General features: G+C 43.1%; 1 long non-coding RNA gene and 1 pseudogene across 2 annotated transcripts; both read left to right on the top strand.

The window, feature by feature from the left end:
* Positions 1-3,674: 3,674 nt before the first annotated feature.
* On the top strand, positions 3,675-7,519 carry LOC108168924. The gene is made up of 2 exons (XR_001784222.1): positions 3,675-3,883; positions 7,480-7,519. It is a non-coding gene; the product is annotated as an uncharacterized LOC108168924 (long non-coding RNA).
* An 847-nt stretch (positions 7,520-8,366) lies between these two features.
* On the top strand, positions 8,367-23,383 carry Gm11787 (predicted gene 11787; annotated as a pseudogene). The gene is made up of 7 exons (NR_165837.1): positions 8,367-8,472; positions 10,665-10,763; positions 10,870-10,973; positions 12,070-12,219; positions 14,018-14,170; positions 21,268-21,450; positions 23,213-23,383. The product of NR_165837.1 is annotated as a predicted gene 11787 (transcript).
* The last annotated feature ends 37,565 nt before the right edge of the window (positions 23,384-60,948 follow it).

The following is a 60,948-nucleotide window of genomic DNA, read 5'->3' as shown; positions in this document are numbered from 1 at the left end:
GGAACCACCAAACACTCTCATCGATTCTTATGGCAAAGCATTGTATAACATTTTTAGAGGCAGCCTATGAAAATGATCTATTTTAGTGTAATTAACATACACTAAAACAGTGTTGTGTGATTTAGTAAAATACCTATTTAAATTAGTTATCATGTGGGAAAATGGCAAGCACACGGGTGCTCAGCCTGAGGCTAGCCTGAGGTCATGCAGAGGGCAAGCCCCACTGAACCACTCCCCTGCTGCAGCTAGTTGCCAATCTTTAACTTCTCCCAGAGCCAGTTCTGGTCTCTATAAAGGGAGCATCATAATGCTGAGGACGGTGAGTTTCTTCAGGGATTAAACAAGAAACACTAGCACATTATATGTTTAGTAAAATATGTCAGAGGTGCAAATCAGCTTGGACTGCTCAGATTCTGGGGAGCTGTGTGACAAAGCCAGGGTGGTTTTGGCAGGAATCGATTGCTTTGGGGGTTTTCTGGTTCTTTTCTACAGCACAAGGAGCTGCAGGACCTGGTTGGGTTTGTATGCAGGAGCCCAGTCCTGAGCTCTGTGCTTGCGGGCTCAGTCCAGGCCCTGCGGTGTCTTTGGTCTTTCTTTTCACTTTCTATCCACCAAGCAGAATGAACATTTGGTTTTGGGTTAATTGTGGGAAAGATGGGCTGGAGAAATCTTGCTGTGCTGGAACTTACTCTGCAGACCAGGCTGGCCTGGTTCTATACCTGCTTCTGACTCCTGGGATTACAGGCGTGTACCAGCAACATTTATGTATCTGTTTATAATAGCCACCTACCAAATTTACCTGTTTGAAAATTTCAAATCTACAGAAAAGAGAGAAAGGCATGTCCTTTTGAAGATGTCCTCATTTTCAGGAATCTGTATACCATCTCTCTCCTCCAGCTCCCTCTCACTGTGGGGGAAGGATCTGGAATTGCAAAGACGTTAGCCTTTACTCCTGCATGCCTCTCATCCTACATTTCCAAGGTACCTTTATCAAATCTATAAAACTGAGACATTCCTAAGATTGTTGGGACCGACACACTTCCCCCAGACTTTTCTGGCTGTGCACACTGTATCCCCTCAGTCCCCTCCCTGGATTTGGTCAAGGTCCACATGCAGTTCGTGTGTCATTCTAGTCTCTTTCTGCAGGGCTAGGATGGAACCCTGACCCTCACGGGTACACTAAGCTATGTCCCACCCCCTAGTCCCTTTAGTATGGAGTAGTTCTGCCTTCTTTTCTCTAGAGAAGTTCAGGCCAGTCATTTGAGAACAGGACACATTTTAGACTTCTCCCACCTAATCTGTCTTCTTCCCCTCCCATGTTTTCTACAAACTGTTGTCTTAATTCTACTCTAGAGACACTTGTAAAAAAATTAATAATTAATTTTTATGAGACAGATTTGAACACTGTGGATCAGGCTCTATCTTTCTATCTTGGCCTTTTGAACTTTGAGATTATAGGTGAGCCACCATCCCTGCTTCTAAACTGCAGTTTTGGAAAGGGTTGTCTAGAGTTTTTTACCACACATGCTGTCTCACATGAAAGCAGAGTCTAAGAAGGGTTTCATCCTGTCGTCCCTTCTGATGCTTCTTCTCAGCAAAGATCCACACGGTCTGTCAGCACAAAACTTGCCATCTGCAGTGGTGCACCTATGCCTTCTCTCAGTTGCAGGCTTTAGTTGGGTGTGACTGCTCACCTGTAATCCCAGCTTTCAGGAGCCAGAAATGGCAGGCCACTGTGAGTTTAAGGCTAGCCTTGAGGATAGAGTGAGTTCCACACCAGCCTGGAAGACAGAGTAAAACCTGGCAAAAAAATTTTTTTTTAAAGGAGGAGGAGGAGAGAAGGAAGGAAAGGAAAGGAAGAATGGGTCTTGAGCCCTGCCTGGAGCAGCAGTACTGTTTTGGTGTTAGGAGCAGCATGGCAAACTTAGCAGTAGGGGTGGGAGGGCTGGGGGTCCTGTTGGGGTCTGAGAAGCCCACTCTCTGGAGCTTCTGCATGCTCAGGGATACAGGGCTTTCCTGTCACCACGTATAGGACATCATCATAAGGCATGGTCAGTTGGACAGCAATGTTGGGAATGGGTAAAGTGAAGAACAGACTGGGGAACAAAATTATGCTTATTTACAGATCAACTCAAGAAAATCTCCATTTCAGAAACTTAGGCTATGAAAAGAAGAAGAAAGTCTGTTTTGAAGTAAAATGCTCACTTCCCCTTTGTTCTGAGAACTACTGCTTGCCACTTTGCTAGTTTGAGAAAGGAGTGGCTGTCCTTCTGAGACTTCTTACCCAGATTGTTGAAGAGATGAAAAGGCTCAAGTCCCCACAGCTAGCCAAAGCCTGTAGGGGCAGGACAACGTCCCGAGCTACACAGGTTCCACTCCTGCTGCCTGCCACATAAGAAACTAGGGAGCAGAGGCCAGGATTTGAATCATGAGGCACACATTATTCAGTGAGCTGGTGGTCTCAGAAGACAGTGGGTTAATTAACATCCTGGAAAATCTCTTCCATCTGAAGATCTCCAGCCAACAGATTGTAGAAATGGGGTTAAACAAAGGTAGCCAGTCACCCAGAGCTCAGTCCTGCTGCACTGGTCCAGTTGGCAGCCAAGTTCCTGAGATATCAGTGAAGTCTCCACCTCTTGTTCCCATCTCCACCCATTCTGCGGCTGTTTGCGACCCACAGGCACTTCTCTCTCTCTCTTTTTTTCTCTTTTAAATGTTTTTTTGAGATTGTAAGATATAGATAATTTTGGGCACTTTCTCAAACAGCAAGTCAAATTAGTTTCTATACACTCTTGTACTCCTTTGGGGGCATCAGGTCTCAGGTTGGGGGTTAAAACTGAGCAAACAAACCTCACCTCTAAGTTCTAGCTGTAGTCATGGCTTGTAGGTGATGTCACTGTGTCTTAAGTTCAGCCACCTTTTCTGGTTTGCAGGCTCAGATATCTTAATAGGGAGCCTAGCACACTGGATCATCTGAATTATCCTTCAAGCAACTTTACTCTCAGACCTGTGTCTCTTTTATTTCCAGTCTTGACAGAGGTGCCGCCATTTTGTAGTTTCCCAGGCCCCACACAGTAGACTCCAGCTGGTGAAGCCTCAAGTCCTTTATCTCTCCCTTGCACACTCCAGAAGGGATGTGCCAGTTGTCTTTAGGGAACACAAACGAAACTGATATTGTCATACTCACCGTGTTCCTCTCTCTCCATCTCTGACTCCCAGCCTTTCCTGCCTGCTCCTTCACTAAAGGGCTACCTCCTCTTGCACTAGTTCTTGGGACCAGATTATCCAGGGTCACAATGGCTGCATCTGAAAACTCTTCTCAGAGCCTCTTTGCCGATTTGGTACCAGATTTAAATCTGTCTCATCTCACTCCAGGAGCTTCCTGGAGCAGCCCTTTCTCTTCTTGCCTGAATTAGAAGTCTTTTCTTTTATTGGGACTCATGTCCTGTGTCATAGATTTGCCAGACCATACTCTAATGCCGATTCTCATTTTCTATAGTAGGAATTGTGTTGGGTTGTTGTAAAGGTGACACTCAGGAAGGAATTTTAAATAAGTGAAACAAGGAGCAAATGAACAACTGAGATATCCTACTTTCAAACAGCATCCACCTTTGAGAGTATTAACTAGTGTGTAACAATGAATAAAAGCACATTCTTTTTGCTCTTCTTTAACACAGAGATTTGAGTGGCTTTCATCCAATTCTGATTGATTAAAAAACAATGCCATTGCTTTTCTATTCCAACAGGAAATATGGGATGTATTAAATCAAAAAGGAAAGACAATCTCAATGATGATGAAGTAGATTCGAAGACTCAACCAGTAAGTAATACTGACCGAACTATTTATGTGAGAGATCCAACGTCCAATAAACAGCAAAGGCCAGTAAGTAGACTAGTCTCAGGGGAGAAATCCCACAGCAGGATCGGAGCATGGCTGTGCAGCCTAAACCCCAATCTTTGCATGCCATATATATATACACATATATAAATTGATTACAGAGACCCCCAGATAATTTTATATGCTTTATAACTTAATCCTTGAAAATGTGTAGAGATTTTAGGGATAATCTGGCTACTTACTAGATGATAAGTAGATCTTGAGTTGCATTTTCAAGTACAGAGAAAAGTATCTTTAATGCTGCTAATGAAAAGACCCCAGACCTGTGTGACTCAGGATAGATGTTCTGGGGACCAAGGATTTTCTGGATTTAAACCAGAATCTAAAACATATGCTAGCTAGTGTGTCTTTGGGGTATTACAATTTATTCTTTACCTCCTTTTCTTCAACTGATTTAAAATAGTACAAAGACATTATGATGTGTTACAGTGGAGTAAAGGTTAAGAGAAAGCATGTCTGATTCTGCCTCAACATTTTATACAGGTGTCTCCATTAGAAACTTTATGAGTGATGTGCCACCTGCTGTACTTGGAAAAGAAGTGATGCCAAATCTTAGGGACATAGGGGAACTCAGAACTTAGGATAGCTATAACCAAATCTGCTTTACTTTGGAGCTTGTAACCTGGCAAGCAATTTCCCATTGGATGTCTGTATGCATCCCCTTACCCAGTTTTCCTTTTTTTTTTTTTTCTTTCCTGAGACAGGGTTTCTCTGGCTGTCCTGGAACTCACTCTGTAGACCAGGCTGGCCTCAAACTCAGAAATCCACCTGCCTCTGCCTCCCAAGTGCTGGAATTATAGGCATGTGCCACCACCGCCCAGCTCCATTACCCAGTTTTAATGGACTGTCTTGGCATTTAAACTGAAAACAAGCTATTCAAGTTTAGCCCAAATGCCTTTATTATCAGTTTGGCAGGCATGGTGGTATACACCTGTAATCACAACAAGTTGGCAGCAGAGGCAGGCAGATCTGTGTGAGTTTGAGGTCAAGCCTGGTTTACATTGCAAGTTCCAGGACAGCCAAGGAAGGCTATAGAGTAAGGCCCTGTGTCAAAAAACAAAACAGAATTTGCAGTTTCTCCAGTTTGCCCTATGCTTTTAAATGGCTTGGCATTCTAGAGTACATTGTCATTGTGTAGTGCTGCCAAAGGCTATTGGCTAGTCCATCACCCTTAGCTATAACCTATCAGAACCAACTATCATCACTTAGACTGCTAGGTCAGAGTTAAAGAGACGTGATGATTGATGACTTCACTGTGCTATTAAGTTCTTTTATATAGTTCTTGTGTATAGATGCATTATCAATATATCATGTAAAATTGAACATAGAGGAGTTGGAGAGATGACTGTGATTATGAGCAATGGCTGCTCTTCCAGAGGACCTGACTTCAATTTCCAGTGCCCGCATGTCAGATCACAACCATCTGTAGCTCCTGTTCCAGGGCATCTGACACCTCTTCTGGCCTCTGTCTGTACCATGCACACACATGGAGCACAGATATTCGTGTAGGCACAATGCCTATCTTATACAAATGAATTTGAAAAAGAAGTATAGAAAATGTATCAACACAAAATGAATAAGATTATTAAGAGTACTAGTAATTTGGTGATGCTGAATACATACCAATATAAAATTTAAAAGCAATTTATATAAATATGGATATAGAGTTATATTCTTAAACAAATGTGATGAATGGAAGGAAATGTAAGAGTAAAGAAAAGGCAAAAGGTAGTTTTCTTGTAGACTTCAAAGTTCTATTTATTTCTTGTAGCAAATGCTGCAGTTTTTTAACGTACTTTAAAAACCTAAAAAATTTTTTTTGTTTTGTTTTGCTTTTTTTGTTGTTTGCTTGGATCTGGTTTTTTATTTTGATTTGATTTGTTTCATTGGTTTTTGTTTGTTTGTTTTGTTATTTTTTCCAGGTGTTATTTATTTAGGAAAGCAAAGGAGATCAGTTTAAAAAAAAAACTCAAATATTCAGTGTAAAAAAGATTACAAGTAGATTGGAAAGCAACAATGAGTGTATTTAAAATCTTTCAGTTCCTTGATGCTCACCAGAAAAAAAAATAGTTTAGGTCTCCTGTGGCCATAGGTGCTCTCCATGGGCTGCTTAGCTTGGCCTCATCCTATGACCATAAGCAAGACTCTCAGCCTTTGCACATGTGAAGAATATATGCTCCCAGTTGACTACAAAGGGCTCTACAAGGAAGTGAAGTGCAACTGTTCAAGAGAGAGCTAGAGTGATGTCCTGAAGGCCACATGTACGTGTTTTAGTCTTACAAAGGTGTTTTAAGATGTGCTGGAGACCTTTAGGGCACATATCTCAGGACCAGCGTAGCCAGTCAGCAGGTCGAATATAAAAATGTGCTTTGCTGCATTGTAGACTAATCTCTCTAGTATTCGCAAATCAGCTTGCTGCTTTCAAAATTATTTAATTTCTTATCTAATTGTCTCCTCTAATTCATATAAAATAGAATGTCATTCTTAATTATGCAACTGTAAATGACTAAAACAGCAATATACAACTGCTTTAAGTCTTGAATGTTAGTATGGATCCATGATTGCCCACACCTTCAGTCCCTTCCCTCAGTGAATTTGAGATTTCAGGGGCTCACTTTCAGTAGAAATTTATATTTTAGTATAAATCACTTTGACCGTGTTTTATTAAACACTCACCAAAGTGTTAGTAGCCACTCAAGGAGAAGCAGAGGGATAAGGTGGTTTAAAATCTGAGCCCAGGCAGGGCATAGAAGGCGTCACCTTAGAAGAGGTCACCAGGCCTTACATACCCCCAGCAGTGCTCTTGTGTGGAAATGGTTTAGAATAGAAGGTACCTCGTGTGATGCATCCAGCTGCTGCCATAACTGGGGGTTATCCCTGGCCCTGGACAGAGTCACTGTCAGACAAGAAAGCCTAACTCGGTTGAGCTTATGTTTATCTGTTAGTGACAGGTCTGATCAAATGTTTAACTAAGTTTAGGAAACGTGAAGATGGGCTGCTGACAACCTCTAAATGTCGCCAGGGTCCTGTCACTCTTGTGTGTGCTTGTGCTGGCCCTTCCTAATGTTTGGTTTCCATAACTGCTGTGCCTCCAACATTTAGTTCTTTCTAGGCACATTGTACCAAGGTCCTACCCAAGCAGAGAGCTTATGGAATGCCCCTCCCCCCTCCATCTCAGAGGGCTGTGAGTCTAGAAGCAGGGACCCCACTGGGCAAACTGCCACCCCAAAATATTAGTCTTCTGTTAAAAACATGAGAAACAATCCTTGTACACGGGTCGGCATCTAGACCCATCTCGGGAAGCCCTACCCACTCAGTCTGCTGACACAAACCGAGGGCTACATGTCCAGGAAAAGCCCTGAAGCTGACTTGCAGCTAGGACCGTGCTAATGACATCATCAAGCATGAGAGCCTAGCTAGGAGCCCTGGCATCACCCTGTAGGGTTTTTCTGCTTGGCTCTTCTTTCTCATTTCTTGGCTGCACATCTAAACCTCACTTGCTGCTGTTAGGAAAATGATATGCATGCGAGAAGAAAACTATGATCATGACTTTTGTTCCTCTAACAAATACTCTTCCATAGGTTCCTGAATTTCATCTTTTACCAGGACAGAGATTTCAAATAAAAGGTATGTTTCCTAACCAACATAATTCATGTTTTGTTTGTCATTGCGGAAAAATACACACAACACAAGTTTATCACAGTTTCAGTCACTGTTTTCAATGTCAAGTTCTGAACAGGAAGTACACATTGCTGTGCAAGCGTCACCAGTGTTCATCTCAGGAGGTTTTCAGTATTCCAAGTGGAATGCTGTCATTAAACACTCACTCATTGCTCTCCTTTCCCTTCTGCTCTGGGCAGCCACCATTACACCCTCTGTTCTTATGGACTTCATTCTATGTAACACATGCGACTGGAACTGGGCAGCCACCATTACACCCTCTGTCCTTATGGACTTCATTCTATGTAACACATGCGACTGGAACTGGGCAGCCACCATTACACCCTCTGTCCTTATGGACTTCATTCTATGTAACACAAGCGACTGGAAATATGGTCTTTGTCATTTTGGGCCTGGCTCATTTAACTTCAAGTTTTCAAAGCTCATCCATAGTCCATTGTGTGTCAGAACTTTAATGCTTTTTAAGGCTGACTAGTCTGTGCATATGTATATTCTATTCTGTGTATATGTCATATTTTGTCCATTCCACTAATGGATACTAGAGTGGTTTCTGCCTATGGAGACCATAACAGTGTTGCCATGATCATGTGTATGTCCTTTCCTAAGCATGGTTTTGAAGTTTTAGTAGATTGCTGTGGGTATTAGTATACATGGGATGCACCACATGTCATTTACAGGTGGGAAGCACAGAGCTTCACTCCATGGCCCTCTCTCCATTGCTTCCTCTCTTCCTTTGTGTTTATGTTCATAGGTTTTGAAGGGCTCTTCTTGTATCTTTTGTTCTTAGACCCAGAGGAGCAAGGTGACATTGTGGTGGCCTTATACCCTTATGATGGCATCCACCCAGATGACTTGTCCTTCAAGAAAGGAGAAAAGATGAAAGTTCTGGAAGAGTAAGTGTGTCCAGGTCCCAGCAGCAAGTACGTCCCAGCTCCTGCAGGCTGCTTGCTTCAGCACCAGAAGAAGCAGAGCAAAAGGAACTTCCCTTTTGAGTGTGGTCGTGGGCCCTTCCTATTGGTTCTTGCACCAAGGACAGGCACTGTTTCTTTCTTTGCCAAAATGCTACTTAAGATGTTTGGCTGTGTGACATGCTACTTAAGATGGCCATTGTAGAGTTTGAGAGATAGCTCAGTCATAGCCTTAGTTAGTTCCCTAGGACCCACATTTTAAAAAAGAAAACGTTGGGAATGGTGGCACTTGCTTGTGGTGGTACAGCATCGGGGAGGTGGTGACAACTCCCTGAAGGCTCTCTGGCCAGCCAGTCTAATCTGCTTGGCAAGATCAAAGCCTATGGAAACAAATCTATACCAATACCTAATCTATGCCTATACCTAGTCTATACATATACCTAATCTATACCTATTCCTATACCTATATCTATACCTATACATATCTATCTATAGCATCTGAAGAATGACTATGAGGCTCTCTTTCCATACCTGCAAACACAAGTGCAAATACATGAACATGTATACACACACACACACACCCCATACTCACCACAATCCTGTAACTTAGATACTGTCAGTTCCATTTTAAAAGTTAAAATTCCCAGGAATAGACTGAGTGACTTTTCAAGGTCACAAAGCTATCACAAGAAAGGAGCCACGTTTAGATGCAACTTCACACTGACACTGGGTCAGCACTTGGTGCCTTCTCTTCAGTAAGGGGTCTCCAGTCTCTCCCTCTTTGGCAGGTCAGGGTCAGAGCTGCTTTATGCAAATTCAGTACAGAAAGGAAGTTAGACTTAAAGTGTTGACTTCCTTGTTCTCCCTTCTCACTGCCCTGTGGCCTGACCAGGGTCACACAGGGGCCAAGGAAACGAAACATCCAAGCAGTTACAGGGAATCACGGAGGTAGCTGAGCAGGACTTTCCAATGTGACTATAGTATCACATCCTTAGAAATCACATCACCAGGCTGGTGAGACGGCTCAGTGGGTAAGAGCACCCGACTGCTCTTCCGAAGGTCCAGAGTTCAAATCCCAGCAACCACATGGTGGCTCACAACCATCCTTAACGAGATCTGACTCCCTCTTCTGGAGTGTCTGAAGACAGCTACAATGTACTTACAATAAATAAATAAATCTTTAAAAAAAAAAAAAAAGAAATCACATCACCTGGCTCATGAGCCTGATCTATGCTATATAACAGCCCTCCGTACTTAAAATCATCTCTGGAGGACTTCCCCCATCTAATACAACATGGTTGTGATTGTTACAGGAATAGCCTTATGCTGCACTTAAATGGACAATAATAAGAAATATAGATATAAAAGTTTTAGGTCCTGAGAAGGTAGCTCAGTGGGAGAAAGCTTGTCTAGCACATGCAAGGTCCTAGGTTCAATACCCCTACATATAAAAGAAATCTGTCTAAATATTTCAAATAATTCTCATTTCCAGTTTGCTCAGTTTAAGCAGCATACATAGGCTGCCTGTGTGGGTAAGCAGTTCACAGGTACAGCTCAGATTTAGTGACAGACTGCTCTGTGTGCAAGCATGGAGGCTTTCAAGGACCAATTCTATACCACCCCTTCTGGAGTTCACTTGCTCCTTCTGGGCCTGGTCCTTCCTGCTTCTCCTTCCTTTTGACCTCTGGGTCAGTATGGTATTGAGCAGTATCATGAGAGGAGTCTTTCTTTCTCTTAATTACTTTTGGTCTATTTATTTATTTTTGTTGTTGTTTTTTATTCTTGGTGCCTATCTCTGGGTAAAGTGGATATTTGTACAAACAAGTTTATAACACATGAATTTTAAAGTCTCTATTCCCTTCACTCCCATTGCTATACGGATCCTTTAAAACATTTCTTAGGCACCTGGGGAAAGGAGAAGTGTTTGGCTTCGATAAGGTTGGCCATTTTGCCAATTCTCTTCTATAGGGCACTGCAAGCCATATTGAAGTTGTAAGGATGGTTTTTTTTTTTTTTTTTTTTTGCATGTGGCACTAAATACATTTTTCTATGAAAAGGAATACACTTTTACCCCTGGGTTTAGGGGTTTCAGGAACGCTCCCTCTTGTTTTCAGTCTGAAAAAGAAAGACCTTAGGACAATTGCCATTACAACTCTTGACCTTGACTTCTATTCCAGGCATGGGGAATGGTGGAAAGCCAAGTCCCTTTCATCAAAGAGAGAAGGCTTCATCCCCAGCAACTACGTGGCCAAGGTCAGCACCTTAGAAACTGAAGAGTGAGTTCTATTACATGGCCATCCTGGTGTTTCTAAACGCTACATAGGATTGCTTATTTTTGTATCCCTGCTGCAACCTCTATGAAATGTGAACACGTCTTCACAGGTGGTTCTTCAAGGACATAACAAGGAAAGATGCAGAGCGACAGCTTCTGGCACGAGAGAACAGTGCAGGAGCTTTCCTTATCAGAGAAAGCGAAACTTTAAAGGGTGGGTACGTGGTAAAAGACCATACAGAAGCCTGCTTAGGGGTTTGAGCAATCTTCTTAGATATAGATCCTAGGGTCTTGGCATGCTAGGTAAGCATTCTGCCAGAGGTACAGCCATAGCCACAGAAAATCATTTGAAAAACGATTCCAAAATGAATAAAATAAAGAATACAGTAGGTTCTGGGAGTGAAGGGGTTATTTGTGTTTGGTTTTGAAACAGAGTCTCCCTATACTTGACTTACCTGTAGCTTAACAGGCAGACCAGTCAATAGGTAGACCAGGCAGGCTGCCTTCAAACTCAGAGGTCCCCTGCCTTTGCCTCTGGAGTGCTGAGATTAAAAGCTTGTGCCACCTCACTTAGATGGTTTAACTTTAAATTTGTTGTTGGCATTAGTGTTATTATTATTTGTGTGTGTGTGCTTGTGTGTGTGTGCATGTACGTGTGTACGTATGTGCATGCCTGCCTGACAAGGTGCATATGTGGAGGTCATAGGGTAACTTTGTGGATCAATTCTCTCCTTCCATCATAGGCTTTAGGGATTGAATTCAAGTTTTCAGGCTTATACAGAAAGCTCTGTTTACCTGCCTAGCCATCATGCAAACCCTCTGACAGTAAAGTTTTGTATTTTGATAGCAAATAACAACTCAAATGATAAATGGGAAACTGCTGTAATTATGGCCAGGTCATACTTCCTGTTTTGTTGTGTTATTATGAAAGTGAATCCTAAGTGTCAAAAGGAAACTCAAAATAATTGTTCTATTCAGCTAAATGATTTTGGAAAACTACGGTGAAGAAGAAAAGTGATATATTGCCTACTTGTCTAGCAAACAAATTGCTATTGTCATTTATCAAGTCAAAAATTTAAAGTACCTTGTATTTTCCCTTTGAGGCCTTGGCTAGCCTGGTATTAGCATAGATTCCCCTGCTTCTGCCTCCCACGTGCCTGGGCTAAAATCATCACTGCACAAGGCTGCAGGGCTTTCATGTGATGAGGTTGTATTTGTATGTTTCATGGTAAAATGGTTATCACAGCGTGGTATAATGTAGACCTTATTAATAACATATAAACATGCCTTCTCTTAACTGTTTTCCACAGGAAGCTTCTCTCTTTCTGTCAGAGATTATGACCCTATGCATGGTGATGTCATTAAGCACTACAAAATTAGAAGTCTGGACAATGGTGGCTATTACATCTCTCCTCGCATCACTTTTCCCTGCATCAGTGACATGATTAAGCATTACCAAAGTAAGTCAAAACTGAAGGCCGGGAGAGGCAGATTATCTTTATAATGATTAGTGTAAAGTGGCAAATGCTACTTTATAGAAATTTTTTCCTTCAGGTAATGCCATGGGTAGTACTCTACAAGTAGTTCTAACTTAATGTAGATACTCCTTGACTTCCAGTGATCACGTGTTCTAATACATCCATTGTGACTTGACATATTATAAGTTGAAAATACATTTCATTCGCCCTATCTTCTGAACACCCTAGCTTAATGTAGCCATCAGTGAGTGTGCTCAGGTACTTACATTTCCCTACAGTTGGACAGAGTCTATCCCCTGTATAACCTCTGTGTGCTAGTGGCTCATGCAAGCTGCCAAGTACTTGGCTGGGGATGAACACAGGTTGGTTGTGTAGGCACAGTTTCATACCGTGGTAAATAGAAAACATTGAGCAGAGCGCTGTAAGTGGGGGCTATCACCACATTCACAGTGAGATTGCTGCTGTGGTAGGCAGGGCCTTCTTGCTTGGTGTGAGTTACTTAATGTCCAGTGCTCCCTCCTTCCTGCAGAGGAAAGTTTATATTATCTTTGCACAATGCATACTCTTAATGTGTGTAAATATTCAAAGTACAAGATATACAGATCCATGTCTCTGAGTGTAATGCATGTATGTAAAACTATGTGCCCATGGTAATTGTGCATATCATAGCACTATGGGAATATTTAAATGTAGAAAGTGAATGCCTCATGCCCAGTACCTGTATCTGCCAGGTGAAACTCACCTATGTGGCCTTAGGTGCATTCATTTTGGCTGTTCTGGGATGCGGGAGCTGCTACTGTGGCTGGTTCCTCCTGCCTGTTCTAAGTGGCTCTACGAGAAAGCTCATTGAGGATTTACTTAGTCCCCAAAGCATGGAGCAATGTGCAGTGTGGAGAGTACAAGGGTCTGGTTTGTGCAGTCCTCCCTTCCTCTCTCACTTCCATTCACTTATGCTCTGACTGCGGTGCTGGGGGAGGGGCAGGGGGTGCAATCCTGTGGGTCTGTTCTGAATACTGGGGTAGCCTAACTACATTCTTGGCCATGTACCACTGAGCTTATGAGGACACAGGAATCAGAATAACTTCTGCTAAGTGTGACAGTCCATCACTGTCTTTGCTGGTTTTGTTTTGGTATGCTGGCAGCATTAATAAATAAAATAAATATTTCAAATTGTCTTCTGGTAATTTTTAAAGTTGTGATTAAGCGAAAGGTATCCCCATTGGCATTTTAGATGGTGTCAGGTTGGACATTATAAAAATAACGGCTTATTTAAGATTTCCTATATAGACACTTGTAAAATAAAGAATGTACAATATTGGTTCTTCATCAGAACTCAGCCAGCCAAGTGCCTTCAAAAGTATCTGTCTGAGCATATGCAGATGACTTCCTTGTCATTCCCTGAACAATACAGGGTTACAACGTGGTACTTACATTGTATTTGATAATATAAGTAATCCAAGTATGATTTAAATAAGGTATGCATACAAAGTATTACATTATTTTATATAAGGGACTTGGTTTTGGAATTTAAGGAGACCCTGGCATCCATCTGCCATGACTACAGACTATATTGCTTATATTACTTTTTTCCTTTCTCCTTCTTTTTTTTCTTTTTCTTTCTTTCTCCTTTTCCTTCTTTTTACATTTATTGTTTGTGTATGTTGGAGAATCCAGGATTGAACCTAGGTTATTAAGACTTGGCAGCAAGCTTTCTTACCTAGTGAGGCATCTCTGCAGCCCAGCATGCGTTCCTTAATATTTGTTCTTCCTTTCACCTTAGAGCAGTCTGATGGTCTATGCAGAAGACTGGAGAAGCCATGCATCAGTCCCAAACCTCAGAAGCCATGGGATAAAGATGCCTGGGAGTTCCCCCGGGAGTCCATTAAGTTGGTGAAAAAGCTTGGCACAGGGCAGTTTGGGGAAGTCTGGATGGGTGAGTGTTCAACAGTGTCCCACTCTGGAGGGGATGCTAAAGGGTTCTAGCCTCTGCCAACCACTGAGCCAGGCACTGGGCCACTCAGGAGCATAATTTCTTGCTTTCCTGTCTTGGGCCAAACCCTTGTCTGCTTTGATGCTTGCTCAGTGCTTACAGATGTGGAACTCAATACTTCCTTTCAGGATAGGAACATGGGTACTTGCCCAAATCCTCTCTCCTCTCACATCCATCTTTCATCCTGACACTCTGGGCAAACACTTGAATCTCAACTCAGTGAAAGCTACACTCAGGCTTAGGACCTTTTTTGTTTCTATAAATATATTTTGAGATAATTGGCATTCAATATGATTGTAAGAAAGAACACAGAAGGGGCTGGAGAGATGGAAATATCAGAGATGAAAGAATACTACATACTCTTCTAGCAGACATGGATTAACTCCTAGCACATGGGGCAACTCTCTGCTGTCAGTAACTGCAGTTCCAGGGAATCTGATGCCTTCATTCTGGCCTCCTTGGTACCAGTCATGAAATTATGTATAGATATACATACTGGACAAACACCCAGACACATAAAATAACATTAAAAAAAAAAAGGAGAGAAATGCCAGGTCAAAGTAAAATAGCAATAAAGTTAAGAAACAAGTTCAATTAAGAAAGAGAAGGAGAGGGGGTGGGAAGGAAGGGAAGAAGGAAGGAATGGAGGGAGGGAAGGGAGAAGGGAGGGAGGGAGGGGGAGAGAGAACAGAAGTAAAGAAATATGCCCCACAAAAGCCTGAACAGGAACACTCATGACTGCATTACTCATAATAGCAGGAAAATGCTGTAGAATCCCAGCATTTATGAGAATAAAGCAGGAGACCTTTAAATTTGAGGCCAGCCTGTGCTGCATGGCAAAACTGTCTTAAAAACAAAAGGAAAAGCAACCTGAATCTTTACCAAAGAAATAATGTATAAGCAACAATTGTTATAGCCATAGAATAAAAACTGGTATTCGTGTAACGTAAATGATCCCTTGGAAGGAGCTGGTCACAGGGCTTGGGGGTGGGGTATCATTCCATGTACTCATAGAATGTGAAATGCCCACAACAGGCAAAGTAGGTTCCTGGCTGCTGAGGGAACTCTTTAAGAATTAATGGAAATGTTTCAAAGTAGCTTATAGTAACAACTTCACAACTATGACTAATTGTATGCCTGAAATGGACAAATAGCATGACATATGAGTTCTGTTTCAACAATGCTAGCTTGTATGTGAAATAAACAATATTGTGAGCTTCCGGGTACCACTTATCCAGTCCTGCATAATATCTCATGAAATTCTTGCAAAATATCACTACTAAAATATTGGCATCAATAGTTTCACTCACTCATTCATTCATTCATTCATTCATTCATCTGTGAGACAGTCTTGCTGTCTATCCCTGCCTTGTCCAGAACCCACTACATAGCCCAAGCTGAGCTTGAGCTCATATCAATCCCCCTGCCTAGGTCTCCTAGGTGCTAGGAGCCACCATGAAGCCTAGTTGTTTATAAATTATGTTTTCAAGAGAGGGAGGGAGAGAATGAGAGGAAAGGGCAGGGGAGGAAGAACAAGAAAGAAAATATGACCTGAATGTGAGTTTGGCATCACCGTAGTGCCTGGAAGATTTCATCCTGCTGAACTTTAGCAGGTAGCAAGCACTGGGAGCAAAGCCAAAAGAAGAGTGAGTGGGTGCAGGTGCTGTGAGTGTCAGCCGTCAGAGGTGCCCTGCCTCACCCCTCTGGGCATCTTCACACCTCCATCCACCCATCTGAGCCTGTCTCTCAGCGAGACTATAAAGTTGCCCAGATATCGTTGGATGGTTTTGTTTTTAAAAAAACTCTTTGAATTGTTTACTTTTATGAATGTTTCCTTACATGTATGTCTGTGGAACATTTGAATGTCTGATACTTAAGAAGGTCAGAAGAGGGCACTGGATTCCCACCCCTACCACCTCAGCAGGACTTACAGATGGTTGTGAGCGCCTGTCAGTGCTGAGTATGGGACCTCTGGAAGAACAACAAGTGCTCTTAACAACTGAGCCATCTCTCCAGCCCCCAGGTTTAGTTTTTCATCTTCAAGGAACATGGGAACTAGGGAAGAGATTCTCAGCTGTAACCTGTCCTTTGCAGGAAGTAGGCTGTTAGGATAAAAAGCAAAAGTTGTGTCTGCCTCAAGCTGTTTCCTCTTGTTTGTGTGATATGTGCATCTGCTGTGGGTGCCTTGTTTCCCCTCTGTGTTGTTAATATACCCAGAGATCTGACTGGACAGGGAGGGCGGAGAGGAAGAGACTTCTTAGAGCTTGGTCTCTGGGAGGCTTTATTTTAAGAAATGAAAATTTTAAATTGAGTTTTGTTTGATTCACTCTTTGATTTGGGGGGCTGGAGAGATGGCTCAGCAGTTAAGATCACTGACTGCTCTTCCAAAGGTCCTGAGTTCAAATCCCAGCAACCACATAGTGGCTCACAACCATCCATAATGAGATCTGACACCCTCTTCTGGAGTGTCTGAAGACAGATACAGTGTACTTACTATAATAAATAAATAAATAAATAAATAAATAAATAAATCTTAAAAAAAAAAACTTTGGTTGGTTGGTTTTCTGAGACAGGTCTTACTATGTAGGCCTGGCTGTCCTGGAACACACTATGCAGGCCAGGCTGGCCTTGAAATCAGAACTCCACCTACCTTTGCCTCCTAAGCACTGGGATTAAAGGCACACACTACCACTGCCTGTCTTTTTAATTTTTTTAAGAGATTGATTTGCTTTTATTTTTGTTTGTGAGTGCTCACTGTGTGCATGTATGTTCACTATGCATATGCCAGAAAAGAGCTTGTAGCCCATGGAATTGGAGTTACAGATGGTTGTGATCTGCCATGTGGGTGCTGAGAACAGACCCTATGGCTCTAGGAGAGCAGTCAGGGCCCTGACCCCCTAAATCATCTCTCAAGCTGATACATTCTTATTTAGAGGCAATTTAGTGAAAACTAGTCATCAGCCAACTTCCCAAATCAATTAAGTTTTTCTGAGGTAACTCTCCATCCCTTGGTATATGTATACCTTTTAGCAAGCCAGGAATTGCTAGGATTGAAACTTTCTCAAGTTAAGGTTTTCTTTCTTTGTGACAAAGTGTCACTCCACAGAAGTCCTTTATTATCCTGCCTTTTTTTTTTTTAATCTATCTAGAGCAACAATACAAATGCCTGTGACTCTAATGGAACCTTCAAATGACTGGCTTTTGGTGGGGTCTGCTGGTGTTCTGGAGCTGCAGACACAGCTGTTAAGTCATGGCTGAATCCAAATTCCTTATCAGCATTTTCAATGCCTTTAGCAGCTGCAGTATTTCCTGGCAACTTTTGCTCTGCCTCTGGAAAGCATATTTTTCATCATTTCAAAGGATGTAACAGTTTCCTGGCTCCATTGTTCTCGGGTTGATGAGTGGGAGTGACTTTGTTTCTTTAACTTTGATTCTAGAGGATGTAACAAGTCCACAGAAAAGCTATGGCAAGGATAGTAAAAAGTAATTACAGAGTCCACAGAAGAAACTTGTCAGATCCTAGAGATCCTCTTGTCCCTTCTCTACCACAGCCTCACCTGCCCCCAAACAGCTGCTGTTCTGACCTTTGTCATAATTCCCTGACTTTCCCCCTAGGGTTCTGGAAGTAGAACTTGTGCATGCAGGCAGTACTGCAGTGTCTTTTATATATACTCTGACTACTTTTATGTATGGTACAGCATGTATCAAACAGAATAGTCCAGCTTTGTCTGGGCTTAATATTAATGGGTTATGCTGAATGTATTCTCTTATTTCTTGTCTCTTTTATTAGACACTTTAAGGAATTTGTCCATGTTTTGGGGTGCCAGAACATTTAATGCATCTTCGTTGCTGTATAGTGTTGTTTGTATATGATGCAACAAATATAGAATTTTCTTCATTCATTTCTACATTCACTGGTGAAGTCAGAGTGAGTCTGGGTTGTGGCCACTGTGAACACTGATCTTATTGCGGTTTTGGTGGTGCAAGTGTGCACGAATTTTTGTTTTTCTAGGAGTGATGGATTTGCCAGTCAGGCCTCCATATGTGTGGGGTCAATCAATGTTGGACAGAAAATATTTGGGGAGAGGGTTGCACTTACATTGAATAGGTACAGTTTTTTTTCTTTATACGTAATAATTACAGTCTAACAACTATGTACATAGCATTTGCATTCTACAAGGCATCTTAAGTTACCTAGAGGTGATTTAAAGTATCCATGAAATGTGCACAGGTTGGATGCAAATACTGTGCCATTTTATGTGAAAGACATCCTTGGATTTTCATATGCTCCAGGGACCGAGATCAATCCCCTGTGGACAATAGAGCTGGACCAATCCCTATGAATTATGTAGGGAAGATCACTTATGAATCATTGCTCTATGAATACTGTCCACAGGGCTCAGTTCCACCTGTTCCTAGCAATATACAATAGGCCTTCTCCTGAGCAGAGGACTTGTGCCAACAGCATGGGTCCAGTGTAGCACCCCCTGTGGTGACTCAGAAGGAGGCTACTCCATCAACCTTTGGGATTTCATCACAAAGCTCTGCTGTTAGCATTCAGTAGTACCTGGAAAAATAGCAAAGGCAGGGACTGAGGGAGCTGCCATGCCATCCCTCACTCACTCCCCAGAACTTACCTACAGTCATTGTCACACTGTTTGATTTGGGTCAGGCGGGCTGATTTGGAGGGTTTCTTTTGCATTTCTCTGATTACTAATACAATGGATTTCCTTTTGTTATCCGAGCCACTGTAAGGTGCACCCAAGCACTTACTGCTTTGCTACTTAACTGACTCGTGGGAATCACAGATTCGAGATACTAGTGCCTTGTCAGTTGTTTAAGTCATGGAAACTATTCTCATGCTCTGCCTCTCCCTCTCTCTCTGTGTGTGTGTGTGTGTGGGGGGGGGTTCAGATGTTGATACTGGGAATCTTCCTCGTTGCTCTCCACCTTATTTATTGAGTCAGGGGAATTACTGCACGTTAAACTAGTCTAACTAACTGACCAGTGAGCTCTAGGAATCCTATCTCTGTCCCATCAGCACTGGAGTTACAGGGCTCTGCCTAGCTTTTAAACGGGTGATAGGGTTCCAAACTCAGGTCTTCATACTTCTAAGCGTGTATTTTCTTACGTTTTGCTACCAGTATAACTGATAATATCGTATAACTGAGAACTTCTGTATAAATTAACAAAAATTTCATAATGGAACCTGTGATTCAGTGTAATTTATTTTTTATATATTTATTTGTTATATTTAATGCGTGAATGTTTGGCCTACGTGTATATATGTGTTCTGTATGCAGACTTCATGCTCCCAGAGATCATGAGACAGCATTGGATCCCCTGGAACTTGAGTGAATGGTTGTGACCTTCCATGTGGGTGCTGGAAATCAAACTTGGGTCCTGTGCAAAAACAACAGGTGTTCATTACCTCTGAGCCCCTCAAATATAATTTAAAAGGCTAATTAATGGGATCAATAAAACTGCTCTTAAGGTACATAACAAGGCACCATTTTCACATTAAAATGGCAAATCAACACAATTTCTTTAGCACTCTGTGATGTTTCGGAGGTAGCTTTTGTTACCTTTCCTATCACTGTCTTCAGTTAGTTTAAAACTTATTTCCACTACATTCTTCTTGTTTCTTCTACATAGTCTTAATTACACTTGTTGATCTTATTACACTATAAAGTGTCATGTAGTATAATAAAAAGGAAATATTTTAATAGAGATCAGCCTCTGCCTCCTCTCTCTCCCCCGCTTCCTCTCCTTCTCCTCCCCTTCCTTTCTTTGCAAGGCTGGGGATGGAACACAGGTCGTCACATATGGGCATTAGACACGACCACTGAGCTACACTCCCACCCGGAGAACTCATTCTTAATGGTCAGAAGAAAATCACCAGCTAAGGGTACTCATAGAAATTAATGCTTTTTTTCCTGCTCCTTTTGAAAATACTTTTAAAATAGTAATAATACTTCCTTTTGTGAGAATATGCATATTCATTGTTAATTTTAATAAAAACGGAAAAGATAAATAAAACTATGTAGAAGCCCAAATGCTGTTACCCGGAAGCCACTCTTGTTTGAGTCTGCTGCTTACCACAGCTGATTCACTAGCCTATGAAGGGGTCTATCCACTCCCAGGCCACTCTCTGGTGGCTGCAAAGGCCTGTCACACCAGGTGACACCCCAGCAGATCATTAGGGTACTACCAGCTCAACATCCCTTCTCAACCTCATTTGTCCACACTTCCAAGAGAACTATGTAAACAGACAAAGAAAGGGGAATTTTGCTTATTATTTTTATTTTTACTTTTCCAAATTACTGAAAAGAAAGAAGGGCTTTCTAAAAAAATATGCATTAAACCTAGGCACTTCATTTAAGCAGTTTCCAAAGTAGTGAGACCTTTACTTTTAAAGTACATTAAAAAGTTGGCATTGTAAAGGTGATATAAGCCTGGCATGGAGACCCACACTCAAACCACAGAAATCAGAAGATGGGGGTAGGAGGAACACCAGTTTGAAGCCAACGGAGGTTACATAGTATCTAAGCAAAACAAAACAAAACCATCTACTTATCCACTTTATAAAATTGTCTGTATTATTTCATTAATAAAAACCAGTGCTTAATGTGTGTTGATATATTTTCTTTTACACTGTCCCTTGCATGTTCCCCCCCCTCTCTCTCTCACACACACACACAAACATACACACACACTTTTATTGTAAAGTTTTAATTTTCTTGTTTATTTTGCCTTGAATAACATTTTATTAACTAGAGGGAAATATTATTCCTCATGGTAAAATGCATATAGAATTTTCACAACTACTGTTTTACAAAACCTTTTAGATTTTGCAATAAATTTTAAGCATTTTGTGGAAGAGTACGAAGAATTCCCACATGCCTGCCAGTCATTGTGCCCTTGGTATTTAACACCACAGTGTGTTTTATCTTCAGCCTTCTCAGTCTGTAAATAAGCTCTCCAGCTCTGCATTTAGGAGGTGCAGTGCTTGAGTTCTCTGCTTTCTTTTGTCTGCCCAGGTTACTATAACAACAGCACAAAGGTGGCTGTGAAGACCCTCAAGCCCGGCACCATGTCTGTGCAGGCATTCCTGGAAGAGGCCAACCTCATGAAGACCTTGCAACATGACAAGCTAGTGCGGCTGTACGCTGTGGTCACCAAGGAGGAGCCCATCTACATCATCACCGAGTTCATGGCTAAGGGTGAGTGGCATCACGAGTCTGTACCCCTAAAGGAGGCAAGTCCCAAAGCAGAGAACAGTCAGCTTTAATGGGAAGCATACTCAGTACTGGAAAGTTAAAAAGTAAGAGAAAGAGTGCATTTCACAGTCATAGCCTGCGGACAGCATTTTTCTTCCATGCTTAAAATCTGAGTAGTCACAATTCTAAAACGGCTGAGATTTCTTCTTCAGCATGATTTAAACTTCTGAGTGTTGCTTTAAATTGTTAATGCAGGGTCTGAGGATGCGAATGAGGTGGAGAGCTTATGTAGCACACAAATTTAGTTAATGGTTTTTATCCCCTGGAGGTGAAATCCCCGAGGAAGAAGTTCTAAGCAGCCATTTTTCCTTCTTAGCCCTTTGGGAATGGCTATCAGTCATGATTTTTTTCCTTCACCGTCAGTCTGGTAGTGATACTTATAACTCTCACATTTTTTTAAGTCTTTGGGAAATTGAATGTAGGGAAGAAAGCAGCATAGGTAATAATCCTAAATTAATAGTTGCTCCTGCAAGTCGGATTAGAGTGTGCTGAGATAGCCAATATGTTAGTAATTGTTTCTAATGCGGGAGATCATACCTGGGTCCTCACTCATGGTAGACAAGCACGATGGCATTGAGCTAACACATCGGAAGTCCGATTAGCCAGCAGATTAGAAGCATGAATATTACATATTTCAACTTGATATCTGTTAGTAGTTGCTATTCAGAACAGCGTTTACTTAAAACATTCCCCAGAAGGGGACATGTGCTGTCCTGTGTTATGCTTTTCCCAAAGCTGGGTAAGTGCATTCTCATTGAGCCATGTCCTCCACCTCAGAGAGATTGTTAAAAATATAAATAAAACTACATGGCTTTTGTTGATATAACGGAGAAGCCATACTCAGGGCTAGGTGTTTTCTCATTTATAAGTGTGACAATAAGGTTCATTGAGTGCTTATTATCTATCACTTTGGCCAGTGACTTCTGTGTCCAAGGACTAAGTGCTATTCTGTGATACTAAGCACTTAGCACCCGCCAAGCCCCATAGTGTATAACTTAAATCTCCTTGCTTACATTCTTACAAAAACTCCTTTAGAGCTACATGGCCCACTTTGCAAAGACTTGATGATAAGAAGTAAAAGCTGCCTGTGAGATAGGTGCTTGTAGTTCTATGGGAGAAAAAGGTCTCATAGATATGAAACCAGAGGAAGTGGGTGGGGGCTGCAGTCAGCGCTGTATTTAGGGAACTCCTTGTCTCTGGTATAACAGCTCTCCCAGAGCCTCGGGCTTCTTCTGAGGTCTGTACTTTTGCTGGAACAAGTCAGAGCAAGCCTAGCCTGATGCCTGCAAGGGAAAGGCCTTCCATGAGACATGCTTCCTGTCTTTCTGTCCCAGACAAGCCAACCAGTGATCAGGCAGCTGCAGATGTTAACACGCTGGTTAGTTCTCTGAAACATGATTTCACATAGCTATAGAGAAAAGATACCACCATCTTCCCCTGTACCCTGAGCGTAACAGCCTGAAAGATATTGAGTTTGACCAGTCTCAGGAAAAGGTTTTATAACTATCTAGAGCTACAAAGCCCATCATTTTATGGGGTCTTCTCCCTAATGGCAGTTTTCTTTCTCAGTACTGGAGATAAGTCCTAGGGTCTTGAACATGCCAGATAAGCGCTCCACTCCTGAACTTCACCTAAAACCCCTTGATGGCATTTTTCTTTGCTCATGTGCTTGCGTTGCATTGACCATTCATGGCTCTGTCTGCAGGTAGTTTGCTGGATTTCCTCAAGAGTGATGAAGGTGGCAAGGTGCTGCTGCCCAAGCTCATTGACTTCTCGGCCCAGGTGAGGTATTAGAAAGCCCAGTGGATGTGTGCTCTACAGTTAGAATGTCTCTTCCTGGGAGAAGGAACTCCCCTTGAACGTTCCAGAGTAGTGTGTGTGTGTGTGTGTGTGTGTGTGTCTGTCTGTGTTCAGACCTCCTGGTATATCACATTCTGTGAAGCAGGTTAGCCTCTTTATTCTGGATTACTTTCCTATAATTCATAGAAATGGTGTTTAGCATTTTGAAAAGGCAATTCCGTATTGTGTAAGTACAGCAGGTTTTAAATCATGCATGTGTTTAATCAAGTGTGACTCTAATATACAGATTCTTTGGAGTCCTGGCATTCTTGAAGGGAGAACTGTGTTCCCTGCCTGTTCTTCCTCTTAGGCCCTTATTGTATGTCTCTTTAGGAGTGGGAGATTCTTTCGTTTGTAATGTTTCCAATACTAACTCAAGAGTTAACTCTATATTTTAGAGTCACATACTTCCTGAAGTGTGCTTATAAGCCAAGGCAAATTGCCCAGGATCCAAGCTATATATGTGCTTGGTGCCGTAAGGAAGTATACATTTGAAGAGAGGAAGGGAAAGGAACCAGAGCCCCTGCCTTCGTTGCCATCCTTAACTCCTATCCTGGCCCTGCCTCTGGGGTGCCACTCCAGGGCTCTATACTTTCAGGATGATAGTTTGAAGATGACTGCCCTGCAGTAAAGGCAACATGGCTGGGTGCAGCCGTGAATCCCACAAAGCTAGCAGAACAGGAAGTTGAGAAAGCAGAAGTCTGATAAATGTCTATTGCACAGAACACAGATAAAGGGCCTCTACTTTAGTGGATGTAGGGTTTCCTACTAGGCTGGAGATTAGAGGACCACAGTAAAGGTTTGTCCCATGGTCAGGGATAAGGAGGCATGGCACATGTGACCTGAGGCCTACACAGACTTGCTCTTCATCCTGACTGAGGGTCAGTTTGTGCTCATTGCTCCTCAGACTTTATACACAGCAGGGTTTATGCTGAATCTTTCTCCTTTTGCATGGCCATCTTTCTCCTTTTGCATGGGTATCTGTGTTTGGTTTTTTACATCTTGTTTGATTAAACATTATCTTGTAGCTGAAATTCTAAGGTCTAAGTCTGGGTGTCTGAGGCTACCATATAAAGGGTAGTTTTCACTGACTTACAAGACAAGGGAATGGTTGCTTTCTGAGACTTCATAGTTTACAGACATAATATCCACAGAGCCTGCTCTAACTGTGGCCATGCACTGGATACCAGGCCTATTTCCAGGATTTCACTTTAAGTAGCCTAAATTCTGTTGGTGATTGGAGAGGCTAGAAACAATCAAGACATCACCACTGTCCTTTCCAGCTTGTGCCAGATGAGCTCTTATTTGCATGTCCCAGGGTATTTTTCCTGGGAGGTTCCCCCTGGGAAAACTGCTGAATTGTCAAGGTAAATGTGAAAACCACTATTACTGAGTGTGTCACAGTCAGCAGCAGTCTGGGATAGCCTGAGCATCCAGGCTTAGAACAAATTCACTCACTCCTTCCTTCCCTCCTTTCCTTCCCTTCCTCCGTATTCCTCTCCCTCCCTCCCTCCCTCCCTCCCTCCCTCCCTCCCTCCCTCCCTCCCTCCCTCCTTTTTCTCCTTCTCTCCCTTCATTTCTTCATAGATTGAACCCAGGACCTGTATATACAAAGTCTGTGTCTGATACTCAGCTACACCCTCATACCTAAGATCTAGCTCCTTCTGAGTTCATATTTGCTAGGATCACAAGCCTCACCCAGACTCTCCCCTGTTCCTTCCCTTGGGGTGCAGCTGGCGAGAGCACCTGCTTTCCCTCCTTCATTATTATTTGTTCCATTTGCTTGTGACTCTTCCTGCTGAGACTGAGTTGGTGGGCTCAGCCCTGTAACAGTGTTACACACTGACTTCTACAATGTTCCTGCTGCCACTGTGATGCCCTGGGTTCTGGTTCTGGTGGTATTATGCAATGTGTTGTCTCGTCTTTCATGTGTTGTTCTTAAAGTCTCCATACTTCTCAAGGCCTCTCTTAACTTTTCACCTGCCACTAGTTAACTCTGTCCGTCTCCTGTGGTGAATCACACAAGAACAGTGAATATTAGTGAGACTAATCTAAGTAAACAGTTGGTGGCCAAGTACTTAGATAATCCATGCCTGCACCCTGTATCTTTTCCTCAGCTTATTCCTTAGGGTAGAAATTGGATGAATCTACTCAATATTTGAGCCCTAACTTAATCAGTGAGCAGGGTGTACAAAATGTCGATGTTTTCCTGTCCTGTTACCATTGTCAAATATGGTCAAGAGTGGAGAAAATTAATGTTCACCATGGATACTGTTACCACCCACAGCAAAGGTTGGTTATCAGGCCTGGAGATGGGTGTGCTAACAATCATAGCCTCAGAAGAACAAGGAAAAGCATGAGGGGGCAGAATCGGGACTTCCCCATGACCTACTTCTCTTCTGCTTTCTCTTTCCCACTCTCCCTGGGTGTCCAGTTGAGACAGGAAACCCATGGTGCACATGGCCACCAATTCATGTGAGAGCTGATTTCATCACTTCCTGTCTCAGGAAAGCTCTGAAAAGTCTTATGGGGCACAAGTGTAATTCGTGCTCTCCAGCAGCACCACCCCCTTCCCTAAAGCCTAAAGCCCATATACCTCCTGCTCACTGGGTAGAGATGAAGGGATTTTGACTGGAACAGATTTCCTCGTAGCTTTTCTCCTTGCCATTTCATGCTTTTCTTTGCTACGAGAGGAAAGTGGTGCCTTAGCAGACGTTTGACATTTCTGAGCAGATTGCCTTCACCTAAATTCCAAGTGATAGACAAAAATTACTTGGCAAAAGAAGTTGAAATTAGTTGGGAGCATCCTGGGACAGAACCAGATATGAAGTCACAAGCTTGTAAAACTGAGGAGAAAATAGTGTACAAAATTTGAAGGAGCGTAAAGTGGTCAGATACAATCCCTTTGTCTTTCTGACCCAGTGAAGCAAAGCATATTTTGCTACTTGGCATCAACATCTCTGAAGTGCAAACACAATTTGCTCAGAGGCAAGTGGAAGCCTCTAGAAGCTGGCTTGGCTTGTCCATCTGCTGGGAAACCACAGTGATTTCTGCTTTCTTAGTCTTTCCTCTTTCCTGGGATTTCTCATGTGTGCCTTTCTATTGCGGCCTTTGCTCTTGTATGTCCACTTAATGACAACAAAACGGGAAAGATCAGCAAGGAAGTGGGCATTCATTAATACCCAAAGAGTACTGTGATCTGAAAGGTACTGTAGAGAAAGGGGCCGTGGTGATCAGGACAAGATGTCTCAGTATGCATTGTTGCTTGGGAACCATGACTCCCAGGGCATGCAATCCTGTGTAACTGGTGCTTGCCTAGTCTGGTGAAGCAGAAGACTGCCGCAGTTCTGTAAGTAACACCCGGTTAGGTGTTTCACTGTGTCAGCTTTAACATTCCATGACACCAAAATTTTTTTTTCTACTGAGACTACATGAGCTTTCACTCTTTTCTTTAATAATTAATTATTTTATTCATGATTTTATTAATACTAATAGTTAATATTAATTATTAATATAACTAATGGTTTTCATGTTCTAAACAAAGGGAAATAAATACATTATATTATTTTAGTAGTCAGATTGAGGCATCGCAATGTTCTCTTTTCAAAATTAAAAAAATTGATAAAAATTAATTGTGCATATTTATAATGTACAGTGGGTTTATTTTTGTGCATTGTTTTTGAGACAGAACCAGGCTGTGTAGCCCAGGCTGCCCTCAACTCACCATCATTGCGCCTCTGCCCTAAAAGTGCTGGGATTACAGGCATGTGCTATTGTCCCAGTTCAGTGTGACTTTAAAAAAATGAACACATTTTTATTGTGTGTACATGTTTGTGCACGTGCATACACGTAAAGTTCAAAGGATAATCTATAGGAGTCTGTTCTCTCCTTCCATTGTGTGGGGTCCCTGCATCCAAATCAAATTATCTGGGTTGGCAGCAAGCACCATTATCTGCTGAGCCAGCTCAGTAGACATTCAAAATTCACTGCCCTACCTGTTTTGATAGACATGATACTGGTAACTGTTGCTACCCTTCCATACTTTAGAACACTAGAATTCATTCCACAGGGTTTACTGTAATTTGGTCCCATTTCTCTTTATACATTTTGAATAATGAGTTTCACATTTTGAATAATGAGTTAACACTTGGGGCATGAAAACTTACAAAAATGAATGAGTGAAGCTGGAGCCAATGTCAGAATTTTGAAACTGGATAATAAGCAGTTTTCTTCTAGGGGGAAAATTGAAAAAAAAAAAACACTTAATTTTCAGTTAAAAATATGAGGCTGAGGAGTATGGCCAAAGGAGCCTTGTCTTGTTTCTTTAGGTTTTGTTATTTTGTTTTCGGGGTTTGATTGTTTTATTTCTTTATTTCTTCTTGAGAAAGGGCCTAACTCTTTAGCCTAAGCTGGCCTCAAACTTTCAATACCCCTGCTTCCAGTTGCCAATGCTGGGATTAAGGTGTGTGATAGCACATCTGTCTATCTGTTTGAACCTGGTTGGAAATCATCCTAGTCCCAGAAAGAACCTGTGAGTCAGATAGGCCTCAAATCTTGATACTGTTTTGTCCAGGATGATAGTTGCTAGTTTGTGTTACCATAAGTCACAATCCAGTTTTCTCTTTGAGATGTGTCTTGGTATCCCACCGGGCCAGACTTAATGGAGTGAGTAGCTTGGGATCAGTGAGGGTCCTCACCAGAAAGATGCATTCAAAACCGAGGTTGAAAGCATTTAAAAAAAAAAAGCAGATATGTCAACCCTGGTCAGCCTTATTTGGGGTTTATCTGCTCCCTTTTTACCTCTCCATGTGACTCTCTCTCTCCTCTCTTTCACCCACAGTGAACAGGGAGCACAGCATGCAGGGAGCACAGCCTGGCTCCTTGCTAAGGATGGGATGAGCAAAACACACGCTGTCTCCCAGAAGAAAGTGGCTTATTTTCTGAGGCAGGTGCATAATGTGTGAGGACAGGGTTCGGCACCAGGAATGTGGCCAGGGCTGTCTGATTAAGCACCTTATGTTGCTTTCAGAGTACTATAGACAGGGAGGCAGGAATCCATTGGAGCAGGAGAGCTGGCTTTGGAGACAGGATCACTCCATCAGCTTGGGAAGGGTTGCAGACTGCACAAGTGAGCTTTGACTCCAGGGAGTTGCTGCCTAGAAAAGAGGGCAGGAGAACTGCAAATGAAGCATGTGGTGAAATGAGAGATGTCAGTGACCAGGACATAGGTGCTAAAGAATCTGCCCGTGTCTGTCAAACTCAGTGAGCTATTTTGTAGTTAACTCCAAGGTGCAAAGCTATATGTGAACAACATGAGCCAGTGTGCTCAGCCAAAGGTCTCTCCTGGACCTGTGGCAGTTTTGCTCTCTTCGGTAATGTTTTGGTTCTTAGTGACTAATAGATGGTGTTTGTGGTCACTATGACAACCATGTAAAACTCTAGCCAGGTGGGTTGCTGGTGATGCCACAGCATGCTGGCTTCTGAGACATGAAATCATGGCAGGCTGCTTGCTGTGACTGCTCTGGGAGTGACAGGAATTGACTAGACTCTGCAGCAGGGATGTGCTGTCAAGTCTGGCCTTGACAAGCTGGATACAGGACTGAGTAGAAAGGAAGGTCCGTGGTATGTGTGCTACTTGACTGTGGATGCCAAGAGCCCGTGGGTAGTGAGTGTAGATGTGAGCACTTTAAGAAGTGGGCTTGCCTGGGGAATCACAAGACTGCCCCTCCTGCACTCTGGTTTCTATTTGCCACCATGACTAGTATCTGAAAGAAGTGTGCTAAAGAAAAAAGGGGGAACTCTAGCCAGGCGTTTCAGTCCGTGGTCAGCTTGTTTCGTTGCTGTGAGCCTGTGGTGAGAGAAAACACCATGCTGGTGAGAGCGCCTGTCAGAGCAAACTTGCTTATTTTATGCTTGCCAGGAAGCAGAGGGAGAGAACTAGAAAAGGCCCTGAGGGTGTCCTTCAAAGATATCCCACAGAGACATCTAGCCAGGCCCCCACTTCCTAAGTTTCCCTCACCTTCCAATAATTAAGTGCACAGCCATTGTGAGTTCGGGGCTAGGGACTTGGCTCGATGGCAGTGTATTTGCCCACTATACACAGTACTGGCATCCTGGGTTTCAGATGCTTTGCTATGGGGTCTGGGACTTGGAAGATGGGTAGGACTGAAGAGCTCTGTGAGGTTGGGCTGTAGACAGACATAAATAGGGTTTCAAGAGAATGGGTGAAGAGGTAGAGGCTGAGCCTGAAAGGGATGTACAGAGATGGGAAGAGAAAGCAGGCATAAAGTGGAGCAAGAAAGGCCACAGAGCCAGCTCCTCATGAAGGGAGGAATGACTGAGAACAAAGAAACTTACATTGCATTTTGAGGCAAAAGCGCCTTCGCCTTTGGAGAATTTGTTAGAGCCTTCTCAATGCACTGGTTTGGGGGAAAGTCCTTCTTGGCTGTTTCTCTCCCCTATTCCTAGACTTCCTCTCTCCTAATTTCTGCCTGTCTGTTCTTTCTGGTCTCCCTTTCTTCACCTAGTCCCTCATAACCCTCCCCAGGTCACACTGTACTTTCTGCTTGCGCAGAAATTATACAGAGAGAACTGTATAATTTTCATTTCTTAAGTAGGCTTATATTAAGTCTTAGGAAGGCAAAAATGGAAATGAGATTAGTGACAAGTTAATTGTTGGTCTTTATAATAAACAAGCAAACAAACAAGAAAGCATGTTGGCTTTTGTGGAGAAGAGCATTCTTCCTCTGCCCCAGATCATCATCTGCTTCAAGACATCTGTGCAAGTAGCCTCTTGGACCCCAGGGTTTTGGAAAGTACAGGAAAGTGGAGACACTGAAAGTAGCCTTCACTCCAGTTTAAGGACCACTTGACTTAAATGTTTAACCTGAAGTCATCTTGTTTCTCATGGATATCCTTGAGGTGTAGTGAGAGCGTGGGAGGTGTGGGGCATTCCTGAGGTCTGCATTTCCCTCTGGAACATTCTTTCTGGACTTTACTGCCATTTTGAGGCAACAATCGGAACCCAGCACCTGACACACCACAACAGCCTGCCTATGCCCTTCTCTCCCCATCTCCCCTGTGCTCTCCAGTCTCTGCAGCTGACATACTACTCTCCACAGCCATGAAGTCACTTTCAGTTTGCACTGTGAGAATATATGGCTTTTGTCTTCAAGCACTTGAGGTGATTAGTATGCTGATGGGCTTGACTTGATCATCACACATCGCATACATATAATGAACTATCACTTTATACCTTCAAATGAATATAATTATGTGTTTTAAAAATTAAACAACAAGGTCATTAAATATTAAACAACCCAGTCAACAAGTTGCTTTAGTTGGGGTTTAGACTGCTATGATGAAACATCATAAAAAAAAGCAACCTGGGAAGGAAAGGGCTTATCTTATCTTATCTTATCTTATCTTATGCTTGCAAGTATACATCTAGTCTTCATCACTGAGGAATACAAGAATAGGAACTGGAGGCAGAAACAGAAGCAGAGGCCATGGAGCAACACTGCTTTCTGGCTTACTCCCCATAGCTTGCTCACCCTGCTTTCTTATACACACAAGACCATCTGCATAGTTACACTCAAATCAAAATAAAGCAGAATTCAATGATATAAGAAGTTCAGTGTTTGATATCTGATACCAACTCCTACTCTTCTGAACTCTAAAGGACTTAGGCAGCAGAACAACTTCTGCAGCACATACAGCTAGAGTTAAGCCAGCTCTACTCCATAGCTGCTGCTGTCATTGGTTGTTGTCCCATGGTACCGCATCTCCAAGATACTGGGATCTTCACTGTAAGTGGGTTGCACCTATACCAATAGCTTCTCCTGGGCTTTCATCAGGGATTCCGACCCTGCCACATAGTGCCAAGCATCAGTTGCTCTCCATGACTCCTTTAGTTTAGATTCCTACATCCAGGAATCTGGAGGCAGGAGCTGAGGCAGAGCCCATGGAGGGGTGCTGCTTATTGGCTTGCTCCTCATGGCTTGCTCAGTCTGTCTCTTATACTCCAGAATTACCTAACCAGTGGTGGCCCTCACCACCAACAGTGGGGTGGGCCCTCTTCTTGCCCGAGCTAGTATCTCGCCAGCAAGAATTCACTAGGACAACCAGATCCCTTTATGGCAAAGCTTTTATTGCTTCAAAATACGGAAGACCCCGAACCCGGAAAATGGCGCTGCTTATATAGCCCGCAGTGTGACGTTTCAGCACCTGATGTGGCATGACAGCACCTGATTAGCTGCTCGCCCATCACCCCATTACTACGCCTTGAGATGGGCAGTGACTGGGCATGAACTCACTCTTGCACTTGCGCATAAGGCTTGTTTACTAGTTAGGCGCAGTGGAAGCCAGCGCCATCTTATAATGATGATTGCTCACGGCAAGGCTCTCCACATCTCCCCCTTTTTATTTTATTAAAATTTGAGGCTGGTCTAGGCCTCTGCAGTCATGTCCATCTGCTGTGGCTCCTGTCTTAGGTCATTCCTCCAATGTCACAGCCTTTCCTGTCATAAGGTAACCCTATCGCCACTGGGTCCCGTGTCTTAGGTTGGTCTGTACATGAGGAAATTTGCCTGTCTCTGGATACCGCAGTACCGTGTGACAGTAACTGCCAAATGACCTAGGGCAAACTCTATAAAAGAGGCCAGCCAAAAAAACAAATTAGTAAAACTCAGCGAAGTGCAAGTGCTGATCAATGAGCGTTGAGTATCTCTCATCCCAGTGCAATGGATCCACAAATCCGTGGGACGCAATAACAGAGAACTCAAGTGCCATTTAAGTCTTAAGCATGGATAGCCAAATTTCAGGGGAAGCCCCTTGTTCAATGGCTGCAAGTGCCTGAGTAATAACGACCTTGTCACGGTTTTGTTGGGTTCTGAGCTTACAAACCAACCAGAGCATGAATACAAGTCCACAGCAGATGGCAGCAGCAAATAAAACTAACCCAATCCATTCCTTAAAATAAGAAAATGCAGATGAAATCCAGGAGGAGAGGCCCTCTGTCAATGACAGGTCCACTCGCATCCAGTTGACCCTTAAAACTGCCGCCCTCAGGACCTCAAGAGTCTCATTGAACCCCTCAGACCAATTTCCTGCAAGATACAAGGAGAGCTGTTTACACAGATTAGCTTCACGAGTAAAATTTTCATATTGGACACTGGTAATGCACAGAGCACCCAATTTTCTTTCACAGCCCAACTGGGCTAACTGGTATAGAACACTTATTTGTTCCTCAACCAGTTCGAGGCGCTGATTCAAAATTATCAGCCCTCCTTTCAACTGAGCACTAGCAGAAGTTTGAACATTGATGGCATCAGCCAGATCGACTGAAAGCTGATTTAATTTTGTGCCTGCTTGAACCGTATTAGCCATAGCGTACCCTGCAGCTGTAGCAGCAGCAGCACTGGCTGAAATCGCTATGATCACGGCGGCAGTAATGCCAAAATCTCCTTTTTGTCTAAACAGGGATAAGGTGGAGGGTGTTTCCATCGGAACAGGGATCCAACGTGGGATCCGGGCCACCATGGCATGGGTGTCCTTTGTTACATCCCAACATTGAGAAATCCAACAAGAATCATTAGACCAGCCTTCAAATGAATCATTTGAAAGGATAAACAAGAATGGGGGATAAACACAGACTGGGGTAGGTGGATAATTAATCTGGTTTACCAAAGTTTTATTGAACCCAGTGATCTCTACACTGGTATTAGTATATCCATAAGAGTCCAGGGAGGCAGCATGCATTCCCCAATACTGAGCAGTTCTTGAGATGCCAGTAAAAGAAGCCTTTCCAACTGCTCCTCCCTGGATAAAGATCAAAGGATTGAGTTCTGTACAACTGCCATTGACTCCACAAAGCATCCACTTGTGAAAGGGATGCATTCTAATGTCCTGTATGAAGTCCCTTTTTCATAGCAAATTCCTTCTCTAGGTCAACCATCATGTTGGGAGAAAAGGAAAAGGTTTTACTCTGATCTGCCCAACGAGTGATGGAGGATTGACAATCAGACCAGGGCAGTATCAGCCCTTCATCTTCCAAACTACAATGGGGGCTATTCTTGGTTGGTGGGGACGTTCTTTGTTTGAAAAGTTAGGTGGTAGAAATTTACCATTAACCCAAATTGCCTCCTGCTAGAAGGTCCGATATGTAATGGTTATATCTGCGTTGGAAGTATCTTGGGTTGTGCTCCCCAAGCCTCCTCGGTGCTTATTAAACATTCCCAAGGCTCAGGCTGTGAGGTTGATACATTTTTCTGGTCCATTAATTTGAAAACATAAAGAACCCTGTTCTAGTAAAGAGCGATTTTCTCCTAATGGTGCTCGGGTGGGATCATAGGATAGATATGGCAAATCCACTGTTTTATTAGTAGTAAAGAATTTTGGAAAAACTATAGCATCATGGCGAACTGGTATGGCTTAGGGAAAGTCAAGAGAATGGCCCATCTCTTTTTGTCCATTATACTAGGAACCTGAGACAAGTTCAGCATTGTCAGGATCAGGAACAGTCCTTGGGAGGTCAGCGTCTTCCACACCATCCTTGATGAATATCTTGTGGGTGAGTCATTCCAGCAGCCAAAATGGGTTGTCTTCACTCTGTGGAAAAACACAAACAGCTCCCCTAGATCTTATCAAAATAGGATCCGGTCCTTTCCACAGACCAGTTAAAACATCCTTCCATTTGACCATTTCTTTTGGTCTATCAGGGTCTGTGCTATGTCGCTCACCTGCAGAACGTCCCTGCTCGTCGAGATTCAAAATATTAAGTGTGAAGAGTGCCATGGAGACAACTACTCTTGGCACTGAGGGCAGAGTCTCATCAACTCCCCCTTTTTGTTTTATAAAATAAAACTTGAGTGTGCGGTGGGCACGTTCCACAATGCCTTGTCCTTGAGGATTATAAGGAAGGCCAGTCAGGTGAGTGACATCCATTTGATGACAAAATTTTTGAAATTTAGCAGACGTATACGCTGGCCCATTGTCCGTTTTTAGGATTGTGTTGCCCCAAGCACTCCAGGCTTCTAGGCAGTGCTGTATAACATGAGAGGCTTTTTCACCTGTTAAAGGAGTGGCAAACATTACACCAGAACTGGTGTCAATAGAAACATGTAAATACTGATTTCTCCCAAAAGAGGAAATATGTGTGACATCCATTTGCCAGACTTGTAATGGCCTGACACCTCGGGGGTTTACCCCTATATGAGGAGTAGGTAAAAATTGACAACAGTTTTGACACTGGGTGACAATATCACAAGCTTCTTTTCTGGTTAAAGTAAAACGGCAGCGTAAAGTTTCAGCCGTCACGTGAAAGCGTTTATGAAATTCCCTTGCAGCTTCTGTCTGCGAGGACAGAGCAGCAGCCACGATTCTAGTGGCTTTATCTGCTAAGTCATTTCCATGAGATATAGGGCCAGGAAGGCCAGAATGAACTCTGACATGAGTAATATAGACATGATGTCTTCTGTGTAACAAGGCTGACTTAATTTGTTGAAAAATGTGAGCAAGCTTACTAGATGATTTAATCAAGCCAGCAGCTTCAAGTGTATTCACTGCTTTGACTACATATAAGGAATCAGATATAATATTAAGCGGTCCTGGGAAAGTGTTAAGGACCTGTAGCACCACTAAACACTCTATAACCTGAGGTGATGTCTCATTATATTGCTTGGATGTTACTTGGTCATTTATTACATATGCACCTATGCCAGATTTGGATCCATCTATATATACTACCACCCTGTCTGCAAGTGGGTGTTTGGCTGTAATTACTGGAAACACTATGGCTTGAGTTAAGTCAAACTGCAAAATTGGATGTTTAGGAAAATGATTATCAATTTTTCCTGAATAGGAGGTAACTAAGACTGCCCAATCATCAGTCGTTGCTGCCAGGGTTTGAACTTGAGCAGAGGTATAAGGCACAATTAGTATATGAGGTTCTTCTCCAAAATGAGTGATGGCAGCTTTTATTCCCCTAAGTGCAAGTTGAGTGACTGCATTAGGGTACCATTCAATGAGTTTTGCAGGGGAGGCATTAGGGTGGACCCACAATAAGGGTCCATTTTGCCACAAGACTGCTGTTGGCAACTGTGCGGTTTTTAATACGCACAATTCAAATGACTTCGACTTATCAATGCGTAATAATTGGGCATCGTGTAAGGCCTTTTCTATAGTTTGTAAAGCTTGACAGGCAGCTGGGGTAATTGCTCTATGGGAGGAGATGTGAGTATCTCCTTCTAAGATATCAAATAAAGGCTTTAACTCTGCTGATGGCATTTTCAAAAATGGTCTCAGCCAATTAATATCTCCCAACAATTTTTGAAAATCATTTAAGGTATGTAATTGATCTTCGCGGATTTCTAATTTTTGAGGAACAATTTTGTCAGGATAAATGCGTGACCCAAGGAAGGTTCCCATTTGAGCAACTTGCACCTTCTCGGTGGCTACCTGCAATCCCCATTGCCCTAATGTCTGTATTAATATAGGGTATGCATCTTGCAATAACTGTGGATCTTTATGGCAAATGAGAATGTCATCCATATAAAGAGCTAGAAGCAAGGATGGAAAATAATTTCTAACTGATTTAAGTGCCAATTGCACGTACAGTTGGCACATGGTAGGACTATTTGCCATCCCCTTCCTGGAGAGTGCTTTCCACGCCTTAACAGTGGCAGCTGAGATCTGAGCGTATGCTCCCCAATGATAATTTGTCTGGTTAGCAGCGTGCTGTCCCTGACCTGTAAGTAATTCAAAAGTCCACATTCTTTGGTCCCCTTCCATGGTGGCATTAGCCCTTGCCTGCGTCTGGCAGAAATCCTGCCATAATGCTTTCCACTCAAGATACATCCCCATATTTGGAACCACAGCTTTTACCACCGTTGTCCAATCTCCAGGAGTCATTGCCAAAGCCGCAAGCCTTTTGACTTGTGCTATAGTGAAATTGGCGCTGACTCCATAGTTACGGACAGACTCGGCAAGCTCCTTAATCTGTATATACTCCACCGGAGTGTGAACTTGCCCTCCCTCGGCTCCTTCAAAGACTGGAAATGCCTGTTGCATTTTCCTCTGTTCCTCTTTTGGAATGAATGAGTCTGAATGATACCTCTGCACATAAGGCGGACGTGCACTAGGACCCTGAAGCCTACAGTCCAGAGGCCGAGCAGCAAGCTGGCTTTCGCCAGCTGCTTTTGGCCTTTTTCTGGACTGATTAGCTTGCATTTTATCTTGCTGGTACCTTTCTCCCTCATAATGAGCTTCTTCCTCCTCCAAGTCCGTTTCCTCAGAGGGTCTAAGTCCCTCATCTGATTCTGAGCTACTAAGAGCTAGCTGCTTAAACTCATCTAGTGGTGGGTATAGGTTCCTTCTCCTAGGGACCTCCACTGATTGATCTTTCTTCATCTCTTTTTTCTTCTCCTTCCTTCCAAACTCACCCTGAGTATTCTTTCTCGACATTATCTTTTCCTCGGGCTCAAGGTCCATGGAAAGGCCTGTATGCTTAATTGATACACCATGTGTCCATTTTGCTCCTAATCTCTCTCCCCGCTCTACCTCTGATAGACTGTCTTGAATTTCTTCCAGAATTCTCTGCCCTGCCTTAACCACTTGTTGGCATTCCTTGTCCTTTAAGCATGATCTTCTCAGCTTCCACAACGGCATGGTTCCTGCTTTAAGTTTGCCATTCTCTAGTTCCCTAACTAAATCTCCCTTGAGTTTCTCCCAAGAGGGGATAGTTAAGGACCCTGAGCACTCAAACCACGGTGCTGTGCGATCTACCTCTTTTACAAAGCCTTCTAGTGTCTTGGTGGCGACTTTCAAGCCACGCTGCTTCAGGACCGACTATAAGGCAGTCACCACAGAGTGGGAGATTCCCATACTGGTCGCTGTCCAGGCCTGACCGCGACTGAGAACCAGTCAGTAGTTCCAGTGGTGGAAGCAAAACAAAACCGAAAGGGAAGGAATAATCGCTGTGAAAACAATCAAAAGGGCATCTAATTCTGGAGAAATTTCAAGACTGTATGTACCTTGTAGAGCTGTAAAGTATCCCGTAGTTCTGAACCTGCCCCGTGAAACAGGGGGTCTCCTATCAGCGCTTGGTGATGATAAATTCCCGGGTTTCTTGGAGCCACTTCTTGCCTGAGCTAGTATCTCGCCAGCAAGAATTCACTTGGACAACCAGATCCTTCTAGGGCAATGCTTTTATTGCTTCAACATAAGGAAGACCCCGAACTCAGAAAATGGTGCTGCTTATATAGCCTGCAGCGTGACGTTACAGCACCTGATGTGGCATGACAGCACCTGATTAGTTGCTCATCCATCACCCCATTACTACGCCCCGAGATGGGCAATGACTGGGCGTGAATTCACTCTTGCACTTGAGCATAAGGCTTGTTTACTAGTTAGGCGCAGTGGAAGCCAGCACCATCTTATAATGGCGATTGCTCACAGCACAGCTCTTCACACACTCTTTCATCAATCACTAATTTAAAAAGTGGCCCACAGGCTTGCCTACAGGCCAATCTGATGGGAACACTTCTTCAATTCAGGTTTTCTCTTTCTAAAAGACACTGGCTTGTGTCAAGCTGACCTAAAACTTGGCCAGCACCCATAAATCTCAGACAGAGAATTGGCTGACAGCTCTTCTTTCTCCTCTCTCCTCAGCTTCCTTCTTTCCAAGTTTCACTGTGTAGGCAGGCCAACTAGAGGTGTTTCTCTTCTCTCCCGGCCCCCTCTCATCCTCTTCCTTCTTTCTCTTTTCTTCCCTATTCTTTGATTTTCAAATGTGGTGATTAAATAGGAGCTTGAAGATGGCTTGGTATGTACATCGTTTGCCACACAAACAGGAAAATGAGTTCAAATCTCCCAGTCCCATGTAAAGCTGAGGTGGAAGGCAAGGACACCTGAGCTTTCCCTGTGACCTCTACATGTGTTGTATGGCATGTCTATGCCCTGTCCCCATACACATCAGACACATACACAATTGTGGTTAAAATATACATAGCATCAAATGCAGCAGTTTAGCCATATTCAGCACTATCAGCAACATTAAGTGCATTCACAGTTGGAAAACCAAAAGCACTTTCAGAGCCAGCTTCCCCCATTGCCCTCTCCATGACCCCTGGCGGTACCCTTCTGTGATCCTCTATTACTCATCTTTCTAAGTCTGCACACTGTCTGTATCTCACCACCTTTCATGCCTGACAACTCTTCTCCATGAGTTCCAACTGGACCTGGAGCAGTGGTCCACAGCACCCTCCTCCTCCTCAGCTCTGCAGCTCACAAATGCTTCCTGAGCTCAGCACCTTTCCCAAATTTTCCTTCATGGCAGATGCTGTCCTTTGCCTCATGCCCACATTCTTGCTAACATCTGTCCTCCCACCTGAACCATTTCCCCTCCTGCCTGCTCCGTGGCTCTCAATAGTCACCTCTGAGCATTTCTTCCATAACATGTACAATATATTTAAATGAGTTCTTGTTTGTGTTCGTATCATCAGTGCATAGAAGAGGTGCTGGGTAAAAACTTGCTGAGTCATTTATTGATCCTTAAATTAGAGCACACCTGTCTTGCTTCACGTAGCTTTGAACTGGTGACTGGAAGAATGTGTGTCACCTTGAAGGTTGTCTGAGGCTCAGGTGTGAACAAAGCATTTTTATGTTCCTCATCTTCTGTGTGTTTATTTCCCTGCACACAATTTGCCTAATCAGTCTAACAAAAGCAAGGGAAGAAGGAAATAGAATGTGAGTATCTGGACTGTTAGAGAAAACAAAGAGTGGCTTTGTATCATATTCCTTGTGGCATAAAGAACACCAGGAAGAGTGAAAAACTATAAATGAACTGGTTGAAACTGCAGCAATGGGGGGAGGGATGCACAGTGGTACAGATGGTTTTTCCTCTCTTGGCCTAAGTCAAGGACTTTCTGGGCCTTTCCCTTGGCACTGAGCACACACCTTGATTCTGGAATTAACATGCTGTAGGAACACTTCTCTACAAAATTATGATTTGTAGGTGGTAGAAATCTCTGCAGCTTCTCCAAGTCTTTTTCATCATTTCCAGGGTCATACCAACTCCTTGTTCCTTTAAGATGATATGTCTACTAGTACACACATGTCTCTTAGCTTAAGTTTTCTTGGTACATTCCTACTCGGTGTGATCCTTTTGTTGACTGTAGACCCTTTGCTTTATCCTGTGAGCCCTAACACCCTTGAAGGCCTCACCCTCAGTCTGTGCTTGCTGTAGTTTTCCTGGGGTCCCTGGATGCTTCCCTCACTGTGACACAGAGCACTGTCTCTAAGCACATTTCCCATTGTTCCCAGCAATCCTCACCTTCAAATTCAGTCCTGTGTCTTCCTTCCTGCCCTCCAGGACTCTGTCTCAATCCTCACTGAGTCCTGGGCAGTAAGAAATGCTCATTGGACCTTTGGTCCTGCTGTGTCTCCAAAGTTCTCATTTTGTTTTAGTGTTGCTCCCTCACACATTATCGGTGCCCACACTTCCTCCATCCTCATAGTCCCTTCTTTCTGCAAACACACACCTCTGTCACACCTTCCTGGTAAAAATCTTTCCTGCCCTTGTGCAAAGCCAGATCTTCACCTCTTCCACCATTAACTTTCAGCTAGGCACTGTTATGGCAGTGAGCTTTCTGCATTTCTGATTAAGGACCATGAATCTGTGGGTCCCACTACAAGTTCCAAGCCCATACCTTTTCAGCTCCTGGACAACAGTGTTTCTCTTTCATCTGCACACTGCCCACCCCCTTGGGGCTCTTAGTGGACCTCCTGACTGGACCTTTCCCTGAAAGCTCTTCCCCCATTCAGCCTCTGTGTCTTAGTCAGGGTTTCTATTCCTGCACAAACGTCATGACCAAGAAGCAGATGGGGAGACAAGGGTTTATTCAGCTTACACTTCCACACTGCTGTTCATCACCAACAGAAGTCAGGACTGGAACTCAAACAGGACAGAAAGCAGGAGCTGATGCAGAGGCCATGGAGGGATGTTCTTTACTGGCTTGCTTCCTCTGGCTTACTTAGCCTGATCTCTTATAGAACCCAAGACTACCAGCCCAGAGACAGTCCCACACACATGGGGCCTTTCCCCCTTGATCACTAATTGAGAAAATGCCTTACTGTAGGAAGCCGCCCTCACATTTGCCATTACAAGATGGCGCTGACAGCTGTGTTCTAAGTGGTAAACATAATCTGCACACGTGCAGGGGCAGTTTTCCCGCCATGTGTTCTGCCTTTCTCGTGATGACAACTGGGCCGATGGGCTGCAGCCAATCAGGGAGTAATACGTCCTAGGCAGAGGATAATTCTCCTTAAAAGGGACGGGGTTTTGCCATTCTTTTTCTCTCTCTTGTTCTTGCTTTTTCTCTTTCTTTCTCTTGCTTTCTTGTTCTTGTTCTTTTTCTTGCTTTCTTTTTCTCTCTCTTGCACTCTTGCTCCTGAAGATGTAAGCAATAAAGCTTTTGCCGCAGAAGATTCCGGTTTGCTGTGTTCTTCCTGGCCGGTCGTGAACGCGTGTAAGACCTTACAGCTGGATCTCATGGAGGCATTTCCTCAACTGAAGCTCCTTTCTATGTGATAACTCCAGCTGTGTCAAGTTGACACAAAACTAGCCAGTACAATACTTCTCTCTTAGTCAGGGTTTTACTGCTGTGAACGACACCATGACCAAGGCAAGTCTTATTTATTTATTTATTTATTTATTTATTTATTTCCTATTTTCCTCAATTACATTTCCAATGCTATCCCAAAAGTCCCCCATACCCTCCCGCCCACTTCCCTACCCACCCATTCCCTTTTTTTTGGCACTGGCTTTCCCCTGTACTGGGGCATATAAAGTTTGTGTGTCCAATGGGCCTTTCTTTCCAGTGATGGCCTACTAGGCCATCTTTTGATACATACGTAGCTAGAGTCAAGAGCTCTGGGGTACTGGTTAGTTCATAATGTTGTTTCACCTATAGGGTTGCAGATCCCTTTAGCTCCTTGGGATGGATCTCGAGCTCCTCCATTGGGAGCCCTGTGATCCATCCAATAGTTGACTGTGAGCATTCACTTCTGTGTTTGCTAGGCCCCGGCCTAGTCTCACAAGAGACAGCTATATCTGGGTCCTTTCAGCAAAATCTTGCTAGTGTATGCAATGATGTCAGCGTTTGGAAGCTGATTATGGGGTGGATCTCTAGGTATGGCAGTCACTAGCTGGTCCATCCTTTTGTCACAGCTCCAAACTTTGTCTCTGTAACTCCTTCCATGGGTGTTTTGTTCCCAATTCTAAGAAGGGGCACAGTGTCCACACTTTGGTCTTTATTCTTCTAGAGTTTCATGAGATTAGCAAATTGTATCTTATATCTTGGGTATTCTAAGTTTCTGGGCTAATATCCACTTATCAGTGAGTACAAATTGTGAGAGTTCCTTTGTGATTGGGTTACCTCACTCAGGATGACGCCCTCCAGTCCATCCATTTGCCTAGGAATTTCATAAAATCATTTTTTAATAGCTGAGTAGTACTCCATTGTGTAAATTTACCACATTTTCTGTATCCATTCCTCTGTTGAGGGGCATCTGGGTTCTTTCCAGCTTCTGGCTATTATAAATAAGGCTGCTATGAACATAGTGGAGCATGTGTCCTTACTGGTTGGGACATCTTCTGGATATATGCCCAGGAGAGTTATTGCTGGATCCTCCGGTAGTACTATGTCCAATTTTCTGAGGAACCGCCAGACTGATTTCCAGAGTGGTTGTACAAGCTTGCAATCCCACCAACAATGGAGGAGTGTTCCTCTTTCTCCACATCCTCGCCAGCATCAGCTATCACCTGAATTTTTCATCTTAGCCATTCTGACTGGTGTGAGGCTGAATCTCAGGGTTGTTTTGATTTGCATTTCCCTGATGATTAAGGATGTTGAACATTTTTTTCAGGTGCTTCTCTGCCATTCGGTATTCCTCAGGTGAGAATTCTTTGTTCAGTTCTGAGCCCCATTTTTTAATGGGGTTATTTGATTTTCTGGAGTCCACCTTCTTGAGTTCTTTATATATATTGGATACTAGTCCCCTATCTGATTTTGGATAGGTAAAGATCCTTTCCCAATCTTTGGTGGCCTTTTTGTCTTATTGACGGTATCTTTTGCCTTGCAGAAGCTTTGCAGTTTCATGTGGTCCCATTTTTCAATTCTCAATCTTACAGCACAAGCCATTGCTGTTCTGTTCAGGAATTTTTCCCCTATGCCCATATCTTCAAGGCTTTTCCCCACTGTCTCCTCTATAAGTTTCGGTGTCTCTGGTTTTATGTGAAGTTCCTTAATCCACTTAGATTTGACCTTAGTACAAGGAGATAGGAATGGATCAATTCGTATTCTTCTACATGATAACAACCAGTTGTGCTAGCACCATTTGTTGAAAATGCTGTCTTTTTTCCAGTGGATGGTTTTAGCTCCCTTGTCAAAGATCAAGTGACCATAGGTGTGTGGATTCATCTCTGGGTCTTCAATTCTATTCCATTGGTCTACTTGTCTGTCGCTATACCAGTACCATGCAGTTTTTAATCACAATTGCTCTGTAGTACAGCTTTAGGTCAGGCATGGTGATTCCACAAGAGGTTCTTTTATCCTTGAGAAGAGTTTTTGCTATCCTAGGTTTTTTGTTATTCCAGATGAATTTGCAGATTGCTTTTTCTAATTCGTTGAAGAATTGAGTTGGAATTTTGATGGGGATTGCATTGAATCTGTAGATTGCTTTTGGCAAGATAGCCATTTTTACAATGTTGATCCTGCCAATCCATGAGCATAGGAGATCTTTCCATCTTCTGAGATCTCCTTTAATTTCTTTCTTCAGAGACTTGAAGTTCTTATCATATAGATCTTTCATTTCCTTAGTTAGAGTCACGCCAAGGAATTTTATATTATTTGTGACTATTGAGAAGGGTGTTGTTTCCCTAATTTCTTTCTCAGCCTGTTTATCCTTTGTGTAGAGAAAGGCCATTGACTTGTTTGAGTTAAGTTTATATCCAGCTACTTCATTGAAGCTGTTTATCAGGCTTAGGATTTCTCTGGTGGAATTTTCAGGGTCACTTATATATACTATCATATCATCTGCAAAAAGTGATATTTTGACTTCTTCCTTTCCAATTTGTATCCCCTTGATCTCCTTTTGTTGTCGAATTGCTCTGGCTAGGACTTCAAGTACAATGTTTAATAGGTAGGGAGAGAGTGGACAGCCTTGTCTACTCCCTGATTTAGTCGGATTGCTTCCAGCTTCTCACCTTTTACTTTGATGTTGGCTACTGGTTTGCTGTAGATTGCTTTTATCATAGTTAGGTATGGGCCTTGAATTCCTGCTCTTTCCAAGACTTTTATCATGAATGGGTGTTGCATTTTGTCAAATGCTTTCTCTGCATCTAACAAGATGATCATGTGGTTTTTTGTCTTTGAGTTTGTTTCTATACTGGATTACGTTGATGGATTTCTGTATATTGAACCTTCCCTTCATCGCTGGGATGAAACCTACTTGGTCAGGATGGATGATTGTTTTGATGTGTTCTTGGATTCGGTTAGCGAGAACTTTATTGAGGATTATTGCATCGACATTCATAAGGAAAATTGGTCTGAAGTTCTCTATCTTTGTTGGGTCTTTTTGTGGTTTAGGTATCAGAGTAATTGTGGCTTCATAGAATGAGTTGTGTAGAGTACCTTCTGTTTCTATTTTGTGGAATAGTTTGTGAAGAACTGGGATTAGATCTTCTTTGAAGGTCTGATAGAACTCTGCACTAAACCCATCTGGTACTGGGCTTTTTTTGATTGGGAGACTATTAATGACTGCTTCTATTTCTTTAGGGGATATAGGACTGTTTAGATCATTAACTTGATCTTGATTTAACTTTGTACCTGGTATCTGTCTAGAAACTTGTCCATTTCATCCAGGTTCTCCAGTTTTGTTGAGTATAGCCTTTTGTAGAAGAATCTGATGGTGTTTTGGATTTCTTCAGGATCTGTTCTTATGTCTCCCTTTTCATTAATGATTTTGTTAATTAGAACGTTTTCCCTGTGCCCTTTAGTGAGTCTGGCTAAGGGTTTAATCTATCTTGTTGATTTTCTCAAAGAACCAGCTCCTCGATGGGTTGATTCTTTGAATAGTTCTTCTTGTTTCCACTTGGTTGATTTTGCCCCTGAGTTTGATTATTTCCTGACTTTTACTCCTCTTGGGTGAATTTGCTTCCTTTTGTTCTAGAGCTTTTAGGTGTGTTGTCAAGCTGCTAATGTGTGCTCTCTCTAGTTTCTTTTTGGAGGCACTCAGAGCTATGAGTTTTCTTCTTAGAAATGCTTTCATTGTGTCCCATGAGTTTGGGTATGTTGTGGCTTCATTTTCATTAAACTCCCAAAAATCCTTAATTTCTTTCTTTATTCCTTCCTTGACCAAGGTATCATTGAGAAGAGTGTTGTTCAGTTTCCACATGAATGTTGGCTTTCTATTATTTATTTTGTTATTGAAGATCAGCCTTAGTGCATGGTGATCTGATAGGATGCATGGGACAATTTCAATATTTTTATATCTGTTGAGGCTTGTTTTGTGACCAGTTATGTGGTCAATTTTGGAGAAGGTACCATGAGGTGCTGAGAAGAAGGTATATTCTTTTGTTTTAGGATAAAATGTTCTGTAGATACCTGTCAGATCCATTTGTTTCATGACTGCTGTTAGTTTCACTGTGTCCCTGTTTAGTTTCTGTTTCCATGATCTGTCCATTGGTCAAAGTGGTGTGTTGAAGTCTCCCACTATTATTGTGTGAGGTGCAATATGTGCTTTGAGCTTTACTAAAGTTTCTTTAATGAATGTGGCTTCCCTTGTATTTGGAGCATAGATATTCAGAATTGATAGTTCATCTTGGAGAATTTTACCTTTGATGAATATGAAGTGCCCCTCCTTGTCTTTTTTGACGACTTTGGGTTGGAAGTCGATATTATTAGATATTAGAATGGCTACTCCAGCTTGTTTCTTTATACCATTTGCTTGGAAAATTGTTTTTCAGCCTTTCATTCTGAGGTAGTGTCTATCTTTTTCTCTGAGATGAGTTTCCTGTAAGTAGCAAAATGTTGGGTCCTGTTTGTGTAGCTAGTCTGTTAGTCTATGTCTTTTTACTGGGGAGTTGATCTCATTGATATTAAGAGATATTAAGGAAAGGTAATTGTTGCTTCCTGTTATTTTTGTTGTTAAAGTTGGCATTTTGTTCTTGTGGCTGTCTTCTTTTAGGTTTGTTGAGGGATTACCTTCTTGCTTTTTCTAGGATGTGGTTTCTGTCCTTGTATTTTTTTTTCTATTATTATCCTTTGAAGGGCTTGATTCGTGGAGAGATAATGTGTGAGTTTGGTTTTGTCGTGGAATAGTTTGGTTTTGTCGTGGAATACTTTGGTTTCTCCATCTATGGTAATTGAGAGTTTGGCTGGGTATAGTAGCCTGGGCTGGAATTTGTGTTCTCTTAGTGTCTGTATAACATCTGTCCAGCCTCTTCTGGCTTTCATAGTCTCTGGTGAAAAATCTGGTGTAATTCTAATAGGCTTGCCTTTATATGCTACTTGAGCTTTTTCCCTTACTGATTTTAGTTTTCTATCTTTATTTAGTGCTTTTGTTGTTCTGATTATTATGTGTCGGGAGGAATTTCTTTTCTGGTCCAGTCTATTTGGAGTTCTGTAGGCTTCTTGTATGTTCATGGGCATGTCATTCTTTAGGTTTGGGAAGTTTTCTTCTATAATTTTGTTGAAGATATTTGCCGGTCCTTTGAGTTGAAAATCTTCATTCTCATCAAGTCCTATTATCTGTAGGTTTAGTCTTCTCATTATGTCCTGGATTTTCTGGATGTTTTGAGTTAGGATCTTTTTGCATTTTCCATTTTCTTTGATTGTTGTGCCAATGTTCTCTATGGAATCTTCTGCACCTGAGATTCTCTCTTCCATCTCTAGTATTCTGTTGCTGATGCTCACATCTATGGTTCCAGATTTCTTTCCTAGGGTTTCTATCTCCAGCATTGCATCACTTTGGGTTTTCTTTATTGTGTCTACTTCCCTTTTTAGGTCTAGTATGGTTTTATTCACTTCCATCACCTGTTTGGTTGTGTTTTCCTACAATTCTTTAAGGGATTTTTATGCTTCCTCTTTAATGTCTTCTACCTGTTAAGCAGTGTTCTCCTGTATTTCTTTAAGTGAGTTATTAAAGTTCTTCTTGATATCCTCTACCATCTTCATGAGATATGCTTTTAAATCCGGGTCTAGCTTTTCGGGTGTGTTGGGGAGCCCTGGACTGGACGAAGTGGGAGTGCTGTGTTCTGATGATGGTGAGTGGTCTTGGTTTCTGTTAGTTGGTTTCTTATGTTTACCTTTTGCCATCTGGTAATCTCTGGAGTTAGTTGTTATAGTTCTCTGTGTTTAGAGATTGTTCCTCTGGTGATTCTGTTACCCTCTATCAGCAGACCTGGAAGACTAGCTCTCTCCTTTGAGTTTAAGTGGTCAGAGCACTCTCTGCAGGCAAGCTCTCCTCTTACAGGGAAGGTGCACAGATATCTGGCGGTCAGACTTCCCTTCTGGCCGAAGATAAAGGCCCAAAACTGGACCTTTCCCAGAAGCTGCGTTGCTTTGGCCTGTCACAGAAGCTTTTAGCTTCTGTGTGCACACTCTCACCGTGCAGACTACTTTTCGGCAGAGTCCCGGAACCAAGATAGCTTCCGCCGATCCTGAGGCAAAGGCTTCCCGGGCTAGGCAGACACCTGTCCTCTGGGCGGGAAGGTGGTCAGATGTCTAGAGCCCGAAAAGGGTGCTGCCTCAGAAGCTCTGTGGCTCCCGCCTGTCCCAGAAGCTGTCAGCTTCTGTGTGCACACTCTCACCTGTGCAGACTACTTTTTGGTGGAACCCTGTTTTGAATTTTTTGTGCTAAGTAATACTTAAATGATCACCCCCAATCCTCTCACTGTGGGTCTCTCTGAGCCCACGGTATTCATTCAGCACTGTCTCAGCAGACACTGCTTCCCTGTGGAGGAAACCACGGTGGATGCATGAGAGGCAGAAACATTTAGCCTTAACTTGCTTAAAGGTGACAAGCACAGCAAGGACAAGATAGAACAAGAAAAACCACAGGAATCCAGAGTGCATAAGAGGAGCTTCAGGAACAAGACAACAGCAGCAAGGGAAGAGACACAGCAGGGGAGGTAAACAACAAAGACAGGCACCACCTTTCAGAACTTCCTGGCAGGCTCCTTAAGGTGGCTGGCTCACTGGGTCTCCTAGCTCAGGTAGGGCTCTAGAGTGGCAGCCATAGCGCACCTTTTTGAGACCTGCAAGACAGGTGCTTAGAGGCTCAGAAGCCTGGATCAGGCCATGGCTCAGAGAATCCAGGCTAGGAGTGGGTTTTGCATAGACCAAGAGGTGGCAGCACTATCTGATGGAGAAGCCTCCCATGCCTGCAGCATGCACTGCAGCCACATCGCCAGGCAGAACGAAGGAAAATCTGAGCATCTGTAGGAAGTCAAGAAAGCAGGAAAAGGCTGTGCACTGGCTACGTTGAATCTTTGCAGAGAGTTCCCACTGCTGGAGACTATTCCTAGTTGTCTAGTACTCAGCCCTGGGTGGGTATGACATGGCATAAGCTCCTGCTTGGCTGGTCTGCATATTAAAGACCAACTGGAGTTGAAGGGAGATGTGGGGTTCTTCTGAAGGTCTGACCCTGGGAAGGATATTCCCTCTAAGGTTACAGAGGCCCCAGATGTCAAAGCTTTGGGAACAGACAATTAATGCATATGCTGAGGCCCAGAGTCAAAGTCAACAGCAAGTTGGGGGGAGGGATACAGTACAAACAGGCAGAGTTAGACAGTGTTTGCACATTCCAAAGAACCAAAATTTCTGGAGACTAGGAGTAATACTGCCCTGGTTCACGTCCCAGCAGCCAAGACAGCACTTGGAAGGGAAAGAGGGTGTTTCCTGATGAGAGACCTGTAGGGAAGACAGAGAGGGCTCTGTTTGTGTGGCAGGCAGCAATGCAGCATCACAGAGGCTGTAGACTCTAACCTGAACACAATGTAGAAAACACAGAGGAGATGAAGTAATTGTAACAGAGACAAGCGAGCTGAAATCCTAACTGGCCTGTCAACTGGCTCACCAGAAGGTCAGCCATGGGGGCCATGGGGCTCCAGCAGGCACCTCCTTCCTAAGCCTTCTCCATAGTTGCTCTCAGAGAATATCAAGCAGCCATACACCACCAAACTTTGGAAATGCCCTCTGGTCACCTCAGAATCGAAGCCTGTCTCAGCTTTCTGAATGCTTCAGGTGTATAGAATGTGGATGAAATAAAGGACTCCTGCCAAGGCTAGTTGTCTAGCAGCTTTAGCAAAGGCTTCCATTTCAAAGTTGGAGGACTTAGAAGAAGATTTTTCACCACTAGGAGGCCAGAAGCTATTATCAAGTCGTGGACAGCCGGCTTCCTCCTAAAGCCTTTGTCTGGCTGAGAACCCTTGTTCCTGCCTTTGCCTGTTCTCCTCACTGCACATACCAGCATTCAAATTCCCTCTTGTTATGTGGACATCAGTCTTACTGATTTAGAGTACACTCCCATAACCTCATTTATCCTATCTCTGTAACAACTCTATCTCCAAATACAATCACATTGGGAGGTATTGGGAGTAAAGTCTTCACTATATAAATTTGGAGCTGTAGTTCAGCCCATAATGCTCTTGGGAAATAGAGTCTATGAGCCAGGATTGACTGAAGATGAAGAAGAAGAAGAAGAAGAAGAAGAAGAAGAAGAAGAAGAAGAAGAAGAAGAAGAAGAAGAAGAAGAAGACTGAGAAGGAGAAGAAGACTGAGAAGAAGAAGAAGACTGAGAAGAAGAAGAAGAAGAAGAAGAAGAAGAAGAAGAAGAAGACTGAGAAGAAGAAGAAGAAGAAGAAGAAGAAGAAGAAGAAGAAGAAGAAGAAGAAGAAGAAGAAGAAGACTGAGAAGGAGAAGAAGAAGACTGAGAAGAAGAAGAAGACTGAGAAGAAGAAGAAGAACAAGAACAACAAGAACAAGAACAAGAACAAGAAGAAGAAGAAGAAGAAGAAGAAGAACAAGAACAAGAACAAGAACAAGAACAAGAACAAGAACAAGAACAAGAACAAGAACAAGAACAAGAACAAGAACAAGAACAAGAACAAGAAGAAGCAGCTGCCACATTGACAGTATGGAGCTCAGTTAGGAACTGTCTCAATTCTGGTACTCAGCCCTACTAAAACAAAGGCATAGTTCAAAACTGGGTTGTTTTGCTGCCCACACAGTGTTGGACACAGCATATAGAAACTGGGCCTGATTAAGCTGTACACAGCTTTGTTGGCCTCCCTTGGCCTTTAAAACTTTCTAAGTCTTAATTTATTCACAGTCTACCTGTGGTGTTTTTAATAAAAATGGCCCCCAATAGGCTCATAGGGAGTGCCGTTGTTTAGGGCATGTGGCCTTGATGGAGGAAGTATGTCACCAGGGATGGGCTTTGAGGTTTCAGAAGCTCAAGACAGGCCCAGTGACTTACTTTCTCTTCCTGCTACCTGCCAAGGTGTAGAACTCTCAGCTATTTCTCCAGCACATGTCTGCCTGCATGCCACCATGCTTCCTCCTATAATTATAATAGACTAAAACTTTGAATGTAAGTGAGCCCCCAATTAAATGCTTTCCTTTTAAGAGTTGCTGTGGTCATGATGTCTCTTCACAGCAAAAGAACATTACCTCAGACACTACCCTTCTGAATGTTGGAGTTAGTGCCTCCCAACTGGGGGGAATATTTAAAAGTACAATCCAGTCTGAAACTGGCCTGGGCGGATCATAATAAGTAGGAAAGGCTGTCATCAAAACCACTGTGTAACGCTAAGTGCTCAAGCATGCATAAGACCCTAGGACTAGTCCTTATTACCCTGCAGACCCTCCCAGAGCACCTAGATGAGCCCCTCAGTCCCAGCTATTTCTGCAAAGTACTAGAAAAGAAGGTGAAAAGGATGCCCCCCCCCCGCACATATACAAAACCACACAGACTGAGTGTGGTGGGAGGCCTTAGTAAGCAGGAAATAGTGGAGGCATATGCAGGGGCTGCACTGGCTACTGCATTGGACCAGAAAGACATAAGCAAAAAGCGTCGAAATGAGGGGCAAGGGCAATTGTCTCAGTAATTGTGATGGTTTGTATATGCTCGGCCTAGGAAATGGCACTATTAGAAGGTGTGGCCCTGTTGGAGCAGGTGTGGCCTTGTTAGAGTAGGTGTTTCACAGGGGTGTGGGCTATAAGACCCTTATCCTCCCTGCCTGGAAGTCAGTATTCTGCTAGCAGCCTTCAGGTGAAGATGTAGAACTCTCAGTTCCCACTGTGTGGAACTGTGATAGGCAGCCTATTTTGCTTCAATTAGACTTGCTCTGGTGGCCCAGTAGAAAATTCTACAAGGGACCGAAAAGCAAGCCACATTCTCAGAACCAGGTGTCTGACACAACAGAGGCCCCAACTCCATGATTCTGTGACTATAAGTCACACAATGTCCAAAGCTTCTGGCATTCTGGCTAGACTCCACCCCCCCAGTTACCTGACTATAGCCAGGTATGCTTCTTCCCACAGTTACCTGATAGCCCAGGCAACTATAAAAGAGGCTACTTGGTCCCTCCTCACTCTCTCTCTTTAAACTCTCACCCTTTTACTCTCATCTCTAGCCCTCCTTCTCTGTCTCCCTTTCCCCCTCTCTCCACATGGCCATGGCTGGCCTCTTCTCTCTCTCTCTCTCTCTCTCTCTCTCTCTCTCTCTCTCTCCCCCCCTCCCTCTTTCTTTCTACCTCTTCCTTCCTTCCTTCCTTCCTTCCTTCCTTCCTTCCTTCCTTCCTTTCATTTTTTTTGTTTTTGTTTTTTTTTTTTTGTTTTTTTTTGTTTTTTGTTGAGACAGGGTTTCTTTTTTGTAGCCCTGGCTATCCTGGAACTCTCTTTGTAGACCAGGCTGGCCTCGAACTGAGAAATTCTCCTGCCTTTGCTCTACCTTCTTTCTTTCCCTCTGCCTTTCTACAATAAAGCTCTAAAACCACAGACTGTCTCTGCTCATCAAGGCCTGCTGTGCTTGAACTATGAGATAGGCTTTCTCCTAATGAGCCATATCTAACCTCCTGCCAGAAGGCCTTCCTATGTTCCAGCTATGGACCAGACCAAAGACTCTCACCCATGTGGAAACCATCCAGCACCCCTCTTCCTCTGCCCTCTCTTCCCTTCGGCCCAGGGGCTGATGAAGCTGCCCCTGGAGCCCCCATTCTGTTCTCAGCTCTTCCAAGGTGTCCAGCATGAGATGCCCAAGAGTGAGGACCTGGTACCTAGGACTGCCCCTTGTCCACCACCCACCGAGCTGGGGTTTAGTGCCTTCACACGGCCAGGCACCCACAGGAGGCAACATGGGAAGCATTTGTCAGTCCTTCTGCATCTGCCCACCCAGAGCACCGGAACTCTGGCGGGACACAGGTATCCTCCCACTCCCTCTTTCCCCCACACCCTCTGCCCCTCACCCCTGTACCATGCCTCCCTGGATTCTGCCATGCTCCTGCCTTGATGATAAGGTTCAGACGGAATGAACCTCTGAACCTGTAAGCCAGCCCCAATTAAAGGTTGTCCTTATAAGAACTGCCTTGTTTGGGCTGGTGAGATGGCTCAGAGGGTAAGAGCACTCACTGACTGCTCTTTCCCAGCAACCACATGGTGGCTCACAATCACCCATAATGCCCTCTTCTGGTGCATCTGAAGACAACTACAGTATACTTATGTATAATAATAAATAAATCTTTGGGCCAGAGCAAGCAGGAACTGGGTGAGTGGAGTTGACCAGAGTGAGCAGGGCCAACCAGAGTGAGTGGGGTTGACTGGAGTCAGCAGAGGTCTTAAAAAAATTCAATTCCCAACAACCACATGAAGGCTTAAACCATTTGTACAGATAGAGTCTACTCACATCTATAAAATAAATAAATAAATAAATAAATAAACAAATAAATAAATCTTAAAAAAAGAATTGCCTCGTTTATAGTGTCTCTTCACAGCATTAAAACGCTTAGACAGTAATTAAGAGCACTAGCTACTCTTCCAGAGGACCTTAGTTCACAACTGTCTCTAACTCTAATTCCAGGAGATCTGATGCCTTCTACAGGCTTCCCTGGGCATCGGGGATGCATGAATTGTATAGGCAAAGCACTCACACATATAAAATAAAATGAAATTAGAAAAAAAGGGGGGTGAGGGGCAGCAGAGCTTCAGAGAGTCCTCAAGCACCGTAAGTACACATCTTGCCCAGCCAGCCCTGCTGGGCCCCACAGCTCTTTAAGCATGGAATCAGCATTAGGAGAAACATTTCCTGGCAAAGGACAACCAAACTCATCTCGATTCTCACGATGTAAAAATATATTCTGTATCCATTTCTCTGTTTAGGGGCATCTGGGTTCTTTCCAGCTTCTGGCTATTATAAATAAGGCTGCTATGAACACAGGGGGGCATGTGTCTTTCTTGGAACATCTTCTGGATATATGCCCCGGAGAGGTATTGTGGGATCCTCCAGTAGTACTATGTCCAATTTTTTAAGGAACCACCAGACTGATTTCCAGAGTGGTTGTACAAGCTTGCAATCCCACCAACAATGGAGGAGTGTTCCTCTTTCTCCACATCCTCGCCAGCATCAGCTATCACCTGAATTTTTGATCTTAGCCATTCTGACTGGTGTGAGGTGGAATCTCAGGGTTGTTTTGATTTGCATTTCCCTGATGATTAACGATGTTGTGGTACATTTACACAATGGAGTACTACTCAGCTATTAAAAAGAATGAATTTATGAAATTCCCAGGCAAATGGATGGACCTGGAGGGCATCATCCTGAGTGAGGTAACCCAATCACAAAAGAACTCACACAATATGTTCTCACTGATAAGTGGATATTAGCCCAGAAACTTAGAATACCCACATTATTAGATACAATTTGCTAAACACATGAAACTTAAGAAGAATGAAGACCAAAGTGTGGACACTTTACTCCTTCTTGGAATTGGGAACAAAATACCCATGGAAGGAATTGCAGAGACAAGGTTTGGAGCTGAGACGAAAGGATGGACCATCTATGGATTGAATATGGACTGCCATATTCAGGGATCCATCCCATAATCAGCTTCCAAATGCTGACACCATTGCATACACTAGCAAGATTTTGCTGAAAGGACTCAGATAGAGCTCTCTCTTGTGAGACTATGCCGGGGCCTAGCAAACACAGAAGTGGATGCTCACAGTCAGCTATTGGATGGATCACAGGGCCCCCAATGAAGGAGCTAGAGAAAGTACCCAAGGAGCTAAAGGGATTTGCAACCCTATAGGTGAAACAGCAATATGAACTAACCAGTACCCCCTGGAGCTTTTGTCTCTAGCTACATATGTATCAGAAGATGGCCTGGTCGGCCATCAGTGGAAAGAGAGGCCCATTGTTCGAGCAGACTTTATATGCCTCAGTACAGGGGAACACCAGGGCCAAGAAGTGGGAGTAGGGGAGGAGTGGGGGGAGCGTGTGGGGGACTTTTGGGATAGCATTGGAAATGTAAATGAAATAAATACCTAATTAAAAACAAACAAACAAACAAAATATATTCTGCACTCAAGCTCTTAGCTCCATTCGTGTGCACATGCACACACCTGTCTAACAATCCTGTCAAGAAAGACTATTTTCCATTTTTATTCTAATGGACATGTAGGTATGCCAAGGTCAAGTTCTGTTTAACATAAAATAATTTTAGGAGTCAGAATTCTTGCTACTGCTGCTCCTGCTTAGAAACAAACTCTCCCTGATGTTCGTTGTTATCTATAATCCTTGAAGATTTTTCTTGTTTCATTGTTTGTTTATGCAGTGCTAGATTGAACCCAGGACTTGTACGTGCCGTATCAATTCTTGGCCCCTGAACCATACCTGCAGCCCAAGAGTGTATTGTTCTATTGCTGAAGCTGTTATTTAAAATCATTTCTTTCTTTTAAAGAAACCAGAATTTGGGAACCAAAAATAGGAGTGAATTTATTCTCAACTATGAGAATAAATAAGTATATAAATAAAGTAAGTAAAGACACTAGAATCTCACTCACTCATTTATTAAATCAGTCATATTTACTAATCGTATGCTGTATAGCAGGCACCAGGTTACGTGCATGCACAGGGTAGCTGAAATGTGAAGATTATCTGGGCATAGGCCTCACACTCCCAACATGCCCTTAGACCTTGTCATCATCTTTCAACAAAGGGCCATGTGTGAGCATCAGTGGTGAGGAGACATAGACTCAGCTCCACGCTATCACACTCAGCAGCATGGCGAGAAGCTCCCATAGCCTCTCAGGAACCTCAACTCAGGGCCAAACTGAGACGCACAGCTTTGACTCAAAAAAAAAAAAAACAAAAAAACAAAAAAAAAACAAAAAACAAAAAACAAAAAACAAATTGAAACAACAGCAAAAAAGACTTTCAGGTGTACAGAAACCAGAGTTGGAGAGTTTATTAAAGATATTTTAATATAGACTCAAACATAGGGATTAGGAAGATAACAGGTACCTAGAAGGAGAGACAGCCAGGTATAGGTAGCTCAATGGAGTCATAATTAACTAGCCACCAATGCCATTTAGGTGGTTCTCAAGTTGCATCTAAAAGGGCTGCAAAGAAACCCTTTTCCCTCTTTTCCTTGACAAGCAAGATTAGAACTTAAATCTGGCCGGGAGTGGTGGCTCATGCCTTTAATCCCAGCACTTGGGAGGCAGAGGCAGGCGGATTTCTGAGTTCGAGGCCAGCCTGGTCTACAGAGTGAGTTCCAGGACAGCCAAGGCTACACAGAGAAACCCTGTCTCAAAAGAAAAAAAAAAGAATAAAACACAGATCAGCTTAGTATAAAAAGGGAATAGAATCATGTAGAGCAATGAGAAATTGAGGCAAAGTGCATGATCCATTGTTAAAATATAATCAGAACATCTAATTATTTAAAGAATGTACAGAGTTACTTTAAAAAGACACGTGAAAATGCATAAAATAATGAAAGTGCAAAAAGCAAAGGAGAAAAAATTCAAAAAATTTCAAGAGAACACAATAAAGTCATAACATTCATGTATCTCTCAGTTTTCATTTTAATAGATTAACTTAAAGACAAGAAAAAGAAGATGCTCAGATAGCACTAATGCTAGATCCTATTAGAAGAGTGAGAAAGAAATCTGCACATTAAAAATAAACAAGTTGCTAAAACAAAAAAAACAACAAAAAAAGAAAAGGAAAGGAAAGGAAAGGAAAGAAAAGAAGAGAAAAGAAAAGAAAAGAAAGAAAAGAAAAGGAAAGGAAAGGAAAGAAAAGAAGAGGAATGATGTCCTGTGCTACCTCCCACCAGCAGGATTAACACGGCACATAGGATCCTTCTGCAATAAAAGCTTTAATGCGTATTGAGAGGCTAGCATCAGCTTACAGAGAGAAGACCCTGAATGGCAAAACCCCGTCCCTTTTATGGAGAATTGTCCTCCGCCTCGGACATGTCGCTCCCTGATTGGCTGCAGCCCATTGGCCGAGTTGTCGTCACGGGGAAGGCAGAGCACATGGAGTGGAAAACTACCCCGGCACATGCACAGATTACTTGTTTACTACTTAGAACACAGGATGTCAGCGCCATCTTGTAATGGCGAATGTGAGGGCGGCTCCTCACATCTCCCCCTTTTCTTTTATATAAGAACAATAGGCCACCCAAATCGAGAGTGGAGATAGAGGTCAAATCCCCAATGTGTAAGTAGAGGAGCTTTACACAAAACCTCCTCTCAGGCTCATCACCCGGAGGGGCCTAGGTCCGCTCCCGTGTCGTTTTTCTTGGGGGAAGGATACTTTGGACACTCAACCTTCATACTAGATGACATGTCCCCCTAGAGTGGGCTCATTTTATGCCACAGAGCCTCTCTACTGAAGTGCTTAGCCATGTAACTCTCTCGGGCTGCTGAAGCACACTCATTCTATCTCGTGCAATGAGACTAGCCTCGTGGGGTGCAAGAGCTGAGTGGCCAGCGACCTATTGCTTAAGCATAGATAACCATATATCAGGGGAAGCACCATGTTCTAGTGCTGCAAGTGCCTGGGCAATAACCACCTTGTCTCTCCTAGTTTGGGCCTTAAGCTTACAGACCAACCAGAGAAGCAACACTAATCCACAGCAAAGTGTAGCTCCAAATAATCTCACCCCCACCCATTCTTTAAAGAAGGAAAATGCTGAGGAGTTCTAATTGGGTAATCCTTTGGTCAGGGACAGGTCCAAGCGCGTGGAGTTGACCTAAATGATGGCAAGTCTCAATTCCCGAAGGGTCTGTTCAAATTCAGCCATCCAATTCTGTAACATATACTGAGAAAGACTTTTTGACAAATTAGCTGCCCTAGTAAATTTCTCATACTGAATAGAAGTAACGCATAATTCTGGAAACTTTTGTTCACATCCCAGCTGAGCTATTTGCCATAATACATCTAGTTGTTTCTGGACAAGATCTATGCGTTGATTAACCAGCATGAGACCTTCCTGTATCTTGACATTAGCTGAGGCCTGTTTATCCATGGCTGTGGTCACCGAGGCTGACAATGTGTTAATGGTGTCAGTCGTCTGGACCTGTCCAGACAGAGCCAAGGCCGAGGCCGTAAGGGAGGCAGAAGTGGCCACTGTAGCGACAATGCTAACAATAATGGCCAATATCTCAAAGTCCCTTTTTTTGTCTGAACAAGGCCAAGGTTCCCGGCGTATCAACAGGTACTGGCACAAAGCAGGGCATGTGAGCCGCCACTGCTGTGTGAAATTGACTAGCATTCCAACATAAAGCATAGAAACAGGAGCCTTTTAAACAACTCAAGCTATCATTCCCGGTGGCATTGCTAACTATCTACACAAACAGTGGCCAAACACAGACGGGTACAGGGCTAATTTGTACCCTCGTGCCCTCGTAAAACTGATAATCAATTTTGTCATCATCCTCATTTTTGACTGACAATTGCGCCTTCTCTTTTTTTTTTTTTTTTTTTTTTTTACCAAGGAGCATAGCCATGGGTGTGAGGTCAGTGCAACTGCCATTATGTCCACAAAGCAGCCATAAATCAAAGGAATTAATATCGTATCTCCACGGATCCATGGTGGTGAAATTTCTAAAACCCTCAAGGGGGGAAAATGAGAAGATCCCTCTTTTAGGCCATCCAGATCTCCTGGCTTGACAGCCGTTCCAAGGGAAAAGGGTGCCCTCGGCCGGGACTCTCGTATAGAAGGGGGCCAATTGAGGTTGTCTAGGAGGATTGGAATGATCATCATCTGTTGAGTGGACATGAGGCCACCAGCCGTATAAGACTGTGGCATTGGCCTTATACCCATCGTCGGTCTTAATAGTCATCTCTAATCTAGCATAGGAGTAATTAAGTAACAGAAGGCATGGGTGTTCCAAGGAACTGTCATTGGTTACCCTAAAACAAAGACTGCCCTCTGGAAATATGGTTCTGTTCTCTGTCACTTGTGTAATATGAGTGTCTATTGGTAGATAGGCCAAACCCAGTTCCTTGTTAGTGGTAAAACAGCAGGGGAATACTTGAGCATTATACATCACTGGCATTGGGAATGGAAATGTCGACATTATCCCCCAACGCTGCTCTCCCTTTGTTGTTGACGAGGGTCATCAGTATTCCCTTGGTCAATCTGGATTTTTCGGGTGAGTCTTTCTGGTATCTAAAATGGGTTGTCTTCATTCTGTGGAAAAACACAAACAGCTCCCCTGGATCTTATTAAAATAGGATCTGGTCCTTTCCATTTGTTACATAAAACATCTTTTCATTTAACCATCTCATTGGGCCTATCTGGCTCTGAACAATGACATTTAGCCGCAGTATGGCCATGAGCATCAAGATTTAAAAAATGGAGTGTAAAAAGTGCCATAGACACAGACACTCTTGGTACTCGGGGTAGAGCCTCCTCGACTCCCCCTTTCTGTTTTATTAGATAGGATTTGAGGGTGCGATGCGCATGCTCAACAATACCCTGTCCTTGAGGGTTGTATGGAAGTCCAGTCAGGTGGGTCACGTCCATCTGACGGCAGAACTGCTGGAATTTTTGAGATGTATAAGCTGGTCCATTATCAGTCTTAAGGAGTTTGGGTTTCCCCCAAGCACTCTATGCCTCAAGGCAATGTTGAATCACATGTGAGGCCTTTTTTTCTGGTTAAAGGAGAGGCAAACATGATGCCAGAGCATGTGTCAATGGACACATGGAGATATTGAAGTTTTCCAAAGGAAGAAACATGTGTAACATCCATTTGCCAGACCTGTAGAGGTCGAATACCGCGTGGGTTAATTCCCACATGAGGAACTGGCAAGAACTCACAGCAGCTTTGACATTGAGTAATAATGTCACAGGCTTCTTTTCTGGTCAAGGAGAAATGACGGCATAATGTTTCAGCTGTCACATGAAAATGGTTATGAAAATTTCTTGCATCCTCTACCGGGGATGATAGGGCAGCAGCCACCACTTTAGTGGCCTTATCTGCCAAATCATTTCCCAGAGCCAGGGGGCCAGGTAGGCCTGAATGGGCTCTAACATGAGTAATATAAACAGGAAATCTTCTAGATAACAAAACTAATTGTATCTGCTGAAAAATATTGGCAGCTTTACTGGAAGGCTTAATCACTCCAGCCACTTCTAAAAGATTTACTGCATTAACCACATAACAGGAATCTGACACAATATTAAGGGGTTCTAAAAAGGTTTTTAAAACTTTCAAAACCACTAAACATTCTACCACTTGAGGTGAATTTTCATTATATTGTTTGGATACTACTTTACCATTAGCCACATAGGCACCTATGCCAGTTTTTGATCCATCAGTATATACCACAATCCCATTTTTAAGTGGGTTTCTTACTGTTATTTGTGGAAACACAACAGATTGATTTTGGGCAAACTATAAAATTGGATGTTTTGGATAATGGTTATCTATTTGTCCTGAAAAGGAGGTAACTGAAACTGCCCAATCATTAGATGTGGCTGCCAAGGTTTGAACCTGTGCAGCGGTATAAGGTACAATTAAAAGATAGGGACTTCATCCAAAATGGGTGATTGCTGCTTTTAGGCCTTTAAGGGCAAGCTGTGTAATTGCATCAGGATACCAATCTATTATTTTAGCTGGGGATACGTTTGGATGGATCCACAACGATGGCCCATTCTGCCACAAAACTGCGGTTGGCAATTGTGCTGTCTTAAAGACACACAAACTAAAAGGCTGTGAATATTCAATACGTTGTAATTGTGTATTCTGTAAGGCATTTTCCACCTTTTGTAAGGCCTGGTTAGCAGCTAGAGTAAGAGCCCTAGGGGAGGAGATATGAGAATCTCCTTCTAAAATATCAAACAAAGGCCTTAACTCAGCGGAAGGAATCTTCAAAAAAGGTCTGAGCCAATTAATATCTCCCAACAGCTTCTGAAAATCATTTAAGGTATGGAGGTGATCTCTTCTTATCTCTACCTTTTGGGGCACAATCTTATTTGGGGACACCACAGAGCCCAAGAATTGTCCTGTATCAGAAATTTGAACGTTTTCTGTGGCTATCTGTAAACCCCACTGACTTAAAGTTTTAAGTAGAAAAGGATATGCCTTTTGTAGAATGGTAAGGTTTTTATGGCACAGGAGGATGTCATCCATGTAATGGAGCAAAATTAAAGAGGGGGATTGTTCCCTCACTGGCAAAAGAGCTTCTTGCACATAAAGTTGGCACATTGTAGGACTATTGGACATTTCCTGTGGTAAGACCTTCCATTGATACCTCTTATCAGGGTCCATGTGATTAATAGAGGGGATAGTAAAGGCAAATCTGGGCCTATCCCTTGGACGCAAAGGTATAGAAAAGAAACAATCTTTAATATTTATAATAATCAAATTCCAGCCACGTGGTAAGGCGGAAAGTACAGGGAGACCCCTCTGTACTGGGCCAAATAAGTTTATTTGTTCATTAATGGCTCTGAGGTCATGGAGCAGTCTCCACTTTCCTGACTTTTTTTTAATTACAAAAATTGGAGTATTCCAAGGTGGGGTAGATGGTTCAATATGGCCTAGTTTTAATGGTTCCTTTACCAGTTGAATCACAGCTTTCAGTTTTTTAGAGGATAGGGGCCACTGCGGAACCCATACCGGATCCCCTGTTTTTCATGGTATGGGACGTGCTGCCCCAATGGCCCCTAGAAAAAACCCAGACCCTGTCTGTCTTGGTTTCCATTAGGTGAGATGGGCTCTGTCCTTCCTTGCTCTTGACGTCCTAACCCTTTTCCTTCTTTATAACTCATCTTTGCCATGATATTTTTTGCTTTAGCTGAATACACTCTCGATGGGGCATTCTCATTGGACAAAATAAGGCCCAGAGGTTAACCGGGAGTGGGAGCACATAAGGTATGAATTTCCCTTGCTGCCCCTTGGAGGATTCCCATGTCAAGGCAACGGAGCTTACAGTGGGACATTATTGATATCCTAGGCCCTGTAATGAATGAGATGACTCTGTGGTGGGCCATGCTTTGGGCCACCAATGTGTAGAGATTATACTTTT

The sequence above is a fragment of the Mus musculus genome, chromosome 4 (genome assembly GCF_000001635.26).
Source record: "Mus musculus strain C57BL/6J chromosome 4, GRCm38.p6 C57BL/6J".
In the NCBI taxonomy this organism is placed as follows: domain Eukaryota; kingdom Metazoa; phylum Chordata; class Mammalia; order Rodentia; family Muridae; genus Mus; species Mus musculus.
The sequence above is the reverse complement of the archived record's forward strand: the minus strand, read 5'-3'. Positions and strand labels throughout refer to the sequence as shown.